Source organism: Triticum aestivum, chromosome 3D (assembly GCF_018294505.1).
Source record: "Triticum aestivum cultivar Chinese Spring chromosome 3D, IWGSC CS RefSeq v2.1, whole genome shotgun sequence".
In the NCBI taxonomy this organism is placed as follows: Eukaryota; Viridiplantae; Streptophyta; class Magnoliopsida; order Poales; family Poaceae; genus Triticum; species Triticum aestivum.
Window position 1 is genome coordinate 355844508 of NC_057802.1, and position 72089 is coordinate 355916596.

Sequence of the window (72089 nt, forward strand, 5' to 3'; positions counted from 1 at the left end):
TAGTGGAACTGCACAAGAGGAGATCTTACTTCCTATCCGTGTTGGGAAATTTGGTTCAGATCTTCTTCTTGTGAGTTGTTTGAATTCCGCGTCATGAGAGGTCAGTACTAGCCTTCTTTCACATGATTGTGCAGTGTGCTTTCATATGTTGTGCTACTTGTACGGTAATGTTGCTTGATTTTAGTGAACTGCACAAATGGAGACAAGACTTGCAATCTGTATGTGCACCGTAATATCCCATTGAGGTAAGATAAGGATATTTTACAAATGTTGGCCTGTATTTTGCCACTTTCATCAGAAAATTAATGTCGTTGTTTAGTGCTATACTTGTGCTCCTTATTGACATGCCAAATCTTACATTGAAGGCGAAGCTTGTCTGTTATTGAACCAAGTGATGAAGGGGAAGAACAAGCGGAAGAAAAACAAAAATCAACTCTCGATGCTATAGTGAAGCACTGGAACTGTGATGACACAAGTAATGATATAGTTTTGCATCTTAATTTATTGCTATGACTGGAACGAGCAATTGTTTTGCCATTGATTTGATGCCACTCTTAATGTAATATGTAATTATCTCTACTTGTGCAAACATATATATTTTAGTGGAACTGCACAAGAAGATGTTGGAAGCATTAAACTACTCGAGGAGTATATAGTAAGCATGGCAACCACAGTAGATAAAAACAGATGGTTCCGGAGAAGTGCTTGATCTGTATGCTCTACACAATAAGCCTCCTGACAAAGGTTGGTACTCGCCCACGGATTTCATCCATATGATTGAGCTTTGTCATCTCTATTGGTGTTGTTCTACTGTTTAGATACTGTCATGAGAAAGTGGTATTGTCCTTGAGAAGTGCTTCATCCGTGTTGTTTTAAATATTTCCTTTCCTTTTTTTCGAGCAAACAGGGATGCTAGCATTTAGTTGTCCTCTTGTCTTTGCACAACAAGATCATCCTCCTCTGAAGATGAATATGGAGTACGTGAAGTGACTAGTTCCGATTATGCCAGGATGAAGAAGCCATGTCTATCTTCTCATTAGAAGGAGCAGTTGAAGGATGGTTACATTACTCCCCACAAGACCAAACTAACTTCAGCTCAGAAGGACTGACAGATCTCCATTTTTTGCTGTGGTGCGCAAGTACAATGTTGTTCTAGTATTCTTTCCGGCGATTTCCATTTTTTAAAAAGTGTGCTCTACATGGACCATGTAGGTGCCTGTTTAAACTGTCAATTCATAGTACAGTTTGCTTTATACTAATCACATTTTTTTATTTGTGCAAACAGGGGTGCTCAGCTTGATTTCAATGGGGATTGCACAAAATGTCCATGAATACATCGAATCATTCATTTCCACCACAAGAAAGGAGGTGCCGATATGTTCAAGGCGTTGCAACGAAATCATACAAGCTACGTGCGAATTTGGTTGATTTTGGTGGAACTGCACAAAAAGAACAGCTGGTTTATTTAGCACGAGGTGCCATGTCAATGTCCGAACTGATGGCAAACCCTGCCCATTCCACAATCGTAGGCATTTCATATTTTGGAATGGGAAAACCTTGTCAAAGTTTGCTCATTATTGTATGCAAAACAACACACATTTGACATTTTGGAATGGGACAACCTTGTCAAATTTTGCTCATTGATGTTAGCAAGAAGACATGCGTTTGATATTTTCGAATGGGATGCCCTTTGCTGTCAGTAGCATCGATCGATTTTTCTTTATTCTTTAGTTGTGAAGTAAATATTGGCTCTGACATGTGAATCACTGAGATGCATAATCATCGATTGTTTTGAATGTTCTCTATGAATTGTCAGGCCTGTGTGTTTGATTGCAATGTACAGGAATGCTAAAAAGCTTCTCAAACTCACTCCCTCTGTTCCTTTTTACTTCGCACATTATGAATGTTCATACTTTTTTCTATAAGATTGGTCAAAGTAGAGATTCTTTGACTGCAGACAAAACTTGTAGGCAGACTAAAAAGGACCGGAGGGAGTACATGTGAAACTGCTGCAAACGAGGTGATCACCCAGGGAATAATGCTAGTACGTATTGTTTTGCATGTTCATCCAATGCCAGTGATACAAGAATTCGAACTAGTCGAACTAAATTCATTCATACACGGTCGGATTTCATATAAACATGCCGGATTTCACTACATTTCATACATTCTTCAACTAAAAAGGGGTGCGCTGGAGGTATAATTAATTAGCCGAAGCTACCCACATGTGTCCGGCTGAGCCGAACATAAGCTTCTTCTCCAGTGGACTGAGCTTCAGTGACTTAACTGCAGGTGCAGTTGCATAACTGACATGTGGCCCAGATGCCTGTTGGGCCCACGTGTTAGTGAGCCAACTGCACCAGCAGTTAAGTAGAAGCAGCGTCCTTCTCCAACATAGCTCTCCGACTCCACGTCGCCGCCAAGAAGCTAATCAGCCGACAATGGTCAACCCACCTAGCTTGGCTTCAACCGGAGGGTAGCAGCGGTGGCCTTACTTGGACCCGAGCGGCGGCGATGTTGGAGATATGCCCTAGAGGCGATCATGTATGATGATGTTTCATATGTGTTTATCAATAAAGATAGTCCTTGGACATTATCAATGATGTGTATCAGCAAGTCCGTGACTTGTTTGTGGGACTACGCATTGTATGATGACTGTCCTAAAAGGTCCCTAGTCGAAAGGGTTGTGTGGACACGCAGCCGACTAGACTAGCATATGACACGGTCGATGGCTTGGTCTCACTAGCCATGGAGCATTGGATGTTAACCGGATAATATGGACTTGGAAGGATCTGGTCGGATTCGATGTAGTCGGATCCAGGTCGAGATAAGGTCCGAGTCGGACAGACCCAACTATGAGACGCAGCGATGTGTCATCTGTGAGTCTCTAGTACAACATACGTTCTATGTCCTTAGACCTGAGCTGGCACATGTACTCGGGATGGTGACAGACCTGCTTTGGGCCGACCAAACGCTACTCCGTGACTGGGTAGTTACAAAGGTAGGTTTCAGGCTTTTCCAGACCCATGCCGCGAGACATGGTTGAGCAAGATGGGATTTGCCCCTCCGATCAGGAGAGATATACTCTGGGCCCCTCGTGTGATCCGACCAAGATAAGCATGGCCATGTGACAAGGATGATGAGATAATCCAGTTTGTGGTTTGCATCACTGAAACGAGAAAGAGGTCGGGCTAGCACAAGGATGACAGTCTCGCCTTGAGCCCGACAAACATATATCGTGTGGCAAAAGGAATGGAAGTATGATGTACAGGTTCGCCTAACCAGCTTCATAGTCTGCTTGGTGTTTGGCATGCCTAGCTAGGGGCCGCTACCGACCGTGCAGTTCGGAGGTGATCCGAGCTGCGACCAAGCCGGCTTGAACCTAAGGGGTCGTGCACTTAAGGGAAGGAACCTACAAGGTCGGATCCGAGGACACTGGTTGGATGTGATCCGAGCTGTATTCGGATTGTGGCCGAGTAGACTTATGGGCTTTAGGGTCCGTGCGAGGCCCAAGTGTTGAGCCCGCGACGGACGCCTATATAAAGTGGAGGTGCGGCACACTCATGCGGTTGATCGCTTCGGCGCTTTCACTAGGGTTTGCATGTGTTGCGCATAGACACCTCCACTAGCCGTGGACTGTGTGATCGGACCTAGCAGTCCGCCAGACGGTGTTCCTCCTGCACGTGCGGATACCGTTAGAGGCGGTGCACCTGCGCCGCTCCGGCGAACTTGTACGGGGGATCCGACGACTGGCTATTCGAGGGAGATCGGACGAGAAGGAGAAGATCCACGCGAACATGCTGCCCCAACTATTCTTCCGCTGCACGGCACTGCGCGTATAGTGGTAACGATCTGTGATCCGTCTCCAAAAGCATGTTCTTGGTTGTTCTGCACGTAGGAAAATTTTAATTTGCAGTCAACGCACCCTACCGTCGAACCCAACAGTGGTATCAGAGCCTCTGCTATAGGATTTGGATTCAGATCGTATGCATATTAGATATGTGGAGGCGGCAGATGAGATCTGTCGTCGTTTATGAGCTCGGCTATGTGCACGGTTGATGAGATCAACTGCACATGGGGATCGATGTGGCTATGTTTTCTGATGATCGGAGTCGATGAGGTCGTGACACAACCTACCCCTACCGATCGGTATCCGCCGTCGGGGTTAACAGTGAAACGTAAGTCCGAATCGGATTCGCGATGATCGATGAGATCGGTCGGATCAGAAAAATCGGCGTGATCGGAGTGCAGATGTGATCTGTGATTTGTGAAAACGTCGGGCGCTGCCCGCACCCGTGAGGGGCGCTGCCGCTTCGAACCCCTCCCACTAACTGGCTAGCAGGACCGTCGTGTGCGTAGTGCCTTGTATTTCGTACACGACACACAAACCAGTAGAATGTGATTCTATGCATAACTTTGTTTTGCAGGTTTGATGTGAATAGTATGGCTCATGTGTATGTGATGCATGTGTGTAATTTATACACGGCCTGCGTGTCATGTTTGTCAGCCGGCAGGAGCCAAAGTGTTGTCATTATATTGTATAACGACATGCGTGTCGACTTGTGACTCTTTGTAAAAATTCATTACTAGTTGTAGTAGTTGGATAATAGAGATCAGGTTGGTGGCTTGGCGTCCCGGCGTGGCAAACAAGATGGATTTCCTAGATGGTCATCGGAGTCGGAGCCGACCTGGAAGAACATCCATGAAGGAGCCATACTATTTCACAATATATGTTTATTTGTGATTGTTATGCTTCTTGTTTTGTATGCATGTTAGAATGGTAGAAAGATCCCTCATGAATATCAAGCGAATTGCCATCCCCGATGTTGCACCTTCGCGCGTCCAATACGTCTAGTAGTGGGCTCATAAAATTGGGGTGCTGCTGGGTGTCCTTGAACTGAAGGGTTCGTGTCGGACACGGACATGCACTACATCAGGTTAACTTGACAAGGCTATCAAAACGGTTTTGGGCCTTGTGGCAAAGAAGGTTGGGGGCCGGGGTATGAGATACCTTCCCGACCGACAGGAGTCGTATAGAGATACGATTAGCAAGGAGTTTCTTACCGGATAGGCATGTTGTCTAGCAGTGATGCTAAAGCTCACTAGTCGCATGTGCTAGTCGGATCCTGAATCACTGAGAGTTTGCGGAGGGATGCCAACTTCAATGGGAGTATTATCGTTTAAGGCTAGAATTACTCTACATAAACACATTGCTTAGTGATTGCATATTTTCTGTTGTAGATCAATGGCACCACCTGCTCAACCCAACTTTGCATTGAAATCAATTTCGGAAAAGGATAAACTGAATGGAACAAACTTTACCACCTGGTATAGAAATATGAGAATTGTTCTCAAGCATGATAAAAGGGAACATGTTCTAGAGGATCCACTTCCAGAAGAACCTGCCGATAATGCTAATACCACAACTAAGAATGCCTACCAGAAACTCGTTGATGAATCAACGGAGATCAGTTGTCTGATGCTGGCTTGTATGGAGCCCGATTTGCAACAGCATTTCGAAAATGTTGAGGCTTATGATATGATCGAGAGTCTCAAGAGCATGTTCCAAACACAGGCTAGGACCAAAAGGTTCAACGTCTGGCGATCCTTGGTGGATTGCAAGCTGAAGGAAGGTGATCCACTGAGCCCACATGTGATCAAGATGATCAGATATGTGCAAGCTATGGATAGGTTGGGCTTCCAGCTCTTGGATGAGCTGGCTACAGATGCAGTTCTGGGTTCTCTTCCACCTAGCTATGGGACGTTCATCTCGAACTATCATATGCACGGCATGGATAAGAAGCTTACTGAATTGCATGGGATGCTCAAAGTGGCAGAGCAAGATATTAAGAAAGGCACGCATCTAGTGTTGATGGTGCAGAAATCGGCTAAGTTCAAGAAGAGTTGGTCTAAGAAGAAGGCTAAGGCAAAGGGCACGGAGATGGTAACCTCCGCTGTTGCGCCGAAGTCTGGACCGGACTCAATGACCATTTGCTATCATTGCAAGGAGATTGGTCACTGGAAGAGGAACTGTAGCAAGTGGCTTGCAGAGCATGGCAAGAAGGCCGGGAGTGCTGCTTCAGGCAAAGGTACACTTGTTGCATATGTTATAGACATTTACCTTGCTGACATACCTTGTAGCTCTTGGGTATTTGATACCGGATCGGTTGTTCATATTTGCAACTCGATGCAGGATCTGGTAAGAACTAGGCATGTGGCACAAGGGGAGATTGACATCAGGGTCGGCAACAAAGCAAGAGTTTCTGCGTTGGAGGTCGGCACGATGCAGCTCCAGCTTCCTTCTGGATTTATTTTGGAATTGAATAATTGTTATTACATTCCTGCACTTAGTCGGAACATTATTTCTGCCTCATGTTTGATGAGTCATGGTTATGAATTCAATTTAAAGGACAATGGTTATTCATTTCATTTGAATGGTATGTTCCACAGCTATGCACCCATTGTTTATGGGCTATTTATATTGAATCTGGAACAGGAACCGATCTATAACGTGAATGTCAAGAGGCATAAGCCTAATGAGATAAATCCGACATACTTCTGGCATTGCCGGCTTGGACACATTAGTCTGAAACGCATGAAGAAGCTCCATGATGATGGGCTCCTAACTTCGTCCGACTTCGGGTCGTTCGAGACATGCGAATCATGCTTGCTCGGTAAGATGACTAAGTCTCCTTTCGCAAAGAGTTGCGAGAGGGCGTCCGAACTGTGGGAACTGATACAAAGTGATGTGTGTGGACCAATGAGCACAACTGCCAGAGGTGGCTATCAGTACTTCGTGACTTTCATCGACGACTTGAGTAGATATGGATATATCTATTTGATGAGGCACAAGTCGGAAACTTTTGAAAAGTTCAAAGAGTTTCAGAACGAGGTTGAGAATCAGCTCAGCAAGACTATAAAACTTCTATGATCAGATCGTGGAGGTGAGTACATGAGCCAGGAGTTTGATGATCATCTGAAAAGCCGAGGTATAGTACCTCAGCTCACACCTCCAGGCACGCCACAGAGAAACGGCGTGTCAGAACAGAGGAATAGGACCTTGTTGGACATGGTCTGGTCTATGATGAGCAAATCGGATTTACCCTTGTCATTTTGGGGATACGCTCTAGAAACTGCAGCTTTCACACTTAACAGGGTACCATCAAAATCTGTAGACAAGACACCACATGAGATGTGGACCGGGAAGAGTCCCAATTTGTCTTTTCTAAAGATTTGGGGTTGTGAAGGATTTGTCAAGCGACTTATGTCAGACAAGCTTACACCCAAGTCGGATAAATGCATATTCGTGGGATATCCAACGGAAACCTTAGGATATAGCTTCTACAACCGGGAAGAGAACAAAGTGTTTGTTGCTCGGAATGGGGTTTTCCTTGAGAAAGAGGTTCTCAGTCGGGAGGCCAGTGGGAGGACGGTCCGACTCGAAGAAATTCAAGGACCACTCGGGGACGGCTCGGCTGGTGATGAGATCATACCGGAGTCAGTCAAGGAACCCGTAGTGGAAGCGGCACCGGAACCACAGAGGTCGTAAAGATTGCGCAGAGTGCGTGATGTATTGTTGCTAGAAAGCGACGAGCCGGCCACGTATGCGGAAGCGATGGTGAGCCTAGATTCCGAGGCATGGCTAGAGGCCACGAGATCCGAGTTAAAGTCCATGTATTGGAATCAAGTCTGGGACTTGGTTGATCCGCCGCCTGGCGTAACAGCCATTGGTTGCAAATGGGTCTTTAAGAAGAAAACCGATGGGGATGGAAATGTTCAGATCCACAAAGCTCGGCTTGTCGCTAAGGGTTATGGACAAGTTCAAGGAATTGACTACGACGAGACTTACTCGCCGGTAGCGATGCTGAAGTCAGTGAGGATCGTACTAGCTATAGCTGCATATTTCGATTACGAGATATGGCAGATGGATGTCAAGACGGCTTTCCTTCACAGAAATTTAACCGAGGACGTGTATATGATATAGCCCGAGGGTTTTGTCGATCTGACTAGCGCTATTAAGGTATGCAAGCTCAAGAGTTCCATTTATGGGTTGAGGCAAGCATCTCGGAGTTGGAACATTCGTTTTGATGAGGTTGTCACTGGTCTCGGTTTCATCAAAAGCGAAGAGGACGCTTGTTTATACAAGAAGTTAAGTGGGAGCTCAATAGTGTTTTTGATCTTGTATGTGGATGACATATTGTTGATCAGAAACGATGTTTTGATGCTGAACTCAGTCAAGGAGTCATTGAATGGCAAGTTTTCGATGAAGGACCTTGGTGAGGCAGTGTATATTTTAGGCATTAAGATCTATAGAGATAGATCGAGGAGGCTGCTCAGCCTAAGCCAGAGCACGTACATAGATAAAGTGTTGAAGCGGTTCAACATGAGTGAGGCGAAGAAAGGGTTCTTGCCACTCTCACATGGTATAAGGCTAAGCGAGACTCAGAGTCCTTCGACATCTGATGAGCGAAGCAGGATGAGTAGGATTCCGTATGCCTCGGCAATCGGATCCACCATGTATGCCATGATATGTACAAGGCCTGATGTTGCTTTTGCAATAAGCCTAACAAGCAGATACCAGGCCAACCCAGGTGAGAGTCACTTGGCAGCGGTAAAGACAATTTTGAAGTACCTGAAAAGGACTAAAGAGATGTTCCTAGTTTATGGAGGTGAGGAAGAGCTCATCATAAGGGGTTACGCCGATGCTGGTTTCCAAACTGACAGAGATGATTGTCGATCACAGTCCGGATTCGTGTACGTCATGAACGGAGGGGCACTGTCGCGACCGGTTTTTCAATAAAATAATTATTGAGAGACCGATCCCTTTTTCGGACCAGCGAGGAAGAATTCCTTCTCACTGATAGACAATATCTTGGTCACAGAAGAAAAATACCAGGAGTACTAAATATAATACAAGGTTGAGCAGGGACTGCCCAACAATTTATTACATGCACGCCGCTAAAACAAAACGGCGGATAGGGTGGCAACTACTAACTCACGATAATAACGGTGGTGGAGATATCACCGCGAAGCGAGTGATATGATTCCAGAAGACTACAACTCATCGAGCGTCGGAGTGAGGCTCGAGAAGACTTATTGCGGGTGGCGGAAGCGTAAACAATACAAGTGACCAAAAATCCGGGATCGCGCAGGACTGACTGGGACTCCTCTAGGCGTCGGACGCGCTATCAAACTCTTCATCCAAGAGATCGCCTTCGTCAACATCTGGCCAAATCAACAAGCCAGGTGAGTACTATGAAAGTACTCGCAAGACAGTTCGGACATAAGGTATAATAAATGTAAACATGAAGCACATGAACAAATTAACCAGTGCGATCAGACATAGAGGTAATAAATACTGGGTGCCAAGCGAGGGTCTGAATGACACCTCGAGCGGAAACTGCAGAAATTGTAATACTGATGCCAAACGAGTGTCTGAAAGACTCCTCGAGAGGAAAATGCAGAATAATAATGCCACAGTCGGGCTTCGGGGCGACACCACATAAAGGGCTTATTACAGAAAACAAAGGCAGTGCATGCCACAGTCGGACGTCTGAGCGACATCACAGAAAGGGCTTATATTTAAAGTAAAGAACAAGAACACGCCACAGTCGGACGTCTGCGCGACGTCTCATAAAGGGCTTATATCACAACTCAATAACAACACGCCACAGTCGGACGTCTGCATGACGTCTCATAAAGGGCTTATATCACAACTCAATAATACATTGGTTCGGGAACATAAGTATCACAAGCATGAGACAAATATAAAGTTAGTCCATCCACAGGAATAACAATAATTCTGAATTTACCACTTGAGTTTGTTCTCCGGGGACAAGTTTTTCACACAGATGGATATGGATATAAAACTTACACTGCTTGATCATGGATACGATGATTTGAAAAGAATTGATCTGCAGAGTTTGTACTTAACCACAGCCAACGGATTTCAGTAGTCACGGGGACTAGTTCCGTCTACGGTGTTTTGGAAGGAACACGTCTAACCAGTACACACCCAATTCAACCATCCGAAGCCAGGGATCACCCTCGGCAACGTCCAAGAAAAACCTTGAGACGTGGAGGCTACAACCTCACGTAGCATGGGATCAAATTTTTATACGCGCGCTCTAAGGGGGTGCCCCCCCTCTCGGTCCCAACCGGAAACACCCATGCCCCCTGACCGGATGACTGGCTTTAATCCTGGGCCAAGGTACCATCATCCCGGCCCCTCTGTTTGGTGTGTACACGGAAAGAGGTTACCAACTTACTAAACCGCACCCTGGCAATGAGACATGTGGTAGCACGGAATGGGGAAAGAACGATAACACGGCTCCAACCATGTTAACGTCGGAGGAGTCGGATGACACAAGGCTGGTATGCTACAACAGTACCACCTTGCTGCCCTTCATGTCATCACATGATTAGGCCATCTCTCATCAGAGATCATCGCAACTCTGGAACATGCGGGAAAGGAACGATAACGTAGCCCCAACCACGTTAGCGTCGAAGAAAGTCGGATGACACAAGGGTGGTATGCTACAACAGTACCACCTTGCTGCCCTTCATGTCATCACATGATTAGGCCATCTCTCATCAGAGATCATCGCAACTCTGGAACAACCGGGCTGTTGCCTTACAAGCAACGAGGCATTTACCGACACTCATATGCCACGCACAAAACTTTCACGTGAACATGAAAAACATCTGTCATATCAAATGTTCAAAACATGCTTGCCTGGTTCGGAGACGCCGGAGTCTAGCTCGACGAAGTTCGCGGCCCCTTCACCTCTCCCGGAACCTACGGCAATCACGAAATGGGTACTAACGTGAAAACCAACACATACACAGAGACTTTTCCAAATATTTTTCAAATATATCCCATAAAAAACTAGACAAAATTTGAAGATTGTCAGAAAAAGAATCACTCAAAAATACCTTTTTATTAAAAAGTTATAAAGGTTTCTGTCCAGGGACTTATCTGTAATGAAACAGAAAAGTTCCAGGGTTTTAACTGAGAAAACAGAAAACGCTTCGGCTGGGAATGCGCAAGCGCAAAGGAGAAGACGTATTTTGCCCGAAGGCGCCAACAGAAAACGGTTCGCGAATAAAAGAACAGAGGCTGACACGCGGGGTCCACATGTCAGGTTTGAAAAGCTCGCCGGCGCCCGAAGACTGCGGTGGACGCCGGCGTCGAACCACGGCGAGTTAGGAGAAACGGAGGGTACCAAGAGCTTCAGCGCCTTCTTCCGCGTCGGTGGGTGGTGGACTCATCCAACGGGGAGCACCACGTCGACGGCGGCACTTTCTCCGGCGGACGGCGGCTCGGGTGAGGATGGGTAACTCCGGTGGAGGGTTGCAAACTACGAATTGAGGCGCGGGTCAGAACGAGTGATGCAAGGTGAAGCTACTGGCAAGAGAATGGAGGCGGAGGGGCACACACGGGGGCGAATCGGGCTGGATCCCGTGGCGGGTCGCGGCGGCCGGAGTCGAGGAAGGAGACCTCCTCGGGGCTCTTCCAGTGGCTAGGCGTGCTCTAGGGGGAGTGCAGGGCTGGTGGGTGCTCGAGTTGAAGCTCGGGGCCTCTATTTATAGGCAGATCGATGGGGTGGCCGTGAAAGGAGAATCTCCGGCGAGCGATTACGGCGGAGCAGTGGGTTGGCAGGTGGTTTGAGCGGCCGGGCAGCATCAGTGGAGGTTACTGGATTCGTTTTACAGCTAAACGGGGTTGGTCTTGGCGTAATGGCGTCGGCCCACGGTGAGGTGACCGCACGGGCTCAACGGCGGCAGAGAGCGCGCTCCGTGCCCTGCGGTTCACGACGAGAGCGGCAGCGCGTTCGGGGGAGTGGAAGGCCACGCGGCGAGCTCCGGTGGTTTGGGCGGCGCTGGGTGGCGTCGTCGGCGCCGTGTCTCCCGCTGGCGTCCGCAAAGCCGCCGCCGGCGTCGGTCACGGGGCGGCGCACCTTCTGCTGCTCGTCGCCGACGCCCGCAAGGCGCCAGGCGTTCGTGCGGTGCAGGAACAAGAGGGCGGGGACGAGGAGCAAGGCGACGCGGTGGCACTGGCGAGATCGACGTCCGCTTCTGAAGAAAACGACAGCAGCCACTTGACTGAATCTCTGAAACTTTGAACTTGACAATGACCATTCACTGCAGGTGTTCGACAGGAGGTTTTGGCCATGAGATAAATTTTTCTGGAGCCGTAACTTGGTGAGATGACCACTCAAAGCACCCAGGGGCTGCCTGATTTTACTTGGAATTTTTTGGAGAAGGTTTTGAATGAATTTCACCAAATTTGACAAATCTGGTCCAAACTTGCAGCAAGTGTAGTTTGAAAATTTTGAACTGAAGACCAGTGGATCTTCATAGTTCTAGGTTGGGGGTTCAAAGGACTAGGAGGGAGAGTTGGTTTGGTGGCAAAAATCAAAACAGAAAATGGAGTTCCTTTGTAAATCTCCAAGTGGTAGAATAGAGGATAGAAATTTGTTTGAATATAATTTGAATGGAAATAGATACATGGGGAGGTTCAACTTGCTGGATTTGGTGTAAAACATGATCCAAAGGTGAGTGAAGGGTTAGGAGAGAGCATTTGCACTAGGGCCATGGCAAGGAGGAATTGTTGAAAGTGGCAAAGGACTTTCCAAAAGCCATAGTGCAAAAATCCAAAAAGGTTTTCAAAAGTTATTTTTCCCAAATGAAAAACATTTTGTCTTGGGTCCAAATGAAAAGCAAGGACTTCCAAGACCAAAGGCAGATCTTGGGTGAATCCCAATAAAATTTTTGCCATAAGGAAAAATTATATGAGAGGGGGGAGTTCTCTTGAAGAAAAATTTAAATCACTCCCCTCAAGTTAAATAAAAATATTTTGAAAAATCCAAATAAAAACTTGGGTGTCACAACACCTACCCCCTTAGGAAAAATCTCGTCCTCAAGATTTCTGCTGACCCTCAAATAGGTATGGATACTCTGCTCGAAGGAAATCCTCCCTTTCCCATGTAGCTTCATCCTCAGTGTGGTTGCTCTACTGAACCCTGAAAAACTTTGTCGTTTTCTGACGGGTCCTCCGTTCAGACTCTTCTAAGATCTTTACTGGCCTTTCTCTGTAGGTATCTGGTTGCATATCAATGTCCTCATGAGGTACATGCTTTTCTGGGTTGCTCACACATTTTCTTAGCTGTGAGACGTGGAACACGTCATGGACGTCTGACAGCTCCTTGGGTAGGTCTAGCTGGTAGGCAACCGTGCCTCTTCGTGCCTTTACACAAAATGGTCCAATAAATCTTGGGGCTAGCTTCCCCTTAATCTTGAATCGTTGCAGACCCCTCATTGGAGATACTCGGAGGTATACGGAATCACCGGGTTCAAAGCTGACCTCTCGATGCTTCTGATCATAGTAGCTCTTTTGTCGGCTCTGTGCTGTCTTGAGTCTGTCCCTGATTTGTTTAACTTTCTCCACGGCCTCTTTAAGCATGTCTGGGCCGAAGATACGGCTGTCACCTGTTTCTGACCAATTCAGAGGGGTACGACACCTTCGTCCGTACAACGCTTCAAAGGGTGCCATTTGCAAGCTGGCTTGGTAACTGTTGTTGTAAGCAAATTCGGCATACGGCAAACTTTCTTCCCAACCGGATCCATAGGTGAGTACACAGGCTCTTAGCATATCCTCTAGGATTTGGTTTACACGTTCCGTCTGTCCATCAGTCTGAGGGTGGTATGCTGTACTGAAAGCTAGTTGCGTGCCCAGAGCTTGTTGTAGGTGATCCCAAAATTTGGAGACGAATTGGGTGCCTCGGTCTGATATTATAGTCTTTGGGACTCCGTGCAAGCAAACTATACGGGAGAGATAAAGTTTTGCCAGTCTTTGTGTGGAGTAGGTAGTCTTCACGGGAATGAAATGAGCTACCTTGGTTAGTCGGTCTGTGATGACCCATATGGCGTCATTTCCGCGTTGTGATCGGGGTAATCCGACAATGAAGTCCATTCCGATTTCATCCCATTTCCTCTCCGGTATCCTGTTAGGCTGGAGTAGCCCTGCTGGCTTTTGGTGCTCGGCCTTGATGCGCTGACATGAATCGCAACAAGCAATGAACGTGGCTATATCTCTTTTCATACCGTGCCACCAAAATCTTTCCTGGATGTCCTTGTACATTTTGGTTCCTCCAGGATGGATCGAGTATGGGGCAGTGTGGCTTTCCGTCAAGATCTGTTGCTTGAGTTCCTCAATGTTACGTACGCAAAGTCTGTCTCGGTACCATAATGTCCCTTCACTGTCTGTGACGAACTCTGAAGTCTTACTAAGATTCATTTTCTTCTTTATGCCTTCAATGCTGGGATGTCCCTGTTGAGCCTTCTTGATTTGTTCCACTAGGGTGGGTTGTATCTCCAGGTTCGATACGGTGCCCTCAGAGACTAACATCATGTTGAGCCTAGTGAACTCTTGTTGAAATTCAGGCCTCAAATTTTGCTGACCGTCACTGTCTGGGCTGGGGTTTCGACTAAGGGCATCGGCCACTACATTTTCCTTCCCGGGGTGGTAGTGAATACCGACGTCATAGTCCTTGACCAGTTCCAACCAGCGTCGTTGGCGTAAATTTAGCTCTAGCTGTGTGAAAATATATTTGAGGCTCTTATGGTCCGTGTATATTTCACAGCGATTTCCCAACAGAAAGTGCCTCCACTCCTTGAGTGCATGTATAACTGCTGCTAGCTCCAAGTCATGTGTTGGGTAATTTTCCTCATGTTTTCGCAGCTGCCTGGAGGCATATGCGACAACTTTGCCATCCTGCATTAGCACACATCCGAGACCTTTTCGGGACGCGTCACAATACACTTCAAAGCTCTTGTGTATGTCTGGCACAGTTAAGACCGGTGCGGTTGTCAGCTTCTTCTTGAGTTCTTGGAAGCTCTGCTCACATGCTTCCGTCCATATGAATTTCTTGTCCTTCTTGAGTAATTGTGTCATAGGTTTTGCCACAATGGAGAAACCTTCAATAAATCTCCTGTAATATCCGGCCATTCCTAGGAAACTCCGCACATCTGTAACATTGGCGGGTGGCTTCCAGTCTAGTATGGCCTTGACTTTTTCTGGGTCTACGGCCACGCCTTCTTGGTTCAATATATGGCCCAAGAAACCAACTTGTCTTAGCCAAAATTCGCACTTGCTAAATTTGGCGTACAACTGATGTTTCCTCAATTCTCCCAAAACAATCCTGAGGTGCTCAGCATGCTCTTCCGGTGTCCTTGAGTAAACCAGAATATCGTCAATGAATACCACCACAAATTTGTCCATGAATTTCATGAATACCTTGTTCATGAGGTGGACGAAATATGCGGGGGCGTTCGTTAGTCCAAAAGGCATCACGGTAAACTCGTACAACCCATATCTGGAAGTGAAAGCTATCTTGGGAATGTCTTCTGTCCGTACCTTCAGTTGATGGTATCCCGATCTCAAATCAATCTTTGAAAATACCTTGGCTTGAGCGAGCTGGTCAAACAAATCATTGATCCGTGGCATCGGATATTTGTTTTTGATGGTGACCATGTTGAGGGCTCGATAGTCTATGCACAGCCTCAGTGTCCCATCTTTCTTCTTAGCGAACAACACAGGCGAACCCCATGGTGAGGAGCTGGCTCGAATAAATCCTTTGTCCAATAATTCTTTTATCTGCTTCTTCAACTCCACCAATTCTGAGGGTGCCATTCTATAAGGCTTCTTATAGATGGGAGCGGTGCCAGGTGCTAGTTCAATGCTGAATTCGATCTCTCGGTCTGGTGGCATGCCTGGTAGTTCTTCAGGAAACACATCAGGGAACTCGCATACCACTGGAACTTTCCTCAGTTCTGCAATGTCCATTTTGTTCAGTTTTGGTTGCTGTGATCGTGGCCTTTCTTGGGCAGAAACTCTTATAGTCTTGCCGTGATGGTGAGTGAGAATCACTGTCCGATTGAAACAGTCGATGAATCCTTTGTTGGTGGTCAACCAGTCCATCCCTAAAATGACATCCAGTCCTTTACTTTCCAACACGATGAGATTCGCGTGGAATTGTAGTCCTTCGAACTCAATGACCACTCCTTGGCAGTAACCTTGAGCGATTTGCTTATTTCCGGGGGACTTGACGATCATAGATTTTTCCAAGGGAAGTATCGGAAAACCATGTTGCGAAACAAAACTCTTAGAAATGAACGAATGGGAAGCTCCAGAATCAAACAAAACCGTGGCAGGTACTGTGTTGACAGGGAACGTACCGAGCACGATGTCTGGGGCATTCTGCGCTTCTTCCCTGGTCACATGGTTCAGGTGACCCTTCCTGTGGTTGTTGCTGGGGTTGAAGTTGTTGCGCTTGGGGGCTGGATTGTTTCCACCATTGTTCGGCTTGGGTGCCGAGTCTCTTGGCTTCGGGCACTGTTTAGCATAATGCCCTTGTTGACCGCAAGCATAGCAGGTGACCCCTGGACGGTATGTGAACTCCTTGTCTCTGGCATGAAATTGTCCGACGGGTCTTGGCTCAGTAGTCGTGGATCTCCTTGTGTCTGTCCTTGGGACCTCAGTCTTGCCTCGGTTGCTGCGGGCAAGAGTCGTCTTGTCCCTCTTTCGCTTGCGGATATCTTCCAGACTACGGCGCTCATTCTCCAGGGTGATGGCCTTGTCCACCAGCGTCTTAAAATCCGGAAAGGTGTGCACGATCAGTTGGCATCTTAACGCTGGTGCCAGGCCGTCCAGGAATTTTTCCATCTTCTTGTTTTCTGTCATTTGCTCGTCGTAGGCATAACGAGACAGCTGGGTGAATTGACCATTGTACTCGGTCACTGACATGCCTCTTTGCTTCAGGTCATCGAACTCTCTCTTCTTGATCTTTAGGATGCTCCTGGGGATGTGTGCCCCACGGAAGCCTTCCTTGAACTCTTCCCAGGTGATGTTGTGTTCCCTGGGATGCATGTGTAGGAAGTTTTCCCACCATGCTGCGGCTGCTCCAGTAAGGTAGTGTGGTGCATAAAGCACCTTCTCATGATCTGAGCACTGAGCAATAATCAGTTTCCTTTCAATCTCACGAAGCCAATCATCGGCTTCCAGCGGTCTGTCGGTGTGCGCAAAAGTTGAGGGGCGAGTCTTCTGTAATTCAGATAACTTGGAATGGGGTTGATAGGGTTCACGGTGGTTTCCCATGTTGATGACATGGTTCATCATCTCTTGGTGCTGTTGCTGGCTTTGCTCGAAGAGACGGCATACTTGAGACAGTGTTGCTTCACTGTCTTGTTGGCTGGACTGACCCTGAGTGAAATTGTTGCTGGTCTGTGTCCCGTAAACCTCTTCTGGCTGATTGGGCATGGAGCGAGTCCATGGGCGAGACATTTTTCCAGTCTGGGGTATTATTTGCAAAACCCATGAGAAAAAAATTGTGTAGCACAAAAATCTCGCAAAGGCAAAAATAAAAAGGGTTTCAAGGTTTTCAAAGAAACACAAATGATTTTTCATGGAGAAGAAGTGCTTAACATAAACCTTACATGCGAAAAGCAAACACAAGATACAGCACTCAGGATGCGCGTACACAATCCTGACATGTTATTAAAACTAGCGTACTATTCCGGAAGGCAGCAAACACACCAATACAAACTAGCGTACAGATAAAACAACACATCATACAAGCAGGCATGACACGCTGCTACTCGGTGCTCTCAGTCGGAGATGGTGAAGATCTCCTTCCCCTTGCCGATGGCAAGGCTCAGCGGTCTAGGAGAATCAACCTCCTCCTCTCTAGCTGGCTCCTGGCACGGGACGCTGCGCTGCGGTGATGGTGCGGGGGCGACTGGTGGTAGAGCGTGTGCGGCAGGCGGTGCGGCTCTGACTGGAGTAGGAGCGATGACTTGGTCGAACTCCTCAGTGGTAGGCAGACAGCGAGCAGTGGCCAAAACGGCCGGTGCATACGAGGCTGAAGACGAGACGAATGTCAAAGGCGGCGCCGTGTGGAGAAGCTCCTTCCTGCTGGCAGGACCGCCCCGGACTAAGTCCATGCGGGCAGCCACAAGATCATCTACGAGGTTGTCGAAAGACTCCTCCAGAGCCTTGAGATACTCCACAACCATCTCGATGGCTTCATCTCGTTCTCCCCGATGGCAGGCGAACGCATAGTGGCTGGTGTAGGGCACATGGCATGGGAGGTAGCGGTAGCGACGAGTCTTCATCGTAGGAAGGATGTCCCGAAGGCGAGCTATCGCCTCACGGGCAGCCATCTGCATGGCATGCCTCTCCGTAGGCATGGCCCTTTCCCGTAAAATGGAAGTGACGAGCAGCAGAACGTCCTCCCCTGAACTGCACCACAGCTTGGTGCATAGACACGTCGTCACTGAGCTTGTGCTGATAGAGTGTGAACTCCGGGCGAGCTGCTGGCCCGATCGCGAGCTTGGTGATGGAGACGAGGAGCTTGACAAACCCCTCGGGCACGTTGGTGAACACTCGATTCTCACAGCTGCCGCCAGCCATCTACAAAAGTAGGCAAAAATTCTGAGTTGTCATGTCATAAATTTATGATGACCAACAGAAAATAGCTACAATTGCAAAATGCTGAAAAAGCGCAAATGACGCTAATAACCGATTAGCGATCGCACCTAGTGGCTTCCTACAGTCAGCCTGGCTCTGATAGCAAGCTTGTCGCGACCGGTTTTTCAATAAAATAATTATTGAGAGACCGATCCCTTTTTCGGACCAGCGAGGAAGAATTCCTTCTCACTGATAGACAATATCTTGGTCACAGAAGAAAAATACCAGGAGTACTAAATATAATACAAGGTTGAGCAGGGACTGCCCAACAATTTATTACATGCACGCCGCTAAAACAAAACGGCGGATAGGGTGGCAACTACTAACTCACAATAATAACGGTGGTGGAGATATCACCGCGAAGCGAGTGATATGATTCCAGAAGACTACAACTCATCGAGCGTCGGAGTGAGGCTCGAGAAGACTTATTGTGGGTGGCGGAAGCATAAACAATACAAGTGACCAAAAATCCGGGATCGCGCAGGACTGACTGGGACTCCTCTAGGCATCGGACGCGCTATCAAACTCTTCATCCAAGAGATCGCCTTCGTCAACATCTGGCCAAATCAACAAGCCAGGTGAGTACTATGAAAGTACTCGCAAGACAGTTCGGACATAAGGTATAATAAATGTAAACATGAAGCACATGAACAAATTAACCAGTGCGATCAGACATAGAGGTAATAAATACTGGGTGCCAAGCGAGGGTCTGAATGACACCTCGAGCGGAAACTGCAGAAATTGTAATACTGATGCCAAACGAGTGTCTGAAAGACTCCTCGAGAGGAAAATGCGGAATAATAATGCCACAGTCGGGCGTCGGGGCGACACCACATAAAGGGCTTATTACAGAAAACAAAGGCAGTGCATGCCACAGTCGGACGTCTGAGCGACATCACAGAAAGGGCTTATATTTAAAGTAAAGAACAAGAACACGCCACAGTCGGACGTCTGCGCGACGTCTCATAAAGGGCTTATATCACAACTCAATAATACATTGGTTCGGGAACATAAGTATCACAAGCATGAGACAAATATAAAGTTAGTCCATCCACAGGAATAACAATAATTCTGAATTTACCACTTGAGTTTGTTCTCCCGGGACAAGTTTTTCACACAGATGGATATGGATATAAAACTTACACTGCTTGGTCATGGATACGATGATTTGAAAAGAATTGACTCTGCAGAGTTTGTACTTAACCACAGCCAACGGATTTCAGTAGTCACGGGGACTAGTTCCGTCTATGGTGTTTTGGAAGGAACACGTCTAACCAGTACACACCCAATTCAACCATCCGAAGCCAGGGATCACGCTCAGCAACGTCCAAGAAAAACCTTGAGACGGGGAGGCTACAACCTCGCGTAGCATGGGATCAAATTTTTATACGCGCGCTCTAAGGGGGTGCCCCCCCTCTCGGTCCAAACCGGAAACACCCATGCCCCCTGACTGGATGACTGGCTTTAATCCTGGGCCAAGGTACCATCATCTCGGCCCCTCTGTTTGGTGTGTACACGGAAAGAGGTTACCAACTTACTAAACCGCACCCTGGCAATGAGACATGTGAGCACGGAATGGGGAAAGAACGATAACACGGCTCCAACCATGTTAACGTCGGAAGAGTCGAATGACACAAGGCTGGTATGCTACAACAGTACCACCTTGCTGACCTTCATGTCATCACATGATTAGGCCATCTCTCATCAGAGATCATCGCAACTCTGGAACATGCGGGAAAGGAACGATAACGTAGCTCCAACCACGTTAGCGTCGAAGAAAGTCGGATGACACAAGGCTGGTATGCTACAACAGTACCACCTTGCTGCCCTTCATGTCATCACATGATTAGGCCATCTCTCATCAGAGATCATCGCAACTCTGGAACAACCGGGCCGTTGCCTTACAAGCAACGAGGCATTTACCGACACTCATACGCCACGCACAAAACTTTCACGTGAACATGAAAAACATCTGTCATATCAAATGTTCAAAACATGCTTGCCTGGTTCGGAGACGTCGGAGTCTAGCTCGGCGAAGTTCGCGGCCCCTTCACCTCTCCCGGAACCTACGGCAATCACGAAACGGGTACTAACGTGAAAACCAACACATACACAGATACTTTTCCAAATATTTTCAAATAAATCCCATAAAAAACTAGACAAAATTTGAAGATTGTCAAAAAAAGAATCACTCAAAAATACCTTTTTATTAAAAAGTTATAAAGGTTTCTGTCCAGGGACTTATCTGTAATGAAACAGAAAAGTTCCAGGGTTTTAACTGAGAAAACAGAAAACGCTTCGGCTGGGAATGCGCAAGCGCAAAGGAGAAGACGTATTTTGCCCGAAGGCGCCAACAGAAAACGGTTCGCGAATAAAAGAACAGAGGCTGACACGCGGGGTCCACATGTCAGGTTTGAAAAGCTCGCCGGCGCCCGAAGACTGCGGTGGATGCCGGCGTCGAACCACGGCGAGTTAGGAGAAACGGAGGGTACCAAGAGCTTCAGCGCCTTCTTCCGTGTCGGTGGGTGGTGGACTCGTCCAACGGGGAGCACCACGTCGACGGCGGCACTTTCTCCGGCGGACGGCGGCTCGGGTGAGGATGGGTAACTCCGGTGGAGGGTTGCAAACTACGAATTGAGGCGCGGGTCAGAACGAGTGATGCAAGGTGAAGCTACTGGCAAGAGAATGGAGGCGGAGGGGCACACACGGGGGCGAATCGGGCTGGATCCCGTGGCGGGTCGCGGCGGCCGGAGTCGAGGAAGGAGACCTCCTCGGGGCTCTTCCAGTGGCTAGGCGTGCTCTAGGGGGAGTGCAGGGCTGGTGGGTGCTCGAGTTGAAGCTCGGGGCCTCTATTTATAGGCAGATCGACGGGGTGGCCGTGAACGGAGAATCTCCGGCGAGCGATTACGGCGGAGCAGTGGGTTGGCAGGTGGTTTGAGCGGCCGGGCAGCATCAGTGGAGGTTACTGGATTCGTTTTACAGCTAAACGGGGTTGGTCTTGGCGTAATGGCGTCGGCCCACGGTGAGGTGACCGCACGGGCTCAACGGCGGCAGAGAGCGCGCTCCGTGCCCTGCGGTTCACGACGAGAGCGGCAGCGCGTTCGGGGGAGTGGAAGGCCACGCAGCGAGCTCCGGTGGTTTGGGCGGCGCTGGGTGGCGTCGTCGGCGCCGTGTCTCCCGCTGGCGTCCGCAAAGCCGCCGCCGGCGTCGGTCACGGGGCGGCGCACCTTCTGCTACTCGTCGCCGAGGCCCGCAAGGCGCCAGGCGTTCGTGCGGTGCAGGAACAAGAGGGCGGGGACGAGGAGCAAGGCGACGCGGTGGCACTGGCGAGATCGACGTCCGCTTCTGAAGAAAACGACAGCAGCCACTTGACTGAATCTCTGAAACTCTGAACTTGACAATGACCATGCACTGCAGGTGTTCGACAGGAGGTTTTGGCCATGAGATAAATTTTTCTGGAGCCGTAACTTGGTGAGATGACCACTCAAAGCACCCAGGGGCTGCCTGATTTTACTTGGAATTTTTTGGAGAAGGTTTTGAATGAATTTCACCAAATTTGACAAATCTGGTCCAAACTTGCAGCAAGTGTAGTTTGAAAATTTTGAACTGAAGACCAGTGGATCTTCATAGTTCTAGGTTGGGGGTTCAAAGGACTAGGAGGGAGAGTTGGTTTGGTGGCAAAAATCAAAACAGAAAATGGAGTTCCTTTGTAAATCTCCAAGTGGTAGAATACAGGACAAAAATTTGTTTGAATATAATTTGAATGGAAATAGATACATGGGGAGGTTCAACTTGCTGGATTTGGTGTAAAACATGATCCAAAGGTGAGTGAAGGGTTAGGAGAGAGCATTTGCACTAGGGCCATGGCAAGGAGGAATTGTTGAAAGTGGCAAAGGACTTTCCAAAAGCCATAGTGCAAAAATTCAAAAAGGTTTTCAAAAGTTATTTTTCCCAAATGAAAAACATTTTGTCTTGGGTCCAAATGAAAAGCAAGGACTTCCAAGACCAAAGTCAGATCTTGGGTGAATCCCAATAAAGTTTTTGCCATAAGGAAAAATTATATGAGAGGGGGGAGTTCTCTTGAAGAAAAATTTAAATCACTCCCCTCAAGTTAAATAAAAATGTTTTGAAAAATCCAAATAAAAACTTGGGAGTCACAGGCACTGAGCTGGATGAGTTCCAAGCAAGATACGGTGGCCGATTCTACCACAGAAGCCGAATACATTGCGGCTTGTGAAGCTGCAAAGGAAGGTGTTTGGATCCGGCATTTTCTGGATGATCTTGGTATTTTCCCAGCCTCGGTAAAACCGTTGGACCTTTATTGTGATAATTTTGGTGCCATCGCACAAGCCAAGGAGCCGAGGAATCACCACAAGGTCAGACACATAGATCGGAAATATCACCTGATACGGAAGATCGTAAACAATGGTGATGTAGAGTTATGCAAAATTCACACGGATGCAAATGTTGCAGATCCATTGGCTAAGCCGCTTCCACAACCCAAGCATGAGGGGCACGTTAGAGCTATGGGCATTCGATGTCTATTTGATTGACTCTAGTGCAAGTGGGAGACTGTTGGAGATGTGCCCTAGAGGCAATCATGTATGATGATATTTCCTATGTGTTTATGAATAAAGATAGTCCTTGGACATTATCAATGATGTGTATCAGCAAGTACGTGACTTGTTTGTGGGTCTACGCATTGTATGATGACTGTCCTAAAAGGTCCCTAGTCGAAAGGGCTGTGTGGACGCCCAGCCAACAGACTAGCATATGACACGGTCGATGGCTTGGTCTCACTAGCCAGGGAGCATTGGATGCTAACCAGATAATATGGACTTGGAAGGATCTGGTCGGATTCGACGTAGTCGGATCCGAGTCGAGATAAGGTCTGAGTCGGACAGACCCAACTATGAGACACAGCGATATGTCATCTGTGAGTCTCTAGTACACATACGTTCTATGTCCTAAGACCTGAGCTGGCACATGTACTCGGGATGGTGACAGACCTACTTTGGGCCGACCAAACGCTACTCCATGACTGGGTAGTTACAAAGGTAGGCTTCAAGCTTTTCCAGACCCATGCCGCGAGACATGGTTGAGAAAGATGGGATTTGCCCCTCCGATCAGGAGAGATATACTCTGGGCCCCTCGTGTGATCCGACCAAGATAAGCATGGCCATGCGACAAGGATTATGAGATAATCCAGTTTGTGGTCGGCATCACTGAAACGAGAAAGAGGTCGGGCTAGCACAAGGATGACAGTCTCGCCTTGAGCCCGACAAACATATATCGTGTGGCAAAAGGAATGGAAGTACGATGTACAGGTTCGCCTAACCAGCTTCATAGTCTGCTTGGTGTTCGGCATGCCTTGCTAGGGGCCGCTACCGACCGTGCAGTTCGGAGGTGATCCAAGCTGTGACCAAGCCGGCTTGAACCTAAGGGGTTGCGCGCTTAAGGGAAGGAACCTACGAGGTCGGATCCGAGGACACTGGTCGGATGTGATCCGAGCTATATTTTGATTGTGGCCGAGTAGACTTATGGGCTTTAGGGTCCGTGCGAGGCCCAAGTGTTGTGCCCGCGACGGACACCTATATAAAGTGGAGGTGCGGCACACTCATGCGGTTGATCGCTTCGGCATTGTCACTAGGGTTTGCATGTGTTGCGAATAGACACCTCCACTAGCCGCCGACTGTGTGATCGGACCTAGCAGTCCACTGCACGGTGTTCCTCCTGCACGCGCAGATACCGTTAGAGGCGGTGCACCTGCGCCACTCCGGCGAACTTGTACGGGGGATCATCCGACTGGCTGTTCGAGGGAGATCGGACGAGGAGGAGAAGATCCACGCGGACGCATTGCCCCAACTATTCTTCCGCTGCACGGCACTGCGCGTCTAATGGCAACGATCTGTGACCCATCTCCCGTAGCATGTTCTTGGTTGTTCTGCGCGTAGGAAAATTACACCCTACCGTCGAACCCAAGAGGCGACCTACCGTGTTCTACTCTTTCTTGTTTTCTGCGTGGCGCGGCCTCGTTGGCAGCGGGGCGGGGCCTCGACGGAGTCGGCGGTGTCCTCTGTCTCGTTGCCGGCAAGACGGTGCCTCGGTGGAGCGGGGGAAAATCCTCCCCCTCGTTGCCGGCAGGGTGGGGCCTCAGATGAGCTGGCGATTTCCTCTGCCTCATTGTTGGCGGGGCGGGGCCTCGGCGGAGTAGGGCCTCCGCCTCGGTGCCGGCGGGGCGGGGCCTCGGCGGAGCCGGCGGTGTCCTCTGCCTCGTTGTTGGCGCCGCGGGGCCTCGGCGGAGCAGGGCCTCGTCGACGCCAGCGGAGCAGGGACTCGTCGGAGCCGGCGTTGTCCTCTGCCTCATCCTTGGTCTCGCAAAACAGCGCCTCGCCCGCTTCATCGCCCCCTTTGTAGGCGGTTGCAGCCTCCGCCACCCGCATGCGGTACCGCCAGCGCTCGAGGTGGCCCTCGCGGGCGGAGCGGTACGATTCGAGTAGCGCCTCCTGCTCCACCCGCTCCGCTTCAATCTGCTCCTCCGCCTGTAGGTGCTCCTGGAGAAGATGGTGGTTGTAGGCGGCGTCGGCATGCGCCTCCTGGAACTGCTCCTGATGCTTCTGCTTCACCGTGTCCATGTATTGGGACGGGCCTCGCCAATGGTCATGGTGCAATGCACCGGCGAGGATGGCGCGGAGGAGGGGGTTGGCGCCGGATCGTCGACTACCATGTTCTCCATTGGGACATCGTCGTCCTTCGGCTGCCTGCCGGCCAGCCAGTCGGCAGCAATGGTTGCTATCTCCTTGTGGTTCGTCGTCCACCCATCCCGAAGAGCGCTGGAGCGCGAGGAAGCCATGCTGGGCAGTAGTGGTGTGGACAGGAGAAAGGGAACGGAGGCGGATGACTGTGGCTATGGCCGGCGTAGCAGTTTATATAGCAATGGTGGGTGGGGGAGGGACGGACGTGTGGCGCCGGAGTAGCCGCCTCGGCAACTGACACGTCTCCAATGTATCTATAAGTTTTGGTTGTTCCATGTTGTTTTATTATCAATCTTGGAAGTTTTATAATCATTTTATAGTCATTTTATATCATTTTTGGTACTAACCTATTGACATAGTGCCAAGTGTCAGTTGCTGTTTTTTCATGTTATTTACATTGTAGGAAATCAATATCAAACGGAGTCCAAATGCCACGAAACTCCATGATGATTTTTTATTGGCCAGAAGGAAGGCAATGGGCCCTCGTTGCATCTGGGTGGTGCCCCGAGGGGGGGAACGACCCACCAGGGCGCGCTAGGAGCCCCAGGCGCGCCCTGGTGGGTTGTGCCCACCCCAGGTGCCCCCGGACCGCCTCTTTGCTCTATAAATACCCCAAAAATCCACAAACCCTAGGGGAGTCGACGAAATATTCATCCAGCCGCCGCAGATTCCAGAACCACCAGATCCAATCTAGACACCATCACGGAGGAGTTCACCACTTCCATTGGTGCCTCTGCGATGATGCGTGAGTAGTTCTTTGTAGACCTTCGGGTCCGTAGTTAGTAGCTAGATGGTTTTCTCTCTCTCGCTGAATGCTCAATACAAGGGTCTCTTGGAGATCCATATGATGTAACTCTTTTGCGGTGTGTTTGTTGGGATCTGATGAACTTCGAGTTTATGATTAGTTATATCTTTTTATATCCATGAAAGTTATTTGAGTTTCTTTGATCTCTTATATGCATGATCTCTTATAGCCTCGTATTTCTTCTCCGATATTTGGGTTTTGTTTGGCCAACTTGATCTATTCATCTTGCAACAGGAAGAGGTGCCCAGTAGTGGGTTCGATCTTACGGTGCTTGATCCCAGTGACAGAAAGGGAACCGACACATATGTATCGTTGCTACTAAGGATAAAAAGACGATATCTATATCTACCGCCATATAGATAAACAGATCTTGTCTACATCATGTCATCGTTCTTATTGCATTACTCCGTTTTTCCATGAACTTAATACACTAGATGCATGCTGGATAGCGGTCGATGTGTGGAGTAATAGTAGTAGATGCAGGCAGGAGTCGGTCTACTAATCTTGGACGTGATGCCTATGTAATGATCATTGTCTGGATATCGTCATGATTATTTGAAGTTCTATCAATTGCCCAACAGTAATTTGTTTGCCCACCGTTTGCTATTTTTCTCAAGAGAAGCCACTAGTGAAACCTATGGCCCCCGGGTCTTATTTCTTATATATTTGCCTTGCGATCTATTTTTCCTTTGCGTTTTTATTTAGATCTATTAAATCAAAAATACAAAAATATCTTGCCGCACTTTATTTTATTTGCGATCTATTATTCCAATCTATACAATTTTTCCCGTCTTCGTGCCTTCTGGCGCCGTTACCCGAAAGGGATTCACAACCCCTTTAATACGTCGGGTTTCGAGTGGCTGTTATTCGTGTGCAGGGGTTGTTTACGTTGTGTTGCTTGGTTCTCCTACTGGTTCGATACCTTGGTTTCATTACTGAGGGAAATACCTACCGTTGTTGTGCTACATCATCCTCTCCTCTTGGGGGAATCACCGACGTAGTCTTAGCAAACATCATCAAGGGAATTTCTGGCGCCGTTGCCGGGGAGGATCTTCAACATAACCAGGTTCCTAATCACAAACCTCATCTCCTCGCAATTTACATTATTTGCCATTTGCCTCTCATTTTCCTCTCCCCCACTTCACAAAAATTTGTCATTTTATTCGCCTCTCTTTTTCCGTTCGCCGTTTTCTTGCCGGATCTGTTTTTGAGTGCGATCTTGTTGTGTAGTCATCATGACTCAAGAGAACACCAAGTTATGTGATTTCTCAAATACCAACAACAATGATTTTACTGGCACTCCTCTTGCTCCTCCCGCCACTAGTGCGGAGACTTGTGATATTAATACTGCTTTGCTGACTCTTGTTATGAAAGACCAATTTTCCGGTACTCCTAATGAGGATGTCGCGTCCCATCTTAATACCTTCGTGGAATTATGTGATATGCAAAAGAAAAAATATGTGGACAATGATGTGTTCAAGATGAAATTATTTCCGTTTTCTTTGCGTGATTCTGCAAAAATTTGGTTCTCTTCTTTGCCTCATAATAGTATCGATTCTTGGAACAAGTGCAAAGATGCTTTTATCACCAAGTATTTTCCGCCCGCAAAAATTATTTCTCTTAAAACCCAGATCATGAATTTCAAGCAACTTGAACATCAAAATTTTGCACAATCTTGGGAAAGAATGAAAATGATGCTAAGGAATTTCCCAACTCATGGGTTAAATCTTTGGATGATCATACAAAATTTTTATGCGGGCTTGAATTTTGTTTCTCGTAATCTTTTAGATTCCACTTCGGGTGGAACTTTTACGGAAATTACTTTGGGTGAAGCCAGCAAATTTCTTGATAATATCATGGCAAATTATTCACAATGGCATACCGAAAGAGCGCCTACTAGTAAAAAGGTTAATTCGGTTGAAGAAATTTCTTCTTTGAGTGATAAAGTTGATGCTCTTATGAATTGGTTGCTAGTAAAAGTGCTCCTATTGATTTTAATGATATGCCTTTGTCTACTTTGATTGAGCAAAATAGTGATGCCATTTATGTAAATTTTATCTCTCGCAATAATTTCAACAACAATGTTATAGAGGTAATTTTAATCCTAGGCCTTTTCCTAGTAATTCCTCTAATAATTATGGTAATTCTTATGGAAATAAATCTTACAATATAATAGGAATACCTCTGATCTTTAGAATAATATTAAAAAAATTATCAACACGAAAAAAGTTTTCAACACTTCCATAGAAGAAAAGTTGAATAAGATTGATGATTAGTCTAGAAGTGTTGATAGAATTGCTCATGATGTGGAAAATCTCAAGATGAAATTTTTTGTGCCTAAAGTTGATGAATCAATTAATGCTCTTTATGTTTCTGTGGATGAAAGTAAGAAAAGAACTGCTATGCTTAGAGCTAAAAGAGAATTTTTAGAGAAAGCTTTTTCTAGTGATTATTCTTGCAAAAATGATGAAGATCTTAAAATTATTGGTGTTTCTTCTATTGATTACTTGTTTAGTAAAATTAAGAATGATGAAAAAGGGACTAGAGAAGAGTCAACTTTAGGTAGAAGGCGTCCCAATATTTCGGAGTGTGAAAATCTTTGAGAAAATTGATGAAAGTGCGTTTGGAGAGGTCAAAACTTTAGCTAGTGATGCACCCACTATTTTGGATTACAAATACTTTAATTATGATAGTTGCTCTTTGATTGATTGTATTTCTTTGTTGCAATCCATGCTAAATTCACCCCATGCTTATGAACAAAACAAAGCTTTTACTAAACATATTGTTGATGCTATGATGAAAGCTTTGGAAGAAAAGTTGGAATTAGAAGTTTCAATTCCTAGAAAATTGCATGATGAGTGGGAACCTACTATCAAATTCAAGATTAAAAATTATGAATGTTTTGCTTTGTGTGACTTGGGTGCTAGTGTTTCTACAATTCCGAAATCTCTATGTGATGTGCTTGGTCTTACCAATCTTGAAGAATGTTCCTTGAATTTGCACTTGGCAGATTCTCCTATTAAAAAGCCTATGAGAAGAATTAATGATATTCTTATTCTTGCAAATAGGAATTATGTGCCCATAGATTTTATTGTTCTTGATATTGATTGCCATTCGTCTTGTCCAATTATTCTTGGTAGACCGTTTTTACGCACTATCGGTGCCGTGATTGATATGAAAGAAGGCAATATCAAGTTCCAATTTCCTTTGAGGAAAGGTATGAAACACTTTCCTAGAACAAAAATCAGGCCACCTTATGAATCAATCATGAGGGCATCTTATGGATCTCGAACCAAAGATGACAAAACTTAGATCCTTGCTTTATGCCTAGCTAACGGCGTAAAACTATAGCGCTTGTTAGGAGGCAACCTAATGAATAAAATTTATTTTTGCTTTTTGCTTTCTGTTCTTGTGTGTTTACACAATTATTCTACTAATATGATTGTGTTTTTTGTGTTTTAATTAGTGTTTGTGCCAAGTAAAGCCTATAGGATCTTCTTGGATGATAGTTGTTTGATCTTGCTAAAAAAGACAGAAACTTTGCGCTCACGAAAATAATTTTCAAAAATCACAGAAAAAAGATTTTGCCCTGATTATTTTTGCAGAATATTAATACACAAATTACCCTGGTCGTCCTATTTTGGAATAATTTTTGGAGTTACAGAAGTATTCGCCAAAGTCGGATTACTACAGACTGTTCTGTTTGACAGATTCTGTTTTCTTTGTGTTGTCTGCTTATTTTGATGGCTCTATGGTTTTCTTTGATGAGTTTTTGCCATAGAAAAGTTGGAATACAGTAGATATAATACAAAAAACAAAATATGAATTGGTTTGATACAACACTTATAGTAGTGGTTTGCTTTCTTATACTAACGGATCTCACAAAGGTTTTGTTGAGTTTTGTGTGATTGAAGTTTTCAAATTTTGGGTTATCTTATGTCGGTGTACAAAAGTAGGGGTCCTTTGTGTACCCCTTTACTTGTGTGCAGGCAGTTGCAGTCACACGCTGAAGGAACATGCGGTGCCCCCATGTTTGGTTTTGGTAATTGATGACAATCTCTATGGACTAATGGTTGCCTTGAGTTATATTTGAAGGTTTTGTCCATAGGCTTTTCTTGGAGTACATGTGTTGGTTTCAAGGAGAGTTTGTGTCGACCAAGGTGCTATTCAAGGAATTACCTAAAGATTGGTCTTGTGAGAGGTTGATCAAGACTAAGTCAAAGAGTGAATCAACTTGATCAACACACAGAGCGTAGAAGATGTACCGAGAGGGATCAAGTGATCCCATGTTATGGTAAGCATTGTCACTTACGCTTTGTGTACTAACCCATGGTCTTCGTGAGAGTTCTTTGTGGGGTTAGGTTGCGGTGTGCAAGTTCAAGTGAGGCATCACAAAGAGAACAAGTTCTTGAAGCTTGCCGTCCATTGTGGTGACAATGGACTTGTGAAGATGTGCCGAAGAGTGGCTCGCCCATAGTGGACTATGGGGGAGCAATCATCTAGTCTTCATCGAGCCAACGCAATCAAGAAAGGTGGTCCAACTTGAGGGAGTCAAGATCGTCATCATATAGCTCAAGTGGACTTCGTGCAAGGCAAAGGTTTTCCCTTGATAGGTCTTCTATTTTACCGGTCCCATGGTGGTAGTTGGGAGACCGGGTTATAGGATCAATTGCCGTACTATCAAGGGGGCTCACGATGAGTAGCTTGATCGTATCATTCGTAGAGAGCTCAAACCATTGCATCCTTGCATCATCTTTCTTGGTTCTTGTTTGGTTCTCTTTGTGAGATTTGGAGCTTATGGTCATCATCTTGACAAGCTCGAGTTCATCGAAACGGAGTTCACATGCTTCTTCTATTGCGTTTTCGGTGTTGGAGGTTTTACCGGTCTTATTCGAGGAAGGGTTCTCACCATTTTCTTATGGGCCTTTTATAATTTGCTTCTTATTGTTATTTCTATCAAGATTGTTTTAGCCCTTGTCGCTAGCTTTCCAACAAACTTGGTTTCGTTGAATTCGGAGTCCGTTTGAAGAAGTTGTGTCAGTTTTTGTGTCCTTATAAAAGTTGTAGCGGTACTACCGCTCGTGGGAGCGGTACTACCGCTTGGTGGGGATGTAATTTTTTAGTTCCGCTCTTGGGAGAGGTACTACCGCTTGGAGCAGTACTACCGCGGCTACTTCCGTGGCTACTTCCGCTCCGGACCAAAAACTCGTCACAAGTCCAGCGGTGGTAGGCACGGATGTATTTTTTTAGTACCACTCGCAAGCAGTAGTACCGCTACCCTTTGAGGTAGTACCGCTACCCCTAGCGGTAGTACCGTGAGGTCGAGCGGTAGTACCGCTCTGTGCGGGCTATGAGCATAACGGTTGGATTTTTCCCCACCTATAAAAGGGGGTCTTCTTCCCCAATGAACCTTATCCTTTGAGCTCGTGTTCTTCCCCCATTGTTGACCTTCTTCGAGTTTGCTATCTCTCAATCCCTCCATGGATTCTTGCTAGTTTTTGAGGGAAAAGAGAGAGGAGATCTAGATCCACATTTCCACCAATCACTTTCTCCTCTATGTGAGGGGAACCCCTTGGATCTAGATCTTGGAGTTCTTGGTGTTCTCCTTCTTGTTCTTCCTCTCATTTTCCTCCCTGGCATTAGTTGCTTCGGTGGGATTTGAGAGAGAAGGACTTGGGCACTCCGTGTGCCCTTGCCATTGCATTTGGTGCATCGGTTTGAGTTCTCCACTGCGATACGTGGAATTTACAAGTTGAGAAGCTTATTACTCTTGGGTGCTTGGTACCCTTGAGCTTGTTCCTCTTGGGTGCTTGGGCGCCCTAGACGGTTGGTGGTGTTCGGAGCTCAATAATTGTGGTGTAAAGCTCCGGGCAAGCGTCGGGGTCTCCAATTAGGTTGTAGAGATTGCCCCGAGCAATTTGATGGGTACCGGTGACCGCCCCCAAGGGTTGCCAAAGTGTACGGGATCGGTGACCGCCCCAAAGGTTTGCCATTTGTACGGGTTCGGTGACCGCCCTCAAGGGTCCCTTAGTGGAATCAAGGCATCTTGCATTGTGCGAGGGCGTGAGGAGATTACGGTGGCCCTAGTGGCTTCTTGGGGAGCATTGTGCCTCCACACCGCTCCAAATGGAGATTAGCATCTGCAAGGGTGTGAACTTCGGGATACATCGTCGTCTCCGCGTGCCTCGGTTATCTCTTACCCGAGCCCTTTACTTATGCACTTTACTTTGTGATAGCCATATTGTTCTTGTCATATATCTTGCTATCACTTAGTTGTTTATCTTGCTTAGCATAAGTTGTTGGTGCACATACGTGAGCCTAGTTGTTGTAGGTTTTGTGCTTGACAAATTAACCGCTAGGTTTATTCCGTATTTGTTCAAGCCTAAACCGTAATTATTTTAAAGCGCCTATTCACCCCCCAGGCGACATACTCGATCTTTCAATTGGTATCAGAGCCTCGTCTCTCTTTTTAAGGCTTAACCGCCTAGAGAGCAAGGATGTAGACTAGGGGTTTAGGATTCTCTGACACTCCTAGTTTTGATGGCACAAATTTTGATGTTTGGGAAATTCGCATGCTTGATCTCTTTAGGGTCATGGACCCAAATTTAGAGTGAATTGTAGATCTGGGTTTTTCTCCTCCAAAGGATCCCCAAAGATTATCTTTAGAGTATGAGAAAAACTCTTATCTCAATGCTCAAGCTTCTAATGTGCTTTTCGATGCTTTGAGCAATGTTGTTATATTTCAACTCATGTCGTTCCGGGATGCTCATGAGTTGTGGACAAAGCTTAAAGATAAATATGGCGTGTCCAAGTTTTGTGGGGGTGATTGTTCTCCCTCCACCTCCGGCCGTGTTGTGTTCTCAACTTCTTCTACTTCACATACATGTGGTTTGCCACAAGGTAATGACATGGTGAGTAGTGGTGTTCATTGCAATGATGATAGTGGGCTTATTGTTGATAATCCTTCATCACTTTCTTATAGCAATGCTTCATCTTTGGACTTTAGCACTTCGAGCACTCCAAATGTTTCACATGCTTGTGTTGATAGTCCTTACATATCATGTAGAAATTGCTTGACTAAATCTCATGATGATATGCTTACTATGTCTTGTTGCCATGATAAAGATGCATCTATTTCCTCGAATTGTTGTGCTAACAATGTAGAGGAAACCCAACACCCCATGGAACAAGATGTTGTCTTGAATGGTGCCTCAAAGGATCCTACATCGTCATCTATTGCAGTTTGCCTTATGTCCAGGGCTTCAAAGGTATCTCCCACTTTGAATCCCAATATATCTTGTGATGATATTGATGATGGCAAGAATGATGATGATGTTGATTATGATGAAGAGAATTATAATGTTGCCTCCCTAAAAATTAAGGGGGAATGATTTTTAAAGCTCTTCTTAAGAATAAAATTGCTCATTCCAACTTCATGCAAATCATGTCTATTGCTATTGTGGGCAAGAAATATATTGATGAGTTGGAATATCATCTTGAGGAGCATGAGGTCACCATTGATAAAATGGAAGGTCATGAGCGTGATTACGCTAATGAGATTGCGGACCTCTCCCAAGCTCTTGAACTTGAACAAACCACCAAGGAATCTCTTGAGGATACTTTTGCTCCAGAATTATCTAGACTGAAGAAATCTCATGATAGAGCTCTTGAGGTGGCCAATGTTTTTAAAACTAAAAATTCTAAGCTTTAAGTTGCTCATGCTAGACTCCTTGAGGATTTTGAGCACCTCGAAAATGGCTCAAGGGTCATTAAGGATGAGCTCATCAAACTCACCGAATCTCATGCTCAACTTGAAGCTTCTTCTTTAAAAGAGCTTGACAAGTTGTCCTCTCCTCTTGTTGTTAATGATGATGCTTGTGCTACTAACTCTATTACTTGTGAAGCATCCATTTTGAAGGAGAATGTTGAGCTACGGGCTCAACTTGAGTTGCTATCTAGAAAATATGGGAAATTGGAAGAAATTCATGAAAAGCTCTCAAGCTCTGATGATGATCTTCTAGTATCCCATAATGCGCTAAAGATATCTCATGAGGCCATGATTGCTAAGGTAACATCTAGTGAGCCTCATGTGGATACTAGCACTACTTCTAGTCAAAATGCTATATTGCCATGTGCTAGTCCATGTAATTCATCTACTCACAATGTTGGCACATCTTGTGATGAATTGCTTTCCTTGCCTTGTTGCTCTAACGATGAAGCTTATACTTCCTCTAGTACTTTTGTTGAGACTAACCATGTAGCGGAAATCAAAGAGCTCAAGGCCCAAGTCACCTCTTTGAAGAAAGACTTGGAAAAGAGTCATGAAGGGAAATTCACACTCAATAACATCTTGAGTGTGAAAAAGTCCCCCAATGACAAAGGTGGACTTGGATTCAACTCCAACAAGAAGAAGTCCAAGATGAACAAAAAGAAGTGCCAAGAACAAGTCAAGAATTCAGGCAAGATTGTTTGCTTCAAGTGCAAAGTAGAAGGGCATCATGTTAGATCTTGCTCATTGAAGAAGAAGGCCATTAGTGACAAGCAACAAGGGAAGAGGCCACAAGTTCAATCTCATGCTCAACCTCAAGTTGAAGAAAGGCCACTTCCCAATAAGACTCAAGTTAATGCTTCTCTTCTTGAGAAATCAAGTGAGAAGAAAATCAAGAGTAGACGTTGCTACTTATGTCATGAGAAAGGTCACGTCGCTTCTTCATGCACTAGTGGTAACTAATCCAACCCAATTATTATTGATAATATCTATTCTCTTGGGAAGGATAAGGTTGGCAATGTGCTTGCCAAGTTTGTTGGTACTCAAAGTGGTGTCAAGAAAAGAACCATTTCGGTTGCCAAGCCTATTGTGACTAACCTCTTAGGACCCACCTTGGTTGGGGACCGACAAGCTCAAACTTGATCGATAGGTGTTGTTGGAGGGCATTGGAGACTTGGCTACATTATGAAGAATTATGGGGACTTCATCATTCTTATTGTCTCAAGCCAAGTCAATTGGGTTATCAAGTTTCTATACTATATCCAATGTGCCTCCTTCCGGTAACTTGTACTTAAATTGTTTACATTGAAAGTTACTTGCTCCTTTGCATGTTTTGATTTTGTTCCTTGCATGTGTTTGTATATGTTGTGTCTCCAAATTGCTTATCTTGAGTAATCAAGTATGTGTATGTTGGTTTCCACTTCATGTACATGTGTGTTGTTCGTTGAGCCTTTGTGCATATTGTTTGTATCTTAGTTGGCTCTTGTGAGAGATTAATGGAATATCCCATTGTGGGGTGATACGTCTCCAATGTATCTATAATTTTTTATTGTTCCATGCTATTATATTATCTGTTTTGGATGTTCAATAGGCTTTATTATACACTTTTATATTATTTTTGGGACTAACCTATTAACCAGAGGCCCAGCCTAAATTGCTGTTTTTTGCCTATTTCAGTGTTTCGAAGGGAAGGAATATCAAACGGAGTCCAAATAGAATGAAACCTTCGGGGACGTGATTTTCTGAACAAACATGATCCAGAGGACTTGGAGTGGACGTCAAGCAATCAACTAGGAGGCCACGAGGCAGGGGGCGCACGCTCCACCCTCATAGCTCCACCGACCTACTTCTTCCTCCTATATATACCCACGTACCCTGAAAACATCAGAATAGGAGCCAAAACCCTATTTCCACCGCCGCAACCTTCTGTACCCGTGAGATCCCATCTTGGGGCCTTTTCCGGCACTCCGCCGGAGGGGGCATCGATCACGAAGGGCTTCTACATCAACACCATAGCCTCTCCGATGATGTGTGAGTAGTTTACCTTAGACCTTCGGGTCCATAGTTATTAGCTAGATGGATTCTTCTCTCTCTTTGGATCTCAATACAAAGTTCTCCTCGATTCTCTTGGAGATCTATTTGATGTAATCTTCTATTGCGGTGTGTTTGTCGAGATACGATGAATTATGGGTTTATGATCAGGATTATCTATGAACAATATATGAATCTCCTCTGAATTCTTTTATGTATGATTGGTTATCTTTGCAAGTCTCTTCGAATTATCAGTTTGGTTTGGCCTACTAGGTTGATCTTTCTTGCAATGGGAGAAGTGCTTAGCTTTGGGTTCAATCTTGTTGTGCTCGCTCCCAGTGACAGTAGGGGAAACGACACGTATTGTATTGTTGCCATCGAGGATAAAAAGATTGGGTTTATATCATATTGCATGAGTTTATCCCTCTACATCATGTCATCTTGCTTAAAGCATTACTCCATTCTTATGAACTTAATACTCTAGATGCATGCTGGATAGCGGTCGATGTGTGGAGTAATAGTAGTAGATGCAGGCAGGAGTCGGTCTACTTAGCACGGACGTGATGCCTATATACATGATCATACCTAGATATTCTCATAACTATGCTCAATTCTATCAATTGCTCGACAGTAATTTGTTTACCCACCGTAATACTCATGCTCTTGAGAGAAGCCACTAGTGAAACCTATGGCCCCGGGGTCTATTTTCCATCATATTAATCTCCCGTCAACTAGCTATTTCTGTCGCCGTTTATTTTGCTTTCTTTACTTTTAGTCTTTATCATAAAAATACCAAAAATATTATCTTATCATCTTTATCAGATCTCACTTTTGCAAGTGGCCGTGAAGGGATTGACAACCACTTTATCGTGTTGGTTGCAAGGTTCTTATTTGTTTGTGTAGGTGCGTGGGACTTGAGCCTAGTCTCCCACTGGATTGATACCTTGGTTCTCAAAAACTGAGGGAAATACTTACGCTACTTTACTGCATCACCCATTCCTCTTCAAGGGAAAACCAACGCAGTGCTCAAGAGGTAGCAAGAAGGATTTCTGGCGCCGTTGCCGGGGAGTCTACACACAAGTCAAGACATACCAAGTACCCATCACAAACTCTTATCCCTCGCATTACATTATTTGCCATTTGCCTCTCGTTTTCCTCTCCCCCACTTCACCCTTGCCGTTTTATTCGCCCTCTCTTTCCGTCCGCCTCTTTTTCGCTTGGTTCTTGTTTGCTCGTGTGTTGGATTGCTTGCTTGTCATGATGGCTCAAGACAATACTAAATTGTGTGACTTTGCCAATACCAACAACAATGATTTTCTTAGCACTCCGATTGCTCCTCTTACCGAAACTGAATCTTGTGAAATTAATGTTGCTTTGCTGAATCTTGTCATGAAAGATCAATTCGCCGGCCTTCCTAGTGAAGATGCCGCTACCCATCTAAATACATTTGTTGATTTGTGTGATATGCAAAAGAAGAAAGATGTGGATAATGATATTGTTAAATTAAAGCTATTTCCGTTTTCTCTTAGAGATCGTGCTAAAACTTGGTTTTCATCTTTGCCTAAAAATAGTATTGATTCTTGGAATAAGTGCAAATATGATTTTATCTCTAAGTATTTTCCTCCCGCTAAGATCGTCTCTCTTAGAAACGATATTATGAATTTTAAGCAACTTGATCATGAACATGTTGCACAAGCTTGGGAGAGGATGAAATTAATGATACGTAATTGCCCCACTCATGGTTTGAATTTGCGGATGATTATACAAATTTTTTATGCCGAATTGAATTTTGCTTCTAGAAACCTTTTAGATTCGGCCGCGGGGGGCACTTTTATGGAAATCACTTTAGGAGAAGCTACTAAACTCCTAGATAATATTATGGTTAATTATTCACAATGGCACACTGAAAGATCTACTAGTAAGAAAGTGCATGCGATAGAAGAAATTAATGTTTTGAGTGGAAAGATGGATGAACTTATGAAATTGTTTGCTAATAAGAGTGTTTCTTCTGATCCTAATGATATGCCTTTGTCTACTTTGATTGAGAATAATAATGAATCTATGGATTTGAATTTTGTTGGTAGGAATAATTTTGGTAACAACGCGTATAGAGGACATTTTAATCCTAGGCCGTTCCCTAGTAATTCCTCCAATAATTATGGTAATTCCTACAACAATTCTTATGGAAATTTTAATAAGATACCCTCTGAATTTGAGACTAGTGTTAAAGATTTTATGAATTCACAAAAGAATTTCAATACTTTGCTTGACGAAAAATTGCTTAAGGTTGACGAATTGGCTAGAAACGTGGATAGAATTTCTCTTGATGTGGATTCTTTGAAACTTAGATCTATTCCACCTAAGCATGATATCAATGAGTCTCTCAAAGCCATGAGAATTTCCATTGATGAGTGCAAAGAAAGAACCGCTAGGATGCGTGCTAAGAAAGATTGCTTTGTGAAGGCGTGTTCTTCTAGTTTTTATGAGAATAAAGATGAAGATCTAAAAGTTATTGATGTGTCTCCTATTGAATCTTTGTTTTGCAATATGAATCTTGATAATGATGGGACTGGAGATGAGTCAACTTTAGTTAGAAGGCGTCCCAAAAATTCGGAGTTTTTAGATCTTGATGCAAAAATTGATAAAAGTGGGATTGAAGAGGTTAAAACTTTAGATAGCAATGAACCCACTATTTTGGATTTCAAGGAATTTAATTATGATAATTACTCTTTGATAGATTGTATTTCCTTGTTGCAATCTGTGCTAAATTCTCCTCATGCTTATAGTCAAAATAAAGCCTTTACTAAACATATCGTTGATGCTTCACTACAAAAAAAAGACACATCCGTGACATTTTGGGCCGAACAAAAAAAATTCTGTCATACATATGACAGTTCTATGACGATAATTGTGACAAAACCCGGTATCATCATAGATGTGGTGGGCTCCTACTTCTATGACAAAAAATCATGACAGAAAATGGGCTTTTCGTCCTGGGCGGGCCGGAGACGCAGCTGCATGACATTCTTTGGGCCGTCCATGACGGAAAAAACCATGGTAGAAGCGAGGGCGAGGAAAATTTCGGGGAGTTCTCGGTTACGGTGGGAGGTCGGGGGCCGAGCGATGCGCGTTTCTCTCGTACACGTACGCGCGTGTGTGCGAGGCGTTGGCTCTAACTGAACCCGAGCGAGGCATTGGGCTCTAACTGAACCCGAGTGATTGCACTGGAGGCTACGCGTTACTGAACCCGAGCGATCGATCGATGGCTGTTAACTGAACCCGATCGAGCGATTCCTTCGCTACTGCTGCTAACTGAAGCCGATCGATGCTGCCTCTGGATGAACAGTGAGCGTTGCTGGGGGGGTTGGATGAACAGTTCCCGGTGGGGTGGATGAACAAGACCCCGTGGTGTTGCCTCTAGATGAACAGGACCACGATCGATCGAGCCGGTTGGGGCTAGATGAACAGGACCCCGTGGAGGGCAGGATGAACAGGACCACCCCGTGGAGGGCAGAATGAACAGTAGACGGTGGAGGGCTGGATGAACAGTAGCCCGTGGAGGGGTGGTTGAACAGGAGCCCGTGGAGAGGGCTGGTTGAACAGTAGCCGGTGGAGTAGCGCATGGTGGAGGCTGGATGAACAGGAGCCCATGGATGAACAGCAGCAGGTGGAGGCTGGAGGAGCTCGACGGTGGATGAACAGTAGCCCGTGGAGGCTGGAGGGGTTGACGGTGGAGATGAACAGTGTCCCGTGGAGTTCCGTTTTGCGGTACGCCACACCCCTCCCGATGAACAGGACCCCCGTTTCAACCGTAGCGCTCCAACACAAGTCTGTTTCCTCCGTTTTGCGGTATGCCACACCCCTCCCGATCAACAGGACCCCCGTTTCGATCGTAGGAGGTCTGTTTCCTCCGTTTTGCGGTACGCCAGACCCCTCCCGATGAACAGGATCCTGTTTCAAACGTGGCCGGTCGAACACAAGGCCGTTTCCTCCGTTCTGCGGTACGCCAGGCCTCGTTATCGGCTGTTCCGTCCAAGCCCTCCTGATGAACACGACGACGCATTCCGTTCCGACCCAGCCAGTTGGCTCCCCATGAACACGACGACAACGCTGTTTCTCCGTTCCGACCCAGCCATGTACACGAGCCCTGGCCGTACGTATGCGCGAGTAGGCGTTTGAGACCCTGCCCGTATGTACGTATGTGGCCGTATTTTCTTTCTTGCACACTGGCCGCTGTACGTACGTGTAGATGCTACGTGCGCGCCTCTACTACGACACATGCGCGCCTCTACATCGACCAGTATGTACATACACGTTCGCGACCAGAATGACAATGCTACGTACGCTTCGACCAGGTGAGTCCCGACTGTCAGGCACTTCCTTGCCTGCGAAGATGTAGCTGGTGGGTCCCAGCAGTCAGGGGGCGAATCATTTTTTTGCCCGGACGCACTTCCTTGCGTGCGAAGATGTAGCTGGTGGGTCCCCGCAGTCAAGGGGAAACGTTTTTTCGCGAAATACGCTGGCCTGTCCGGTGGGTCCCCGCTGTCAGGTGGAAAAATAATTATTTTCCGCGTAATAAGGAGGCACTTCCTTGCTGCGGCTGTGGACCTAGCTGTCACCCTCTCCATGTACAGTCCACGTCCGATGGAAGTCATTCCTTGACCACGTTGACCACGCCGCGCCGAGAGCACCAGGGCGGTGGACGACGGCGAGGCCTAGGAAGGGGATGACGCGGAGCCGGGGAAGACGCGGCAGTGGAAGCTCGCGCGGAGAGGAGTACGAGGGTTCACTAGTTCGGCTGCGGTGTGAGGCTGCCGTCGCCGCAGGGCCTAGCCAGCGGTGGGAATAGTAGGGGCGGTGAGTTCTCCGCGGCAGCACAGCCGGCCACGGGAGGCAGGAGCATGTGGCACGACCAGTGCTACTTTCGGCGGCTGGAGCAACAAGACCAGAGGTTGAAGAAGCACTACGGCCGTTTGATGGACATCATATGGTCACTGGAGCTAGAATCGTGCATATTGACTAAGTTGACAAAGCCCTCCGTCCCCGTCAACTTAGTAGGCCCACAAGTCAGCCTGCCACTATACTGGGTCCCAGCTAGCAGGGGGAGTATTCATTTTTTTTTGTGCGCAATAAGGACGCACTTCCTTGCGTGCGAAGATATAGCTAGTGGGTCCGAGCTGTCAGTGGTGGTAACGTTTTTTTCGCGAAATACAGAGGCCCTTTTGGTGGGTCCCAGATGTTAGGTGGAGGAATCATTATTTTACGTGTAATAAGGAGGCATTTCCTTGCGTGCGGCCGTGGACCCAGCTGTCAGCCTCTCCACGTACAGTCCACTTCAGATGCATGTCGGTCGTTGACCACGTTGACCAGGCCGCGCCGGGAGCACCAGGGCGGTGGACGACGGCGAGGCCTAGGAAGGGAACGACACGGAGGCAGGGAAGACTCGGCAGTTGTTTCCCACGCGGAGGGGAGTACGACTATACGAGGGTTTACTGGTTCGTCTGCCGTCGCCGGAGAATAACAACAGGTGTGGGTGAGTAGAGGGATGGCTAGGCCAGCGATGGGAATACGGTGGGGCGGTGAAGCCTGCGCGGCAGCACAGCCAGCCGCGGGGAGGAGGGAGCAGGCAGTCCCGCCGGCGCTTGTTTGAGCGGCTGGAGCAGGAAGAGCAGAGATTGAAGAAGCACGACGGCCGTTGGATGGACATCCAACAGTCACTACTTGTGCGTCAACCTTTTTTTTAGGAAAGCCTCAAATCTGTGGAAAACAACATACAACCCATCTGCCATTATTTCTAATAATTTACAGCCCATTTGCTAATTCTGAAGTTTTTTTTGGAGCCCATATTCTTTCTGTTAGCATTACAGCCCATATTGTGGCCACGGTTAAAAAATTATACGAAATGTTGCATATTTCGGTGCGGTCTGAACTGTTTTTAATCCCGAAATTTCGAGTCACATTCAAATTGATTTTAAAAATAAATGTATATCAATATAAAATCCAACAAATTGTCCACGCATAAAAATTAATGCAATTTAAAATCTCGAAATGAAAAAAAGAAATTTGAAAGTAATTGCCGGTTTGATGTGTTTTGAAAATGTACAACCCATTTCTCATTACTAATAGGCCATTTTCTCGTCCAGCCGAATGAAGCTCTCCTCGTCTTGAAAGATTTGCAGCCCAATAGGCCTGACAAAGCGACTTACTTGGCAAATCACAAAAAAACTGGGCTAGCCATTTTCAGAAAGAAAAAAAACTACTGGGCTGGTCTGTGGTAAACATAAAAGAGAAGGCTGTCTAGACATGCCAGAGTACCCCACACAGCCCAGTTGACACCCTGCTTCCGTCTCAAAAACAAATTAGATAAATGCCACAACAAATATGACGATTCATAAAAATGCCACTGCAATTTCCAAACTTTGAAAAATGCCACTGCAATTTTTGCAAACTTTGGAAAACGCCACTGCAATTTGCAAACTTTATAAAACACCACTCCAGACTTCGAAAAATGCCACTGGCGATGGCATGAAATGGCATTTTTCAAAGTTTGGAAATTGCAATGGCATTTCTTAGAAACACCAGATTTGGAGTGGCATTTATCAAATTAACCCAAAACAAAAATAACTGGGCGAGCTGCTGGGTCCCTGATGTCAGCCGCTCGTTGTGCAACTCTCTCGTTTATTGACTACGTTGACAATGGCATGGGACCCAGATGTCAGAAATCCATTACGAGGAGCCATTTTTTTATTGGATTGAAATAAGGAGGCACTTTGCTTGCGTACTGCCATGACCTTGGCGGGTCCCTGCTGTCATCCTCTCCACGTACAATCATCTCCTGGTTGTGTACGCGTCAACTTGGTAGGCCCACAAGTCAGCCTCTACACCCGTGGAGGACAAATACAACCCATTTAAAAAAATAACAGCCCATTCCATATGTTCAAACGGAAAGTTCAACATTCAGAGCAAAGTAACAGGTCTGATCCACATATAGAGTACTGAACTTCCACGTTGACAACCATCATAGCCAAGTTAACTATCTACTTCCACTAATACTCTAGTAGCGTACAAGTACTAACTTACTCTTAGCTAACGAGATGATGCCGGCCGCCATCTGCGGTACACGCTAAACGCCGGCACCGGCGTCCTCTGCCTCGCCTCAGACTTGCCAGAGGTGCAATAGGGCGCGTTGCTCGCGCGCGTTGGCCCTTTCCATGCCGGCGTGGTCCACCGAAGCTTCGGCTTCTAAGCGGGAAACCCACTTGACGAGCTGGTACTAAAAATCGGCGTCGCGAACGCGTGCATGCCCGACAACCTCCAGGGCTATTTTCCGGGCGCCGGCCTCCACGTAGTCGGCCCATGTGTGGGCGCTCTGCTCGCGACTCAGGGCGTCGGTGCGCTGCTGCTCCATGTCCCGCTAGCGGCACAAATCGGCGATACGCTGCTCATCCGCCAAGCGGTCGCGCTCCAACAAGTCATCGATCTCCGCATTGCCATCTAAAGACCGATAGAATGCCTCCTCCCTCCGTCTGCCTTCCGGTGAAAAACCGAACACTAGTTCCGGCGGTGACCGCCTCCGGCCACGCCTATCGCGGATGGGCGGGGGCATGGCGGACGTGGCGAGAGCGAGGATAAGTGGCGAGCAAAGTCGGGCTGGTGGGGGCTTATGAGGATAGGGCGAGTTGGATCACGGTACCACCATAGAAGGCCGAGAAACAGTACTTATAAGCGAAAGGTAGCGCGACGGTCATTGGAATTCAATGCATAATGAAGCAGGCATGGCTTAGCACGCCAGCTTGCCGTGGAAAACTAGAGAAACTGAAATTCTGACTGTGTTGTCCCGTCCCGTCCGTGCTGGGTCGCATGCCGGCCTTACGGTCAAACGAGTGCACTCGAATCATCTCCCTCCTTGTCAATAATGATTCCACGGATTTAAAAGGCCCGCAACAATTAAAGCGCATCTTTTTTCACATCAGTTAGCTACCTTAATTACGGCCGGCTGCATGCGGGCACTCAAAATCGCTCGCAGCCAGTACGCGGAGCAGCATGCAATGAGTCGCAGCCGAGGGCATTAATTGATGAACTTTAGCTAGGAGATAAGGCATTTGCGAACGTTTTTGCTAGCAGTTTCTTCAGATTCGCATGGCATTTTCTTCAGAGAAGCTTGTCAGTTTCTTCAGAGGTAGGCATTTCTATTCAAAAAACTGCCACTTCGGATCTTGCGTCGCAACTAAAACAGCCAGGAGCGCATTAGTAGGCTAGCTAGTGATCGATCGGTAACTTGTAAACACTGAGCGAACAGATATAAGGAATTGTTAATGCATCTCAATGATTCACAGATCATATACAAATATGTAGCTCCAAAAGCAAAGATCAGCCACAACTAAAACCAACTAGTACGATTCCCATACATAAGATCAACATGTTAATGCATCTCAATAATTCACAGATCATATACAAATATGGAGCTCCAAAAACAAAGATCTAGAAAAACATATGTTCTTCCTACTAACATGGATGCTTCTCTTGGCCAACATTCAGTACAGACTGAATGACAAATTTGTTTGTGAAGTCTACAATTCCTCTTGCAAACGTAAGTGGTTTCACCAACAGCTGGAACCATGGGAATGAACCACACATGATGGAGGAACATCCACTGCAATATGATTTGATCCTCTCTTGATCACACGGCAAGACTATTTTCGGAATACAAACTTTAACTTAGGCAAAATGATGCCCATTGTATAATCAGACCAAAGCAATGAAGCACCTAGTGTTGGCCAATAAATAGTACAGTACTACTTTTCTGCAGTCCATGAAGTGACTATCCAATCTTTCTGTGTCTAGTTTCAAATGGCACTACATGCAGTAACTATACTATTCTCTTGTGCAGTTCAACCAAAATTGCGGTCACTTTGTGTGTTTGCTAAATAGCAACGGGCAGACATCTCTGTCTGCACAAATATCAAGCAGCTAGTAAACATATACCCCACCTTGTATTTTTGGTTTAAACATGTCTCTTCCGCTTAGATCTGTCATGTTTTGCACTGGACAATTTGATACAGTCATGTTTTGCCCTGGACAATTTCATACTGAATTGATTTGCTTGTTCAGAGTAGAAATATAGCGCCTATTCTTCATCAGACCAAGGATATTCATGTTCGCAGTGGTGGAAGAGGTGAAATCGATACAACCGAAATTGAGCATCCAGTCATTGAATCATGTCCTACACCTCCAATGTAGGTCCACCCTGCCAATAAATTCACATGCAAACCACTAGTATTACTATCTAATGACAGTACAAAAAGAGTAGCAAGATAGTAGCAAACCATGTACCTTCTTAATGAACAGCTCATAGTGCCACCAATTGGATATAAAGGTTTGGGAGAAAACATGCTCCTAATGTTGAACCAGTTGGACTTTTTGTGCAGTTCCACTAAACTCGAGCATCCCTGTTTGTATAGATATTGAAAGTGTGATTACTATAAAAGTGGCACTAGTTGAAGCATAGGTGTGAGGAGCAGCGGCGTTGGCAGCAAGCTCAACGTGCTTCTAAACAATGTCGTCCAAGGTTGCCCTGCGGTCCAAGAAGGCCAGCGTCCTATCGACCTCCTCTTGCATGTAGTAGTCCTTGTGGACGATTTGCGCGTAGATGTGGGTGATTATGTCGATGGTGTCTTGCTGCGCCAGGCGCTGCACGGCGAGCGCGACCTCGAGGTGGACATTCTCCGGCGTGACGGCGGGCAGTCGTAGGGCCACCAGTGCGTCGAAGAGGTTGTCACCATAGAGGCTGTTGAGGATGGCAGGCATTGCAGAGCCTGGGCGCGTGGGCTGGAGGCGTACGTCAAGGTCGTTCGCGAGCTTCTTGACGACGGTGAACTTGTCGAGGAAGCCGACGAGGACCTCGTCGAACAAGGAGACGAAGCTGTCGTCCAAGCGGCCCCTCGCCCTGGCGGCCTCAAGCACTACCTGGAGACATTCCTCGGTGCCAGGATGCAGGCCGGCGTCGTGGACCATCTGGCACAGCCGGCTGATGCTCGCGCTCATCGCCTCCATGGGTCTAGATTCTAGTCAACTGATCTTGCGATTGGAGTGATCACTCTTGCCCGAGGTGCGTAGGTGCGTAGGATTTCGTAGATTGGACTGGCGGGAGCCTTTATATGATAAGTGCAGACTGCGTTGAATTCATGTGCGTGTTGGCCATCTACTCCTCGCCCCTCTACTGCACCTGCCTTTGGCTGTATGACAGGTTGGCCAGCCACCCGTTGGACCCACGTGTCATACACCCAAAGGCAGGTGCAGTAAGTCAATGAAGCTGCGTCCCCCTCCATGCCCGTGCATTCTTTCAATGACTTGAGACTACCAAACATCACATGCGGTAGTTAGTTCATTGCATGTAATCCTATTAAGTAGCAAAAAGACATTAAGTTACCTTGCCGATAGGAATAAAACAATACACCATGTATTTATTTATAGAGGGAGTATAGCCAGCATCCGGTTAGTATATGAAGTTGCCACATCACATAGAGCCAACCTAATATTGGAGTATGCTAGCCCTCCACCGGCGCGCCGCTTCAAATGGCGGAGGAAGTGAGAGGTCGCGTCACCTTGTGTCCAGATCTGAGATGCCACGTGTACCAGATGAATGACTCCAAGTTCGACCACCGTGATGCTAGGTGCGAGCCAAGGAACACTGTTGGAGAGACCCCCCTCATAATTTTCCTACATTGTCGACGACGAGGTGCCTATGGTGACTTCGTAAATTTCAAGATGATAGTGCCGTGCGTGTGTGCGTTCATAGGGGTGAGTGTATGCGCGTGTATATGAGCGCTTGCGTCTGTACTGTGTAAAAAACGTAAATGCGTGTCAAAAAGAGACTAGTCAGTATACTCAATATTGTGCACCTCGGAGAGGAAAACGATAGAACTAGTACGTATTTATTTACGGTGCAGATTCACTCATTTTGCTCCATATGTACTCCGTCTCGGTGTAGTCTAGTCACTTGTTGAAATCTCTAGAAGGGCAAATACTCCTTTCTGGTTTACAGGGCTATACTAGCAAGTAGTTGTACGTACTAGTACAATAGTGGGCTCACATAGCAATTTTGTCTCATGCAAGAGCCTGGCTATATGCGTGCTCCAATGTTCGCAACTGCAACGTTCGGTTTGCGCTTGGCTCTTCGCCTCTTCGAGAAGACGAACAATGATGTTACTACTACTGCTTCTACAGTGTCGAATCCACTGCTGCATGTCCGTCCACCGCGAGCGGGACGGATAGCTTGTTGTAGAAGTACTACTAAGCAAAAGCCTGTCCTCGTTTGCGAGCAACCGCGCGCATGGGTGAGGGAGAAGGCGTGTAGTAAAATCAAGCTTCTCCTCGTTGTACGAGTTGACGCGACACATCATAGCACTGGCCCCACATGCTTGCCTCTAAACTTGGCTGAAAGACCCGCAGTGTACAATATATTTGCTGCAACCTCTAACATTTACCCACCACAAATTAAAATATATGTGGCCGTATGCATCGTTCTGATGCAGAGGCCGGGGAGTCCCCCCTTTTCGAAAAAAAACAAATTAAAATATATATTCCTGTCTTGACCAGATGAGCGTGCAAACTACAATCACCAGGGTGTCAGGTAGGGCCAGAAGACTATTTTAAATTTTTTTAAACTTCGAGACGGCCACATAGCATGGAGCCGACCCCAACGATTTTAAGCTTACAGGCACGGTACACGCTATCCTAGACTACTCTACACATGAAACTGCCACACGAGCGTCCGGGCTGCGCTTGGCTCTTCGCCTCTTCGGGAAGTCGAACAATGATGGAGTACTACTGCACTGGAGGAGTACTACAGTACGCTTCTGGCCATCTGACACCGATTGAACTGCTGCATGTCCACCGCGTGCGGGAGGGAGAGCGTGTAGCGAAAGCTTCTCCTAGTCTTGCCAGCCACCACGCTCATGGGCGAGGGAGGGACGCTCCTGCCTTTGCGTGTATGACAGGTGGGCCCGACAGGTGTGTGGCCAACCTGTCATACAGCCAAAGGCAGGTGCAGTTAAGTCCGCGAGGGAGAGGATAATCAAACTTCTCGTTGATGTACGAGTTGACGCGACACATCAAAGCACTGCACTCGATATATTTCAATAATTTGCGTTTACCGATGCATTAATTACAACGCATGCATGCATGCCGTGACTCTCCTTTTGATACTTGCATGTGTTGATTTAATGCACCTTGAAGTAGTATAAAATATGTGACGGTAAAGCTTTGTAATACCCCGGCCCAAGTCGAGAGATGGTTGTGCACGAGGAGGGCGAGATCATGCAGACCGAACAGGACCCGACGATGGAGCTCTCTAAGGTCTCGATGGACCTCACCGTGCTCCACTGCCCCTTGTGCCTCCGCCCCTTGAATTGTGGTTTCTCAACGAGTTGTGCTGAACTTCTTGTGAATTGTGGTGGTTTTCAGTAATGAAAATCGGAAGGGGCAAGCCCTTCTTTGATCAAAAAAAATTAATCGTCCTTATATATTCATCAGTCTTGCTATAAGTCGCAGTAGATGCTATATAGGTCCGTCGGATCTTACATCAAGATCCGTGCTTTCAGATTTTCTTTTTTCTCTCTTAAATCTCAGTCGAGTGAGACATAGCCACGCCATTAAACAGAGGCTCGGGCGCCATTAATGGAGACCTTGGGAGAGAGGTGGACGGCAGATGGAGGTCAAAGGGCTCTCCTCCCGATAAGCACGCGCAGGGGTCTGATCGCACGCCTCTCGTACTCAAATAGCTACCCTGCACGGCGCCTCCTAGCTAATAAAAAATGGGGACGCGTGGCGGCACGTAAATGGTACTAGTAAGTAGAACGCCCACGGTTTCAATAATACTTGTGTTTCCGATTGTAACGTGACAGCACTTGTTCCAAAATGACTTTGTTGATTGTTAATGTGTGCGCCTTCGCAAATCGGACTGCAAATTTACCACAGCATGTTGGTGCCATGTCATGGCACCAAGCCAAGTTTCATTATTTTCATGCGTGTTTTGGATTTACAGGAATTAAAAAACTAAGTTTCTCAATGTTTCCAACCCAGCCACGACGCCCAGAATTTTGAATTTCATTCCCATTTCTTGCATGGAACCTAGAAATTTACCCGAGGACACACATGTGATTTTTCAACCAACTTTGGTGCACTGGAACCATGTGCTTGTATTTCAAATTTGAATTATGCACACAAAGGTGACACGTTCCCTCCCAGAACCACGAGCCTTCTTGAGAGAAGCTCCGATTTGCAAGAAGCTTATACCAAAATTTGTTCCTATTCGGCCAATTTTTTTACCACGGCATGGTACTACCATGACATGACACCATGCCAAGTTTCATGATTTTAAAACCAAGTTTCTCAATGTTCTCGACCGAGCCACGATGCCCAGATGTTTGAATTTTATTCTCATTTTTTGCATGGGACCTACTCCCTCCTTCCATCTATATAGGGCCTAATGTGTTTTTCAAGACAGCCTTTGACTATTGACAAGATTAATAGCACATGAGATGTATACTATGAAAATTATATTATTGGAAGCTCCTTTGACATACAAATTTGAAGGTATGCTTTGTGTAAGTTGCATGTCATATATTATTGCTCTAACGTTTGGTCAAAGTTAGCCTCGAAAAACGCATTAGGACCTATATAGATGGAAGGAGGGAGTAGAAATTCACCCGAGGACACAAATGTGATTTTTCAACCAACTTTGGTGCACGGGAGCATGTGCTTGTAGTTCAAATTTGAATTATGCACATTAAATGACCAAAAACTCAATTAATGTGTAAATAAGGCCAAACGAAGCCGGAATAATTCCAAAATTTAACAGGGCACTCATGTAGTTCTATGTTGCCTTTGTAAATAAACTCAAGGGGGACAACGTATATCGTTTCGCACTCAAAGGTGGCACGTTCCCTCTCAGAACCACGAGCCTTCTTGAGAGAAGCTTCGGTTTGCAAGAAGCTTATACCAAAATCTGTTCCTATTCGGCCAATTTTTTTACCACAACATGGTAGTACCATGACATCCATGCCAAGTTTCATGATTTTCAGACGTGTTTTGGATTTACAAGAATTTTAAAACCAAGTTTCTCAATGTTCTCGGCCGAGCCACGATGCCCAGATGTTTTAATTTTATTCTCATTTCTTGCATGGGACCTAGAAATTCACCCGAGGACACAAATGTGATTTTCAACCAACTTTGGTGCACGAGAGCATGTGCTTGTAGTTCAAATTTGACTTATGCACATTAAATGACCAGAAACTCAATTAATGTATAAAAACGACAAACGAACCCGGAATAATTCCAAAATTTAACAGGGCACTAATGTAGTTCTATGTTGCCTTTGTTAAGAAACTCAAGGGGGGGCAGCGTATATCGTTTCACACTCAAAGGTGGCACGTTCCCTCTTAGAACCACGAGCTTCCAAATCGGCCCAATTTTTTACCACAACATGTTAGTGCCATGACATGACACCATGCCAAGTTTCATGATTTCCAGGCGAGTTTTGGATTTACATGAATTTAAAATCAAAGTTTCTCGATGTTCTCGGCCGAGTCATGACGCCCAGATGTTTGAATTTCATTCTCATTTCTTCCATGGGACCTAGAAATTCAACCAAGGACACACATGTGATTTTTCAACCCACTTTGGTGCACCGGAGCATGTGCATGCAATTCATATTTAGATTATGCACATTAAAAGTCCAGAAACTCAATTAATGTATAAAAAGGCCAAATGAACCCGAAATAATTCCAAAATTTAACAGGGCACTCATATAGTTCTATGTTGCCTCTGTAAATAAAATCAGGGGGGAGGCAGCGTATATCGTTTCGCACACAAAGGTGACACGTTCCCTCTCGGAACCACGAGGCTTGTTGAGAGAATCTCCGGTTTTGCAAGAGGCTTATACCAAAACTTGTCCCAATTCAGCCAAAAATTATACGTATGAAAACAGGGTTTAGATTATCCCAAACATCTCGCTACCTAGACCAATAATGTACTATGATTTGAATTCAACATAAAATGGATACAAATATTTGAATTGGAGAGCGTATGGTACATGTAGTTCATAGTGAAATATGATTACTGCTATATGTATGTTTTTTGTTATCAAGATAATATTTAAATTATTGTATAACTTGACAACAATCGTATTCAAATAAGGAAAATTGATTCAAATTTAGTCCATATGGTAGACGACAATATATATGTTCACATGGTGGAGTAAAATGTTCATATATGATGGAAGATCAAAATGTACGACTACATCAATTATAAACCGCAAGGTCACCTAACGATATATTTGAATTCAACATAACGTGGATTCAAAAATTGAAATTCGAGATCATGGCATCTGTAATCATATAAAAAGGGACATTACTCTTTCTTTGGTGGGAATTGATTTGTTTTTTGTTGTTGTTGAGGGAAGTGCGAATCGATTTGGTACTGTGCAGGGTAATCTTGTTCTCCCGATTTTTTTTACATTTTTCTTGTAGTTTTTTCAATGGCATCTATAGCAATATAGTAAAAGGGGACATGACTCTCTTGTGTCTTGTATGAATTGTTTTTTTACACGTTAAGTTTGTTCTGCCGAACAAGGAATCCGCACCTTGTTATCCCGAAATTTTCAAGCTCGAGTATCTTTTGTCTCACCTGCTTTGAAACTCCCGCTTCTTCAACCCGCGCCGCGCCTTGTTATCCCGAAATTTGGACGCGCGCGAGAACTCCCTCCTCATCCGAAATCGCTCCCGCAGCCCAGACACGCGAAATCCCCCTTCTACCCCTCAGCCGGAAATGAAGCTCCACGTCGCGGTGTCAAAACCGGTGGGGGTACGCTGGTAACTTACCCTACATTTCGGACAAGCGCGTCCCTAAGCTTGGCTCCCCCCTCCCCCTTCGCCGCCCCCCCATTCGTACACCGAGGCCGCCAAAACCCGCGAAACCCCACGCTCCTCCGTCGGCCTCCCGACCGCCGCCCAGCCGGAGACTCTTCCCCGACTACGTCGTCCACCGCAACAGCTCGCCGTCCCTCATCCACCGCACCGGATGAGGATCCGTTGTCGATCTCGTCGTCCCGCCGGATCAGCCGCCCCGTCCTCCACCTCCAAGGAGCTGCCCCGACGTTCGCCTCGTCTATCGTGCCACCTCAATCCCCACAGCGCCGTCTTGACCTGCCCCACCGGAACCGCAGCACCCTCACCAATTCCTCCGATGAAGCCGAGGCCAACTCGGCGCCACCAAGGAGGTTCTGCACTCACCGCTGCATTTTATCTTTTATTCGATCTCACGGGGCTGCCGGTGCTCGATACCGAGCAGACATGGCGTGTCTCCATCGACGGCGCCGTCGCCGGCCACATCATCCACGGCGTCTCTCCCCCATGTCGTTGCTTCCTCGGCGGCGACTTCCACAACGGCACTAGCTGCAGCTGCTCCGGCTCTCGCTCGCGTTGCGGCTCTGTTCTTGCTGTCGGTCGCGCTGCTGCACTGCTCCTGCTTTCGTTCGTGCTGCTGCTCTGCTCTTGCTCTCGCTTGCGCTGCTGCTGCTGCTGCACGACCTCCGGCAGCTACAGGAGTTGCTGCTTTAGCACTCGCTCGCGGTGCTACTGCACGACTTGCTCTCTGCTAGTGCGTTCCCTGCTCGAGCGTCTGCTGATTTAGACTAGTGCTCGAACGCCCTAAACATCTATTGCAATGCTCTGTTACTAGTTCAATCAGTTTCGACAGTAAAATTCAGTTTCGACTGTGAAGTTCATTTTCTTCAGTTAAGTTCAGAGTGAACAGTACTTACAGCATCTGTCGGAGCGGCCGTGGCGCGGCTGATGCGTTTTACATCTAGCACTTTTTGGTGATGTATTTTACATCATCTATTGCAGATGATATTAGGGTCCCACTTCAGATTAACGTTGTCTGTCTTGTCATGCTTCAGCCTCGTCGCCGTACACCTTAGCGGAGCTGCTCCAACGACGGAACCGTCCATCACAGCGGAGCAGTACCCTCGGCGCCGTTTCCAGAGGCCTCGGATCTTCTTCCCCGCCTCCGACAGTCACACCAGCATCATCACCATCCTCCACGTCCAACCCAATGATGCTGAGGTCCACAAGGCTATGCCAAAGAGGTTGTACACTCGTCGCATCACTTTGTTTCTCCATTCCTCTGTTCTTCCAATTCATGTGAGCCAAACACCCAGGTTGACTGAAATCCTATGTTTCCAAATGCTCTGTTTTGCACGTGCATTCCTATCCTATTCCTGTGTTTTTCCTGTCCCTGCGTTTATAGAATCCTCCAATTCTAAGGAGCCCTTACAGATTTACTTCATTTTCAGATAGGCGTCAAAGAAAACTCTGTGTGTTATGTCCTGCTCCTGCCGTGCCGTCATCCACCCCACCTGAGGTGCACCATCGACAGAAGCGTTCACTGCAGCAGAGATCCCCCTGCAGACTTCCTTTCGCCGCCTCAGATCATCTTCCCCGTTGCCGGCAGCCACGCCAACTGCATTACCATCATCGACTGAGCAGATGAACCTGAGGACTACACAGTTCCGGAAGAGAGGTCGCAGTCTTTCGTGTTTGCTTACGTTATACATCGGTTATTATTACCTGCTACTTTATCGTTCAATCTTGAGTTTTGAATTGCCCATGGGTCTCATATCGAGCCAGCAACGAATAGTATCTGTCTACTATCTGGTTCATCTGGGGTCTTCTATGTGGTTCATGTTGGGTGGGCAACAAACAATAGATGATCCATTGTCTATCTTTTTAAACTGAAGCTATAATCTACCTGCTATCATTAGTTTTGGATCCATCCACTCGTTTGCTACCATCAGTCTTGATTTTTGCATGCACCCCTTAGGCCTTACAAAATCTAACTATTTTTTTATTATGCATGTCAGATATTGTACACAATCGTACTGAACATGTAGAGAAAAAGAGAAGACCGTTGCGTGCGAATATAATGTCATGCAGACGCCGCTCCATGGTGGGCGAAGTGCCCCCCCCTCCTGCATTTCCAGATTGTATTCCAGAGGAAGATAACTGTTCAGATGGAGATTCAGAAGGAGCCGACCATGCCTGTTTACCACCTGAGGTGTTTGCTCTAACCTGGCATGCTGATGTTGGTCATATCATGCATATGGCGCCTTGCATTGCTTACATTATACATCTTATATGTCATCAGCTTAGTTTAGATTTGCTTTGTGTGAATGCCACCTGTTTGGTTTCTATATCATACTCCCACCATTCCTAAATATTTGTCTTTTTAGAGATTTCAACAAGTGACTACATACGGAACAAAATGAGTGAATCTACACTCTAAAATATGTCTATATACATCCGTATGTGGTAGTCCATTTGAAATCTCTAAAAAGACAAATATTTAGGAACGGAGGGAGTATATGGGAATTATGCAATGCCATCTTCTTTAGCCAGGCATCATATACGTGAATCATGCAATGCCATCCTGTTTAGCCAGTCATCGTATATGTGAATTGTATTGTGCCATATTTTTTCCATAATGTATTCCATTTGTCAACAATGTTTATACATTCATCTACTCTTCCTGTGCATCAGCCATTTGAGTCGGTCATGGGAAAATCTGGAGTGAAAACAAGGTCTTCTGAGCAGTCAGTGCTACCTGTCGATGCAGATTTCTTGCTGGTTACAGATAGCTCCTCAGAGGAGGATTCAGAGAGAGATGACCAGTCGTATCCCCCCCCCCGAGGTGCATGCTCTAACTTGGCTGGGTTATATTGCTCATATCATGCATATGGTGTCTTGCATTGCCATGCCATCTGCTTAGATTAGACATGCTTTGTGTGAATGCCTCCTGTTTGCTTTCTATATCAGATATGTGAATTATGCAATGCCATGTTTTTCAGCCAGTTATCATATATGTGAATTATGCACCGCCATGGAGCCAGGCATCATATATGTGAATTATCTCATGCCATCTTTTTTTTCATTACGTATTCCATTTGTCGACAATCTGTGTATATTGAACTACTCTTCATGTGTATCAGCCATTTGAGCCGGTTATGGAAAAATCTGGAGTGAAAACAAGGTCTTCAGAGCAGGCAATGGTACCTGTTGAAGCATATATCTCGATGGTTACAGGGAGCTCCTCAGAGGAGGATTCAGAGACAGATGACCAGTCCTATATCCCACCTGAGGTGTATGCTCTAAGTTGCAATGTTTATATTTCTCATATGATGCATATGGTGTCTTGCATTGCTTAGTTTAGACATCATATGCACAATATTGAATTCTATCTGCTTAGTTTAGAGATCATACATGCGAGTGCCAGCTGCTTAGTATATGAATCAATTATGTCAATTATATCATGCCATCCTGTATACTTAGACAACATGTATGTGAATTATTTCATCCCAACCTATTTTAGAAAGACATCATATAGTTTTGTCATGTCATCCTGTTTAGGTACTCATCATATGTTGAATTATGCCATTATATCCTGTTAAGTTATCCATCATATATCTGAAACTGTGTCATGCTATCCTGTTTAGTTAGGCATCATATATGTGAAATTGTGTCATGCTGTCCTGTTTGGTTAGACAACATATATGTGAATTACCACATCTGTCTATCATACAATGTCTGTACGTTCAATTTCTTTTCTTGTTTATCAGCCATTTGAATTGGAGGGGGTGATGGCAGTATCTAAGGGAGCAAAAACCCGTTCTTCACAAAAGACAGTGCTACCCGTCGATGCAGATAGAACCATGGTTGTACTGGCCCACAAACTAGCCCCACCACACATAATCGAGACTCTTCCAGATTGCACACTTACACCGTTGGGCAGAGAACCAGCTACAACCCATCTAACCGCAACCCCAGCGGATAGTAACCCACTTATAGTTGACAAAGCACCATGTCCACCACAGAGTACCCCCACACGAGCAGTTTGTAAAGCTACTGCAGTGCCCAAAGCACGAAGACCACCACAGCTAACCCAAACTCCACGTTTAAAGCAGAAGAGCAACTGTTCTCAGGTCAGATTCCGTAGCTATGGTCCATACTCCTTTGTTGTTGCATCACTGTATTTACTCATACCAACTACTTTCGAATTTGAAGGATCCAATTGAAACTCCAATGGCGCAACAGGTATGTTTTAAACCTATTTCTTTAACTGGATTGCTGTTCTAACTTGTTGCTCTATGTTGATTTCAGTTTAAGTTGTATAAACAGTTATGTTCTCATGTGATGCACATTACAAGTGCTGCCAATGCTGTGTAGTTTCTCACACTTATATTCTGTCTATGCTGCTGTGTCTTAAAAATATATGAGTTGAACTGTGTCTCTATCTTGATTAGGGAACATAAACTAGAATGATATGGACAATACAGTGACCATAGTACATAGATATATGTTTGTTTCATGCTGTTATCCTGTCCACCTTACTACTGAACCGGTTTACCAAAATGAGTTTCGTATACTACAAGCTAAACCTGTGATGTGTCTGCTTGTTTCTCTTGTAGTATGCAAACAGAATATTGGAGAAGAGCACCCCACTATGCAATGGTAGAGAAAGTAATGCAGATAAGGTTCAAGATAGTGAGACAACCCTGTTGGTCTCCAAGAAAGGTGATAAAAATGATCTTGTAGACAGTGAGAAAACCCCACAGTCCTGCGTTGATGTAGTGTTCGAGTTACTGGCCAGTACCGCTGGCACAAGCTCTTCGAACTCGCTGCCTGAATCACTTCGGCTTCTTCAGTCTCACATACAAGCTGAAAGGCATCATTCAGCTGTGCTGCGGCAAGAAGCCGAAGGACTGAGGAAGTCCCTGCAGAATTCAGATGCGTACTTTCTTGTGCAACAGCAAGCGCTGGAGGATTTAAGCGCCAAACAAGAGAAAGTTAATAAGCTTGCTAAGCATCTTGCCAGCATTATGGGTACCCAGGATATTGTTTCTTGAACTCTTCTGAAGTGGTTTCAGTTCTGGACTTGTTTTGATGCGGCGTTTATATGCTGCTTTGTTCCCTATATTTGCACTGGTGGCGAACTTTGATGCCCAGTGGATGTAATATGTGTAATAGCCGTGATAGCCTAGCATAAGTTGCTTGCTTATTTATTTCCTTGTTGTCTTGTTTATTTGTTTGCTTGTAGTCAGTGCAGTTCTTTTTCCGCGGTTTGCTAGTGGCTGCAATAACCTATTTTTTTAAACTAGGCCATAATAACCATGGGCTAATATTTACTGTAGTGACACTGGGCCTCCTACGGACCGTAGAAACAGTGGGCCTTCTACGGGCCGTAGAAATAGTACGCCTTCTACGGGCCATAGAAACAATGGGCCTTCTACGGGCCGTATCATCAATGGGCCTTATACGGGTCGTATAATCGATTGGCCAAACATGGGCCAATAACAGGCCGCATTATGGCCGTAAACAGGCTAGAGTTGGAATCGTCCGTTCATGGGCCGACCATAACGGGCATCGTTAATAGGCCGTATTTGATGACGCTATGAAAATGGCCCAACGTATTAACGGACCACAAACGGGCCGACTGTAACCACAGGCTGAATTTGGCCCACAAACAGAAAATGACAGTAACGGGCCGTAAGTAAACGAATGCTGGAAATGAGCCCAAGAATAAATGGGCTCTGAGAAGGCCGAAAGATAACATGGGCTGGAAACAGCCCAAGGAAATAATGGGCCGTTAATGGGTATAAAGTGATACACTGTTCATTACGGGTCAGTTTCACCACGGGCCGTTAATGGGTGTAAAGTGATACACTGTTCATTACGGGCCAGTTTCACCACGGGCCATTAATAGGCCAAGAGTTACATAGGGCCTCATATGGGCCGAAAGACGCCATGGACCATACATGGGCCAGAAGTGAAAACGGGCTGCAATCATATTGGATGGCCCAAATGACGCTACTGGGCCTAATTCGGATAGGGCGTAACGAGCCTTGGGTTAGCGGGCTGTAAATGGGCTATATGCGAACAGGCCATTAACAGGCTTTCCATGGGCCGGCCTGCCGCCTTTTGACCAAGTCAAACGGGCCGGCCTTTTCACAAGAATGGGCCTCTGTTGGGCCGTGCCACGTGTCGACGTATCATAGGTGCCTTCTGTCCAATGAGTAGATGACATCCGTCCCAACAATGAGCCGACACGTGTTTCCTCCAGCCAATGATGATTTTACACGTGGAAAATCCCCATTGGTCGGGGCTGTTAACGGGTTATCGGATCCAAAACTCGACCCGATAGCTTAACGGCGTTCCGTTACGGTGGATGCCACGTGTTGGTCACCCTTGACGAAAGCACTTCTGTGATGCACGATTTATCGTCATGGAAGTGGACACTTCCGTGATGATAATTTTGGTAATGTCATGGAACACTTCTACGACAGCACAGGTATGACTATCTTGATTCTGTCATAAATTTGTCATGGATGTACATGCATGACAAAAAACGCGACCTACTGTGACAAACACGTATCATCACGGAAGTGTATTTTTTGTAGTGCTTTGATGCAATCTTATGAAGAAAAACTTGAGTTGGAAGTTTCTATCCCTAGGAAACTTTATGATGAGTGGGAACCTACAATTAAAATTAAAATTAAAGATCATGAATGCTATGCTTTGTGTGATTTGGGTGCTAGTGTTTCCACGATTCCAAAAACTTTGTGTGATTTGCTAGGTTTCCGTAATTTTGATGATTGTTCTTTAAACTTGCATCTTGCGGATTCCACTATCAAGAAACCTATGGGAAGAATTAATGATGTTATTGTTGCAAATAGGAACTATGTGCCCGTAGATTTTATTGTTCTTGATATAGATTGCAATCCTTCATGTCCTATTATTCTTGGTAGACCTTTCCTTAGAACGATTGGTGCAATTATTGATATGAAGGAAGGGGATATTAGATTCCAATTTCCATTAAGGAAAGGCATGGGACACTTCCCTAGAAAGAAGATTAAATTACCTTATGAATCTATTATGAGAGCCACTTATGGATTGCCTACCAAAGATGGCAATACCTAGATCTATCCTCGCTTTTATGCCTGGCTAGGGGCGTTAAACGATAGCGCTTGTTGGGAGGCAACCCAATTTTTTTTTTTTTGCTTTTTGCTTCTGTTTACTAATAAATCTTTGATCTAGCCTCTGGTTAGATGTGTTTTTATGTTTTAATTAGTGTTTGTGCCAAGTGAAACCTATAGGATCTTCTTGGATGATAGTTATTTGATCTTGCTGAAAATTCCAGAAACTTTCTGTTCACGAAAACAATTGTTTAAAATCACTAGAACGTGTTAAAATATTGATTCTAATTTCATTAGATCAATAAACAAATTATCTAGGTCGTCCTATTTTGGTAGATTTTTCTGAGTTCCAGAAGTTTGCGTTAGATACAGATTACTACAGACTGTTCTGTTTTTTGACAGATTCTGTTTTTCGTGTGTTGTTTGCTTATTTTGATGAATCTATGGCTAGTAAAAGAGCTTATAAACCATAGAAAAGTTGGAATACAGTAGGTTTAACGCCAATATAAATAAAGAATGAGTTCATTACAGTACCTTGAAGTGGTGTTTTGTTTTCTTTTGCTAACGGAGCTCACGAGATTTTCTGTTAAGTTTTGTGTTGTGAAGTTTTCAAGTTTTGGGTAAAGATTTGATGGATTATGGAACAAGGATTGGCAAGAGCCTGAGCTTGGGGATTCCCAAGGCACCCCAAGGTAAAATTCAAGGACAACCAAAAGCCTAAGCTTGGGAATGCCCCGGAAGGCATCCCCTCTTTCGTCTTCGTCTATCGGTAACTTTACTTGGGGCTATATTTTTATTCACCACATGATATGTGTTTTGCTTGGAGCGTCTTGTATGATTTGAGTCTTTGCTTTTTAGTTTACCACAATCATCCTTGCTGTAAACACATTTTGAGAGAGACACACATGATTCGGAATTTGTTAGAATACTCTATGTGCTTCACTTATATCTTTTGAGCTATATAGTTTTTGCTCTAGTGCTTCACTTATATCTTTTAGAGCATGGTGGTGGTTTTATTTTACAGAAATTATTGATCTCTCATGCTTCACTTATATTATTTTGAGAGTCTTAAACAGCATGGTAATTTTCTTTAATTGTGAAATTAATCCGAATGTGATAGGCATCCAAGATGAGCATAATAAAAACTTCATATTGAGTTCATTGAATATCATGAGAAGTTTGATACTTGATAAGTGTTTTGAGATATAAAGGTGGTAATATTAGAGTGTGCTAGTTGAGTAATTGTGAAATTGAGAAATACTTGTGTTAAGGTTGGCAAGTCCCGTAGCATGCACGTATGGTAAAAGTTGTGTGACAATTTTGACACATAAGGTGTTCTTTTATTGCTTTCCTTATGAGTGGCTGTCGGGGACGAGCGATGGTCTTTTCCTACCAATCTATCCCTCTAGGGGCATGCGTAGTAGTACTTTGCTTCGAGGGCTAATAAACTTTTGCAATAAGTATATGAGTTCTTTATGACTAATGTGAGTCCATGGATTATACGCACTCTCAACCTTCCACAATTTTCTAGCCTCTACGGTACCGTGCATTGCCCTTTCTCGCCTTGAGAGTTGGTGCAAACTTCGCCGGTGCATCCAAACCCTGTGATATGATACGCTCTATCACACATAAACCTCCTTATATCTTCCTCAAAACAGCCACCATACCTACCTATCATGGCATTTCCATAGCCATTCCGAGATATATTGCCATGCAACTTTCCACCGTTTCGTTTATTATGACACGCTTCATCATTGTCATATTGCTTTGCATGATCATGTAGTTGACATTGTATTTGTGGCAAAGCCACCTTTCATAAAAAATTTATACATGTCACTCTTGATTCATTGCATATCCCGGTACACCGCCGAAGGCATTCACATAGAGTCATATTTTGTTCTAAGTATTGAGTTGTAAGTAATAAAAGTGTGATGATCGTCATTATTAGAGCATTGTCCCAAGTGAGGAAAGGATGATGGATACTATGATTCCCCCACAAGTCGGGATGAGATTCCGGACTAAATAAAAAAAAGAGGCCAAAGAAAAAAAAGAGAAGGCCCAACAAAAAAAGAGAAAAAAAGGGAGAAAAATTGAGAGAAAAGAGAGAAGGGACAATGTTACTATCCTTTTTCCACACTTGTGCTTCAAAGTAGCACCGTGATCTTCATGATAGAGAGTCTCCTATGTTGTCACTTTCATATACTAGTGGGAATTTTTCATTATAGAACTTGGCTTGTATATTCCAATGACGGGCTTCCTCAAAATGCCCTAGGTCTTCGTGAGCAAGCAAGTTGGATGCACACCCACTTAGTTTCTTTTGTTGAGCTTTCATATATTTATAGCTCTAGTGCATATGTTACATGGCAATCCCTACTCCTCTCATTGACATCAATTGATGGGCATCTCCATAGCCTATTGATTAGCCGCATCAATGTGAGACTTTCTACCTTTTTGTCTTCTCACATAACCCCCATCATTATACTCTATTCCACCCATAGTGCTATATCCATGGCTTGCGCTCATGTATTGCGTAAGGGTTGAAAAGGCTCAAGCGCGTTAAAAAGTATGAACCAATTGCTCGGCTTGTCATTGGGGTTATGCATGATGAGAACGTTTTGTGTGACGAAATTGAAGCATGGCCTAACTATATGATTTTGTAGGAATAAGCTTTCTTTGGCTATGTTATTTTGATAAGACATAATTGCTTGGTTAGCATGTTTGAAGTATTATTGTTTTTATGTCAACACTAAACTTTTATCTTAAATCTTTCAGATCTAAATATTCATGCCACAATAAAAGGAATTACATTGAAAATTATGCTAAGAAGCATTCCACATCAAAAATTCTGTTTTTATTATTTACCTACTCGAGGACGAGCAGGAATTAAGCTTGGGGATGCTTGATACGTCTCCAACCTGTCTATAATTTTTTATTGTTCCATGCTATTATATTATTTGTTTTGGATGTTCAATGGGCTTTATTATACACTTTTATATTATTTTTGGGACTAACCTATTAACCGGAGGCCCAGCCCAAATTGTTGTTTTTTGCCTATTTTAGTGTTCCGAAGGAAAGGAATATCAAACGGAGTCCAAACAGAATGAAACCTTCAGGAACGTGATTTTCTGAACAAACGTGATCCAGAGGACTTGGAGTGGACGTCAAGCAATCAACGAGGAGGCCACGAGGCAGGGGGCGCGCCTACCCCCTGGGCGCGCCCTCCACCCTCGTGGGCCCCTCGTAGCTCCACCGACCTACTTCGTCCTCCAATATATACCCACGTACCCTGAAAACATCAGAACAGGAGCCAAAACCCTATTTCCACCGCCGCAACCTTCTGTACCCGCGAGATCCCATCTTGGGGCCTTTTCCGGTGCTCCGCCGGAGGGGGCATCGATCACGGAGGGCTTCTACATCAACACCATAGCCTCTCCGATGATGTGTGAGTAGTTTACCTCCGACCTTCGGGTCCATAGTTATTAGCTAGATGGCTTCTTCTCTCTCTTTGGATCTCAATACAAAGTTCTCCTCGATTCTCTTGGAGATCTATTCGATGTAATCCTGTTTTGCGGTGTGTTTGTCGAGATCCGATGAATTGTGGGTTTATGATCAAGATTATCTATGAACAATATTTGAATCTCCTCTGAATTCTTTTATGTATGATTGGTTATCTTTGCAAGTCTCTTCGAATTATCAGTTTGGTTTGGCCTACTAGATTGATCTTTCATGCAATGGGAGAAGTGCTTAGCTTTGGGTTCAATCTTGCGGTGCTCGATCCCAGTGACAGTAGGGGAAACGACACGTATTGTATTGTTGCCATCGAGGATAAAAAAGATGGGGTTTATATCATATTGCATGAGTTTATCCCTCTACATCATGTCATCTTGCTTAAAGCGTTACTCCGTTCTTATGAACTTAATACTCTAGATGCATGCTGGATAGCGGTCGATGTGTGGAGTAATAGTAGTAGATGCAGGCAGGAGTCGGTCTACTTGTCACGGACGTGATGCCTATATACATGATCATACCTAGATATTCTCATAACTATGCTCAATTCTATCAATTGCTCGACAGTAATTTTTTTACCCACCGTAATACTCATGCTCTTGAGAGAAGCCACTAGTGAAACCTATAGCCCCCGGGTCTATCTTCCATCATATTAATCTCCCATCAACTAGCTATTTTTGTCGCCGTTTATTTTGCTTCCTTTACTTTTAGTCTTTATCATAAAAATACCAAAAATATTATCTTATCATCTTTATCAGATCTCACTTTTGCAAGTGGCCCTGAAGGGATTGACAACCCCTTTATCGCGTTGGTTGCAAGGTTCTTATTTGTTTGTGTAGGTGCGTGGGACTTGAGCATGGTCTCCTACTGGATTGATACCTTGGTTCTCAAAAACTGAGGGAAATACTTACGCTACTTTACTGCATCACCCTTTCCTCTTCAAGGGAAAACCAACGCAGTGCTCAAGAGGTAGCATGGGGGAGTGATGTGCTTTGTGCACCTCACAATCCTTTAAATGTGTGTACATGAGTAATACCATCTAGTATTGATATTACAAGATTATCTAGTCGCTATGTGGTATGTCTTCTCATGAGAAATTCATATTGTAAATAGTCCATCAATTATCTCTTGTTGGATTCCCTTATTGCCTCTTATTATGTTTTTTTGGTATCACATTATGGGGGAGTAATATGTTATATGCATATTACAAGCCTAGAAAATGTGTTCATTTGAGATATTGTCACCTAGAATTGATATTGTAAATTATCTTGTCCCTAGGTGGCATGTTAGCTCTACAAGTTGCAATTTGCTTGTGTCTGGTGTGAAGATGATGTTGGATATCCTTGCTATCTACCAACGGGAATTATTGTATTTTGACAATTGGTACTAACTTATGTGTGTAGAAATTATTGATCATCTTCACGTTGGCATTTGCTTCTTATTGCCTTATCTATTGCCAAGGAATGTATCAATTCCCTTTGTCTTCCATACCACTTGTGGATCTTCTTAATTTCTTGATCTTGTTTAGTGTTTTCTAGATATAGTGAAAGTGGTGATCCCACCTTGTGCATTTTGTATTCAAATGCAAATTCTCTATAATGCACTAGTCTTGGGGGAGCTATCCTATTTTCTATAAAACACTCATCTTGTGATCCTTATCAAGTGTGTGTTGGTGGAAGGCAAGCCGTTTTCTTTTTGGTACTTTGTGCCATCATGAAACTTTGTAGAGAGCTTGGTTTGTTTGGAACCATCCTCTCTTTTGGGAGTTTGATATCTTTTATTTACTGTGTATCAATGAATATCTCATTCCTCGATGTATCTGTTATGGATATCCTCCAAGTGATGATTTATTCATTTGGTATCTTTTCTTCACTTGGCATCTTTGTCAATTGGTATCGGTTCTTGAAAGTCTTGAGCATGCATATTAACTTCATGTAGTTTCTTTGGCATGCTTTCTTTCTTTGACCCAATATATAGGGGAAATCCACCAAGTCTCAAATTGGATGAGATGTGCATGAAATCCATTTTCATATCTATATGCACATATTTATGTGGAGTTTGTCCTATGTATTGTTGGTTCTCTAACTCTTTGGTCCCAATGAGTTTGGGTACCATTTTGTTTGTGTTGTTGGTCTAGGAACAACTGGAGATGCATTGGATGCTCGGCTCACTCACAAGGAAGGTGGTGTCACCATGTGCTTATTGGAGTCAAGCTAGGATGCTCAAGGAACTACTATCTACTACCTTCAATTGGTTTCTTCTACATCCTTCCGATGATATCTCGGTAACAAGTATCTATTCATGCATTCTTTTCTTGCATTCAACCTTGTGTAGGTTCCATCTTGGCATGATATTCATTCCATCTTGTGATACTTGTCTCCTTTCTCAAAGCATCCCAACAATGATCTCTTGTTGCTAGTTGCGATGTCTTTGATGTTCGTGTTGTCGGAATTCATTTATATACAATAAGACCATATCTAGCCATGTGCTATGCTCTCAAGCAAATTTCTTATTGGTATATTTATGGCTTCCTTGTGGCTATCTTGTTCTTTCCTTTTTGTAACTATTTCGTGTGTATATCCTTCTTTGTGGATTGATATCATCATGATTTTCATCCACCTAGAATCTTACACACTTCAGAGGAGTTACATCTGTAGTTGATATCCTTATTCTTTCACGTCCACCTTCCCTTGGTGGTTATGTGAAAGGACTTACCTTGAGTGCGGATCGTATATCGTTGCATCTTGATGCACTCTGTATTGGTGAAGATATTGTTTTTCTCTTGCTTGTCTTGATGAGGCTTTTGCCATTTCGATTGGTATCCCTCCTCTCGACAAAGCTATCATTTTCTTTCTTCACCATGGGTTGTAACAAGTGTTGGTTATTCATTGTGCATTTCTAGTGTGCTTGTGAACCCTTTTGCTTGGTGTGTGTGTGGGGAGGACATGTCATGCACCTTGTATCTCCACTATCCAAGACTATGTTGATGCTTAATGCTCATCCGTATATTAGTCTTCTCAAGTGCTTTGCCATGACTCACACACATCGGTTTTGGTTGAGCCTATTCTTAAGTTGCCTCTTTTACATGTTGCTCAACCATTTGTTTGTTACAAGTGCTAGGCTTTGTTTCCTACTTGTCCACTTGCACTTGTTGTGAGTTTGTATTGATTTTCGGGGAGTGATGATCCTATTTTTGTGCACTTGGTATCCTAATGCAAATATTCTAAGGAGCGCACAAATCATGGGGAACTTCACTAGTGTCTTTAGAACACTCTGTTGCTCTCTTGCACTTGACGTGAGGTCCTATTGATCTTGGGGGAGTGACGATCCTATTTTGTGCTTGTTGTATCCAATTACAAAACTAAATTGTGCACAAATCATGGGGAGCTTCTCTAGTTTCTCTAGAACACTCCTTTGCTCATATCATAATTTCTTTTATTCATGTGGCACGTAGGATCATTGGTCTAGTTGGTTCAATTGGTATCTGTTGATTGCTTGCTTCAATTGGTATCTTTTGATTGCTTGTGTCTCTCTTTGTTATGTCTTTGTGGCATATTATTCTTTAGCAATCTTTGTGCCTCAATATAGTTTGTCTTCCTCCAAGTATTTACCTTTGGATATGTGTATTACATTCCACTCTCTTGTTGAGAAATACACAATTTATGGAGGAACACTCTCCATATTGGCCTTCTAAGCTTTTCGCCCATTTTGGCAATCGATGCCAATGGGGGAGAAGTTTCAAAGAGTTTTGTGGAGAAGTTTTCAGAGTTTTGCATTGCTTTTGTTTTGTTCCTAAACATTTGCATCTCTTACTCATGCATCATTGGTTGTTTCATTGCATGGTGATGCATAATTCCTTATATAAACTCTCTTGAAAGTGATTGTCATCAATTACCAAAATGGGGGAGATTGAAAGAACATGCGGTGCCCCATGTTTGGTTTTGGTAATTGATGACAATCTCTATGGACTAATGGTTGCCTTGAGTTATATTTAAAGGTTTTGCCATAGGCTTTTCTTGGAGTACATGTGTTGGTTTCAAGGAGAGTTTGTGTCGACCAAGGCGCTATTCAAGGAATTACCTAAAGATTGGTCTTGTGAGACGTTGATCAAGACTAAGTCAAAGAGTGAATCAAGTTGATCAACACACAAAGCATAGAAGATGTACCGAGAGGGATCAAGTGATCCCATGGTATGGTAAGCATTGTCAATTACTCTTTGTGTACTAACCCGTGGTCTTCGTGAGAGTTCTTTGTGGGGTTAGGTTGCGGTGTGCAAGTTCAAGTGATGCATCACGAAGAGATCAAGTGCTTGAAGCTTGTCGTCCATTGTGGTGACAATGGACTTGTGAAGATGTGCCGAAGAGTGGCTCACCCATAGTGGACTATGGGGGAGCAATCATCTAGTCTTCATCGAGCCAACGCAATCAAGAAAGGTGGTCCAACTGGAGGGAGTCAAGATCGTCATCATATAGCTCAAGTGAACTTCGTGCAAGCCAAAGGTTTTCCCTTGATAGGTCTTCTATTTTACCGGTCTCATGGTCGTAGTTGGGAGACCGGGTTATAGGATCGATTGCCGTACTATCAAGGGGGGCTCTCGATGAGTAGCTTGATCGTATCATTTGTAGAGAGCTCAAACCATTGCATCCTTGCATCATCTTTCTTGGTTCTTGTTTGGTTCTCTTTGTGAGATTTTGAGCTTATGGTCATCTTCTTGACAAGCTCGAGTTCATCGAAAACGGAGTTCACATGCTTCTTCTATTGCGTTTTCGGTGTTGGAGGTTTTACCGGTCTTATTCGAGGAAGGGTTCTCACCATTCTTATGGGCCTTTTATAATTTGCTTCTTATTGTTATTTCTATCAAGATTGTGTTAGCCCTTGTTGCTAGCTTTCCAACAAACTTGGTTCGTTAAATTCGGAGTCCATTTGCAGAAGTTCTGTCAGTTTTGGTGTCCTTATAAAAACTGCAGTGGTACCACCGCTCGTGGGAGCGGTACTACCGCTTGGAGGGGATGTAATTTTTTACTTCCGCTCTTGGGAGCGGTACTACCGCTTGGAGCAGTACTACCACGGCTACTTCCACTCCGGACCAAAAACTCGTCACAAGTCCAGCGGTGGTAGGCACGGATGTATTTTTTTAGTACCACTCGCAAGCAGTAGTACCGCTACCCTTTGAGGTAGTACCACTACCCCTAGCGGTAGTACCGTGAGGTCGAGCGGTAGTACCGCTCTGTGCGGGCTGTGAGCATAACGGTTGGATTTTTTCCCACCTATAAAAAGGGGTCTTCTTCCCCAATGAACCTTATCCTTTGAGCTCGTGTTCTTCCCCCATTGTTGACCTTCTTCGAGCTTGCTATCTCTCAATCCCTCCATGGATTCTTGCTAGTTTTTGAGGGAAAAGAGAGAGGAGATCTAGATCCACATTTCCACCAATCACTTTCTCCTCTGTGTGAGGGGAACCCCTTGGATCTAGATCTTGGAGTTCATGGTGTTCTCCTTCTTGTTATTCCTCTCATTTTCCTCCCTAGCATTAGTTGCTTCGGTGGGATTTGAGAGAGAAGGACTTGGGCACTCCGTGTGCCCTTGCCATTGCATTTGGTGCATCGGTTTGAGTTCTCCACGGCGATATGTGGAAGTTACAAGTTGAGAAGCTTATTACTCTTGGGTGCTTGGTACCCTTGAGCTTGTTCCTCTTGGGTGCTTGGGCGCCCTAGACGGTTGGTGGTGTTCGGAGCTCAATCATTGTGGTGTAAAGCTCCGGGCAAGCATCGGGGTCTCCAATTAAGTTGTGCAGATCTCCCCGAGCAATTTGACGGGTACCGGTGACCGCCCCCAAGGGTTGCCAAAGTGTACGGGTTCGGTGACCACCCCCAAGGTTTGCCATTTCTACGGGTTCGGTGACCGCCCTCAAGGGTCCCTTAGTGGAATCACGGCATCTTGCATTGTGCGAGGCCGTGAGGAGATTACAGTGGCCCTAGTGGCTTCTTGGGGAGCATTGTGCCTCCACACCGCTCCAAACGGAGATTAGCATCTGCAAGGGTGTGAACTTCGGGATACATCGTCGTCTCCGCGTGCCTCGGTTATCTCTTACCCGAGCCCTTTACTTATGCACTTTACTTTGTGATAGCCATATTGTTCTTGTCATATATCTTGCTATCACTTAGTTGTTTATCTTGCTTAGCATAAGTTGTTGGTGCACATACGTGAGCCTAGTTGTTGTAGGTTTTGTGCTTGACAAATTAACCGCTAGGTTTATTCCTGATTTGTTCAAGCCTAAACCGTAATTATTTTAAAGCGCCTATTCACCCCCCCCCCCTCTAGGAGACATTCTCGATCTTTCACACGCCTGCAGCCGCGCTTGGTGAGACAGAAGAGGAAGCAAAGACACAAGAATACCAGAGCAATGCCAAGACAGAGGCGCGAGGAGCGAAGGGGCGAGGTGGGCTCTCCCCGGCAAGAGCCTTGTCGGGGCAGCTTACGTAGCCTCGGCAAGAGCCTTGCCGGGGTAACTTGCCCAACACCAGCAAGGCCGCCAACCTTGAGCCTAAGAGTTCCGACACCATCGACAAAATTGGAACCAACGCTCGGGAGGCGCCTGCTTGGTGGCATGCAGATCTTCGTGAAGACCAAGAACATAAAAGACTAGATGAGAACCAGAAGACGGAAACCCCCGGCAAGATCCTTGCCGGGGACGCTCACGAGACCCCGGCAAGGCCCTTGCCGGGGACATCTACGGGGCTGTAGCCAGGCCCACACCTGCCAAGGCTCCACCGCCGTTCCAACATAGCAGTCAACCTGCCAACAAGCTAGGCAGGCACCTGCGTGGCGACGTGCAGCTTCCAGGCCAACTCAGCAAGCACCTGCGTGGTGGCATGCAGATCTTCGTGAAGACTCTGCCACCGCACCAGCTCAGCAGCCAGCTAGCCAGCATGGCGCTGCACGCCTCATCATCCTAGACGCGCGTCGAAGCGAGGCGAAGCGGCGACGGACGGGACGAGCTTCCTTGACGTCCCCGATAAAGTGAGAGGGCACGTCGGCAGCGCATTAAATGCGTTTTGTCCTACGGTGCCAGAGATAGACTTGTATACAGTACAAACTTTCCACCTCCTGTGTGCCACTGTGGTGACCCCTTTGGCTATAAAAGGAGGCCCGAGGCATACTGGAGAAGGATTTGGACTTTTTGGACCCTGCACGCTTTGTAGCTAGTCCAAGAACACCAAATAAACACAAACCAGCAGGAGTAGGGTATTACGCATCACTTGCGGCCCGAACCTGGATAAACTCCCCTATGTTGATCTTCTAAACTCGCTCTTTCCACAGCCCCGCGCCCGCCAACCATAGAAGGGATTCCCTGTGATCCCATAGGTGTCATTTCCATCGACATCTTTGGCGCGCCAAGTAGGGGGCGCAAGCTGTGAAAATCCGGTTTTGGAGTCAACTTACCGACTCCTTCGTCGCGATGGCTCGAGAAGAGAAGGCGACGTCAATCAGCCGCACTCTGGTGCCGTCCGCAGTTGCAACGACCATCCGCGTGGCCGCAAAAAGCTAAGTCACGCACAACTTTGAGCAATTCTTCTTAATATAAGGTTATTCTCCACGAAAGATCTTGCTCTTTGTACGGAAAACCTGCATGCAATGGGACCCTTCCGCTATTGGCAACGCCCTTGTTCTATTTCGAGTCCGCTCAACAGTTCAAGCGGCCGCGCTGGGAACGGCAAGGAGACCTGCTCGCTATTAGCAACGCCTTTGTTCTGTTTCGAGTCCGCTCAATGGTTCAAGCGGTCGCGTTGAGAGCGGCAAGGTGGTTTGTCCGACAGAAAGCGCCCCCCGGCAGGCTGCTAAGGATCCGTCCTCAAAGCGCCATAGCATGGGTTTACGCATCGGCGAACCTATCCTACTGGGCGTAGGGTGTATACGTACAAAGAAAGGTCAATACAGGAAGATAGCATGTTTCATCTTAAAGTACTGCAGAGTTATATTACATCAATTGTTGTTGCGGTTCTAACTTAAGATAAAATCGTCTTGGTCATGAACTCGCAGCGGCAATGAGGAACGGGGTGCCTAGTCTCGGCGCTGGCCCTCCACCCTCCTGACTCCATCGACGTGGATGATGATGGGCTCGATACGCTCTTCGAGCGCCGTGAGGTCCACATCCTCCGGCAAGCTCTCCAGCGCGTCGACTTTCGTTGGGGTTCCAGTACGCCACCTTGGTGAGGACCTTGGTCAGGGTGCCCCGGCAGAGCTTCTGGGCCTCATTGGCCAGAGAGGTCGCTCGGTTGGAACAAAGCTGCTCCAGGGCTTCAAGGACGCCCTCGAAGAACAAGGTCAGCCTGGCGTTGGGGCTCACGTTCACCTCCGGGGAGTACTTGAAGTTCGGCATGCCCATGGCGGCCAGCTGCATGGTGAGCGGTGAGCCTCTCCGCGACATCGACGAGGCGGCTGATCCAGAGGTTTACGCTCTTCGCGTAATCCTTGTGTTCGGTGGCGTCATTGTTCCGCAGCTGCTTCTCGTCCTCCAGGGCCTTGTTCAGGGTCTCCTCACGAGCTCCGGCCTCCGAAAGCTTCCCCTCCAAGACGTCTAGTTTCAGCTTAAGGTCATTGATGGAGTCGATGGCCTCGGAGAGTAGCTTGGCCTTGTCAGAGACTGCGGCCTGGGCATCCGCCAAAGTGCGTTTGGCCGTGTCCCTCTCCTCCGTCAGCTCCAAGACCACTTTATTCAGCCCATCCCGCTCCAGCTCCAGCTTCTCCACTTCACCGGCATGAACCCGAGCCAGAGCATCGAGCGCGTCCTTATGCCTCTGCTCCAGCTCCTGGGTCCGCTGCGTGACGAGCTTCTTGACCTCCTCATCCTTGCCGCGGAGTGTGGCGGCGAGCGCCTCCTCACGGGCGGCAAGGTCCTCCTCCTAGGAGTTCAGCAGAGCCTGGTGTTGTTGCCGAGCGGCCTCGTCCTTGGCGGCCTGCTCCTTCGCCAACTCCTGGGCCTTCTCGACGTCAGCTTGCTTCAGGATGAGCTCCCGTTTGTGCTTAGCCAGCTCGCCTTGGGCAGCCTTCAGTTCTTCCCGAGCCTCGTGGAACCAGGCCTGCGTCTGAGCGACGCGCTCCTCAAGATCTGCCTCCGCCTTGTCCGCTGCCGCCATCCTGGATTTCTCCTTGTCTAGGCGGGCGCGGTGGAGCGCCTGGAGCTTCTGGAAGTTGACGCTCATGGCCCGGAGAAGCTGCTCCTCTTGGGAACCGCCACCGCCAGCGCTCGACTCATCAACAACCTGGAGCCCGGCGGTGGCGAGCGCCTCGTCGTCGAACACCTCCCCCTCGGCTGGCGCCCTGGTGCTCGCCGTCCCTAGGAGGTGGACAAATAGGTCGTTGCCCACCTTCAAGTACTTGCCCAGGACAGGGGTTGTAGGGGAGGAAGGTTGGTCGTCAGCCACCTCCTCCCCGGCAGGCCCCTTGCCGGCCTCTTCGGCAGCGGCCTTGCCGGCCTCCCCTGCAGGCTGCTTGGCGGCCTCCTCGGCAGCAATCTTGTCGGCCTCGGCCTCGGCCTCGGCGTCCTTGGCGACCTCCTCGATGATGGTATCAATATCCTCCTGGTCCGCCGAGGGAGGGTCTGGATACCAAGAAGGAGAATGAGACGAGGCCAAAATCAAGGTTCAAAAAAAGAACAAGAAGAAAAG